The sequence below is a fragment of the Cajanus cajan genome, chromosome 7 (assembly GCF_000230855.2).
Source record: "Cajanus cajan strain Asha chromosome 7, NIPB_CcT2T_4, whole genome shotgun sequence".
In the NCBI taxonomy this organism is placed as follows: Eukaryota; Viridiplantae; Streptophyta; class Magnoliopsida; order Fabales; family Fabaceae; genus Cajanus; species Cajanus cajan.
Genome location: NC_138523.1, coordinates 45868102 through 45928021, shown reverse-complemented (window position 1 = coordinate 45928021; position 59920 = coordinate 45868102). Strand labels below are relative to the sequence as shown.

The 59920-nt window shown below is 32.4% G+C and overlaps 5 protein-coding genes across 8 annotated transcripts; 3 read left to right on the top strand and 2 right to left on the bottom strand.

Moving 5' to 3' along the window:
* Positions 1–16602: 16602 nt before the first annotated feature.
* Positions 16603–19034, top strand: LOC109817967 (uncharacterized). The gene is made up of 3 exons (XM_020383334.3): positions 16603–16761; positions 16830–17003; positions 18712–19034. The coding sequence occupies exons 1-3, from the start codon at positions 16618–16620 to the stop codon at positions 18886–18888; spliced, it is 495 nt and encodes a 164-aa protein (XP_020238923.2). The 5' UTR covers positions 16603–16617; the 3' UTR covers positions 18889–19034.
* Positions 19035–19957: 923 nt separating this feature from the next.
* On the top strand, positions 19958–21062 carry LOC109817970 (Late embryogenesis abundant (LEA) hydroxyproline-rich glycoprotein family). Its single transcript, XM_020383336.3, has one exon. The coding sequence runs from the start codon at positions 20098–20100 to the stop codon at positions 20845–20847; it is 750 nt and encodes a 249-aa protein (XP_020238925.2). The 5' UTR covers positions 19958–20097; the 3' UTR covers positions 20848–21062.
* A 1482-nt stretch (positions 21063–22544) lies between these two features.
* Positions 22545–25317, top strand: LOC109817955 (Cwf18 pre-mRNA splicing factor). The gene is made up of 4 exons (XM_020383314.3): positions 22545–22732; positions 22819–22945; positions 23021–23135; positions 24867–25317. Exons 1-4 carry the CDS (start codon positions 22578–22580, stop codon positions 24926–24928), a joined length of 459 nt encoding a protein of 152 aa, XP_020238903.1. The 5' UTR covers positions 22545–22577; the 3' UTR covers positions 24929–25317.
* Positions 25318–27281: 1964 nt separating this feature from the next.
* LOC109817954 (uncharacterized) lies at positions 27282–36238 on the bottom strand. 4 transcript variants are annotated; one of them, XM_083059837.1, is made up of 14 exons: positions 35887–36238; positions 35193–35443; positions 34910–34961; positions 34155–34428; positions 33999–34073; positions 33856–33914; positions 33588–33723; positions 32831–32927; positions 32648–32714; positions 30633–30731; positions 29964–30053; positions 28714–28868; positions 27982–28083; positions 27282–27849 (listed from the first exon to the last, which is right to left on the bottom strand). In XM_083059837.1, the coding sequence occupies exons 4-14, from the start codon at positions 34405–34407 to the stop codon at positions 27705–27707; spliced, it is 1278 nt and encodes a 425-aa protein (XP_082915963.1). In that variant the 5' UTR covers positions 34408–34428; positions 34910–34961; positions 35193–35443; positions 35887–36238; the 3' UTR covers positions 27282–27704. The 4 variants fall into 4 exon arrangements, with proteins under 4 accessions (XP_082915963.1, XP_082915962.1, XP_020238902.1 ...); XM_083059836.1 differs by having other exon boundaries at positions 34155–34425; positions 35887–36237; XM_020383313.3 differs by lacking the exon at positions 35193–35443.
* A 19020-nt stretch (positions 36239–55258) lies between these two features.
* Positions 55259–59447, bottom strand: LOC109817957 (alpha-dioxygenase PIOX). Its single transcript, XM_020383316.2, has 10 exons — positions 59240–59447; positions 58882–59142; positions 58652–58801; positions 57221–57357; positions 56919–57132; positions 56671–56816; positions 56311–56538; positions 56018–56220; positions 55685–55931; positions 55259–55620 (listed from the first exon to the last, which is right to left on the bottom strand). Exons 1-10 carry the CDS (start codon positions 59366–59368, stop codon positions 55395–55397), a joined length of 1941 nt encoding a protein of 646 aa, XP_020238905.1. The 5' UTR covers positions 59369–59447; the 3' UTR covers positions 55259–55394.
* Positions 59448–59920: the final 473 nt, after the last annotated feature.

Here is a 59920-nt window from a genome sequence, read left to right as displayed (position 1 = left end):
GTAACAGTAAGAAACAAAAGAGAGAATTAAATAACAAAAAAAGATTCTCATACATGGATTATAATACCTGGATATGATTGGGTAAAGGGTGATGAAACTAGTTTGGAGATGATAGTTGATTCTTTTTAACTAGCTTCAATGTGCTTCCAATCTTTTTTCATGGATTTGAAAGCTTAAAAGAAAATCAACAAGGGTGAAGGAGGAAGGAGAAGGTGTGTACCACTTCAAGTGAAGGTAAGTAAAAATGTGAAAAAGTTGTGATTAATTTTGCTTTACTATCCGTATATTTTATTTTTATTTTTTTAACCATGTTATTAGTAAGGAATATTCACCATCAGAAGCAGTGACTAATTTCTACTGAAGATTATGAGCGCACACAATGTGAATATTCTTTTCTCAATATAATTTATTCCATACCTAAAGTCAAGATTCGAACTCTGGACATCTTGGTTAAGAGATACGATTCACTATCATTTGTGTTGATCAATGTTGGTCTTTACTATCCATATATATATATATATATATATATATATATATATATATAATTTTAACAATCTAATTATTAAGTTAGACTTTTTATTTTATTGATCAAATTTACAATTTCTTGTAAAATTTAAAAATAGCCTGGTATTTTATTACATAAATTTAAATTAACGTATAACATGTTATTAATGACTATATGTTAATTTAAATTCATGTAATGAAATATTGAATGATTTTTAAGTTTTACAAAAATTTATCAAAAACAACATGCAACCACAAATCAAGTAAACCACCCAATTTTCACCTTCATGAATCCAACTCACTTAAATTCAACATTTTCAACCAAAAATCATGAAATCCATCAACATATTCAAACTCATTCTTTGTTCGATTCTTGCATAACTCACACATTACAAACAAAACAGTCATAACTTCCTTTACCTCAACTTTGAGCCAACTAAAATTAAAGAAGAGGAGAAGGAAGAACTCTGAGCTACTTCCTCAAGCTCAGGAACCACCCAACCTCAAATTCTCAACCTTTGATGCCTAAATCACTACACCGATGATCAAAAGAATCTCTCATGCCTCCAAGAAATCTAGAAGAAAGAAGAAAAATTTTCAAAATTTGAGAGTTTCTCATTCTACTCTCTCTTGCTAAGGTCTTTCGGAAATTGAGTTTATGAGACTTAATTCTTAGAAGAAAAAAATAAGTCTTTTGCTAAATTTTTATTTATTTTTGGTTAAAATACCTTTTTAGTCTGTATAATTTCACATTTTTTACCTTTGAGTTCCTGTAATTTAAAATAGACTTTTTTAATTCATGTATTTATCTTTCTTAAAAATGTTTTTAGGCCTAATAATTTAAGATAGATATTTTTAATCCTTATACTTACAATTTTTTCAATTGTTTTAGTCCTTATTGATAATTTTGTTGTAACATTAATTTTGTTAATAATTTTCATGTTAATTTTTTAATTGTTTTACTAGTTTAATTTTGTGTGTTTGATGTCAAATTTATTTTGATAGAATTATTCTAAATTAGGTATCTTTACTCTTTGGAATATTTTTGCATCTTTCCTTGCGACACTCATTATTGAGACACATTTTTTTTAATTTTCCCAAAATCAAAGACCTCTATGCATGAAGACAAAATAGACAACATTAAAAAAAAATTGACAATATGGATTAAAAAACTATAATTATAGAATTTTAAAAAATATATCTTAAATTATAGAGACTAAAAATATTTATCTTAAACTATAAAGACTAAAAAAATTTAACCTTTATTTTTAGTCTATCCAATATCTATTAATTTAACGGATGTCATATCGTAAGTAAGTACATGTGACGACTTTTAAATCCTAAAATCCTAAATCTTAAATTCTAAATCCTAAATTTTTAAATGACTTCTTTACATCGTCAAAAATATAACAGAACTAATAGCAAATCTCTCACCATGGTCAAAATAATTTATTTTAATAAGTAATTTTTTTAAAAAAATTTTAGTAAAAAATATTTTTTAATTTATTGTGACCAAAAAATTATACTAATACTACTTAGCACAAATTTTAATGATTTATATTTTTTAATTAAGTTTTTCATAATTAAATTTATAAAAAATTATATAGAAGAAAAATATTCATTTCATATACCTTCATAATTTCTTATAGGGATTATTCATCGGTTTCGATGATACATTTCTTCTAAATACTAATACATGGTTACAAGAAAAAAAAGTGTCTGGATTTTATCTAAAATAAAATGTTGCAGAAAATTAGCATTTCTCGAAATAATTTTGCCTAATTGTGGAGAGAATTGGGCGGTGGGTAGTGGAGTCCATTGCACTGGAATAATAATGTAATCCGTGATAGTGGGATTATGTTATCTTATTTGTGGCAGTGACGTCACAAAACGTGAATGTAATGACGTCAAACGCTTGATTGAATGAAAATATAATTAATGTAGGTTGTTGTTTGTTGTATGAATTTAAAATGGTACATAGGATGATTGATGAAAATATAACAAATGATTGAATGAAATAATATAATTAATGTAGGTTGTTGTTTGTTGTATGAATTTAAAATCATATCATGCACGTTGGACACGTGAGTGGATATAGGAAAAGCTTGTGTGTGTATATATATGGGTAGAAAAGATGGAGGTCATGACTCCAACAAAAGAAAGAGATGGCTTCTGCTGAGAGTGACTCGTCGTCCTCAGTGACCATAAACGTTGATGAGTCTGAATATAAGTCGCATGCAGTGTGCGTCTCCCGTGTTCCCAAATCCTTGAGTTGTGGCAATCCCAAAGCTTTCACCCCTCACTTCGTGGGCTTCGGGCCCTACCATGGTTCCACAACGAAGCTCACCATCACATATGAACTCAAGTTAGCAGCAGCCAAGAGAGCCCTCAAATACTCCCGTCTTCATGACCATCACCATTGCAATTTGTCCCAATGCCTCGATACCCGTTTCTCAGAATTTTACCATGCAGTCGGCGAATACCACCGCAGCGCACTCGTCTTTGACGGCTTATTCTTGTTGGGCTTGATTTACAGCGACGTCCCGGCCCACCCTCAAGAGCAAACTTTCTTCCTAACTGGAAAATTCGGAATGCCCCTCGTCAACGATGCCGGTGTGGAGTTGACCATGGATGCTGTTATCAGAGACGTTTTCATGCTCGAGAACCAAATCCCTTCTCGCGTCCTTCAACAAATCAACCACTTCATCACCAAGGACGGAATCCAAATCCAAGATTTGGGGGCAAAAATGCTGGCTTTCTGCCAAAAACACTGTCCACTGGTCAACTTGCAAGAACTCTCCAGAAAGCCCGAGGAGCATCACCATTTGTTGGATCTCATGTACCATTTGGCAGCACCCAATAAACCGCCTGAGCCTGATAACCCCAATTCAGACGCTGAGAAGCCCAAAGAGGATGGAAAAGGTAACGAGGACAAAGCAACTAACGCAAATGAGATCACTAATGCCACAAAGCCAACTACTACTGAATCTGGATCCCTTGCTGCTTCCATATTATGGTATGTGTTTATGTTTTGCGTCATCTTATTAGCCGTGCTTGTGGGATTCCCCATTTATCTCATCTGGAAACCATTGAAATGGCTGTTGACTAAGTCGGGCTTAAGCGCTGCGTTTGACCTAGTGAAAATACTAGCTCATTGTCTCCCCATGGTTGGTGGCTTTTTTATTGTATTAGGCGAGGATCAAAATTTTAAACCGATGGCTCAAAATTTTCAGCAATTTAGCGCAACACTAGAGCAAACAAGTATGGAAAACAATGCTCACCCCGCTGTCACAATTCCATCCGTAACAGAACTCAAAGCAGCTGGGATCCACTTCGAACCTGCGAAAGGAGGCATCTCAGACATCAAATACGAAGAGCGGACGTGTCAGTTTTTTTTGCCTGTTATAAAATTAGATGCCAACTCGGAATTCATTATGAGAAACCTGGTAGCGTACGAGGCATTGACAAAACCCACTTACTTTGTCTTCGCGAGGTACATTGAAATTATGAGAGCTATTATAGACATTCCCGAAGATGTGAAGGTGTTGGTGGAAAAGAAAATCATTGTGAAGGAGCTGAGTGATCGGGCTGTGGCGGATCTCTTCAATGGGATGAGCAGATCGACTAGGCCCACCAATACTGCTCATTTGGAAGAAGAGATTAAGAAGGTAAACGCAAAGTTCGTTAAGAGCCAGTGGCTACAGAGGGTGATGACCAAGTATGTGTATCCTTGTTGGAAACTCATGACAGCACTTGCGGCTTCTGCATTTTTGGTTCTCACGGCTGTAAAAACCTATAGCTCTATTTATGTCTGCTCTTCTCGTCGCTCCTCAACACTTGTTAATCTGCCTAGAGACTGGGATTATTATGGTATCACTAATGATTTCGTAAGTTCTATGTAAGTTTGTTTAGGGTTTAGGGTTTAGGGTTTAGGGTTTATTGGGGGGAGTGTGTATTCGGTGTTAAAGAATAAGATAATCATAACCGAGTAACAGACTTATAGGGATTTTATCCATTAGATAGATAAATATTTTATCTTATTAGTTAGCTTATAATATATAAAATCTTTTTACTGAAACAAATCTTTACCATAACAATTTTCTGATACAGCAACAGTATATATATACACTTGTACTCATTCGTTATTGATATAATATAATCAATCTTTCTTGATCGTCTTCAATTTCTATCTTGGTATCTAAAGCTGCGTTCGATTCCTATGGCAAACTCTAATTCATCTTCCTCATCCAACCTCAAAAATATCCTTTCCATTCCCTGCTCTGTCAAGTTGGACAGAAAGAATTACAGATTGTGGAAATCATTGGTATTACCATCACTTAAGGGTCACAATCTTGATGGTTACTTATTTGGCACAACAAAGTGCCCCCCAGAATTCATCATTGATGAGACTGGCAAAAAGAACAATCCAGCTTTTGCAGATTGGACTTCAACAGATCAACTACTACTTGGATGGCTCATCAATTCCATGACCCAAGAGGTTGCAACACAACTACTTCACTGTGAAACATCACAACAGATTTGGGAAGATGCCCAAAGTCTTGCTGGAGCCCACACACGATCAAGAATCACCTTCTTGAAAACTGAGTTTCATAGAACTAGAAAAGGAGGACTAAAGATGGAAGAGTATTTCACCAAAATGAAAGAAATTGCTGATGACTTAGCACTTGCTGGCAGTTCAGTTTCAACAATGGATTTGGTCACTCAAACACTCGCGGGCTTGGACAATGAATACAACCCAATTGTGGTTCAACTTTCAGACAAAGAGCATTTGACTTGGGTTGAGATGCAAGCTCAACTTCTTACCTATGAAAACAGGTTAGAACAAATTAATAACCTATCAAATCTAACTCTAAATCCATCAGCCAATATTGCAACCAGAGGAGATAATAGAAGAGGTAAAAGCAACTCTTTTGGAGGATGGAGAGGAGGACAAATTAATAGAGGTGCAAGAGGAGGTAAAGGTCGTGGCAGAGCAACCAAAGACAGAATTGTATGCCAAGTTTGTTGTAAACTAGGTCATGCTGCAAGCCATTGCTACCACAGATTTAATAAAAACTATATGGGACAAAATTCTGATGAACAAAAATCAGAAAAAGACAAAGAGCAGAATTACAACTTTAATGCCTACTTAGCGTCATCAAGTACAGTGGAAGATCCTGATTAATTGGTACTTTGACAGTGGGGCCAGTAACCATGTCACATATGATCAGAACAAGGTTCAAGAGGTGAATGAAAATGATGGTAAGAGTTTCTTGACTGTTGGCAATGGTGCAAATCTTAAAATTTTTGCTTGTGGTGATAGTTCACTTGATACCCAACAGAAAAGCTTGAACCTCAAAGACGTACTTTATGTCCCCAAAATAACAAAGAACTTGCTAAGTATTTCTAAATTGACTTTTGATAATGATATATATGTGGAATTTCATGATGTTGCTTGCTTTGTGAAGGACAAGTTAACATGGAGAATCCTACTAGAAGGGAAAATTAAGGATGGACTTTATCAACTACCTAGTGGTTCTACCTCAACAAATAAAAGACCATATGTTTTTTTTTCAATAAAAGAGACTTGGCATAGAAAACTTGGGCACCCGAATAGCAAAGTACTTAATGAAGTGATGAAGTTATGCAACATTGAAGCTTTTCCATGTGAAAATTTTGAATTTTGCGAAGCATGTCAATTTGGGAAGGTCCATTATTTACCTTTTCAAAATTATGTATCATGTGCTAAGGAACCTCTTGATTTAGTATAGGTTAAATACCTCTTTTGGTCCCTTACAATTTTTTTTGTTTCAATTTAGTCTCACTTTAATTTTTGGTCTCAATTTAGTCCCCAATAACTTAAATTAGTGCAATTTGGGACTTCCATCCAAATGATTTAGACGGAGTTAACTGTTGGCCACGTGGCATCTACGTGGATGCCACGTGAATGCGCACGTGGACGCCGAAATTCTGGAAAAAACATGAAACCAGAACGGCCCGTTCTGAAATCGGAACGGGCCGTTCTGCATTTATAACGGGTCATTCTGCTTTTAGAACGGTCCGTTCTGGTTTTAGAACGGGCCGTTCTGAATTCAGAACGGCCCGTTCCAGAACTCCATGCTTTTTATTGTATTTATTATTATTATTATTATATCTATATTAATAAATATATAATAAATAAAAAATACAATAAATTAATATTCATTTATGAATAAAACTAAAAAAAAACAAATAAGATAAGATCTTCCAAAATATTTCTTTGATTTGAATTTATCCAGTTCAAAATCTTGACTAAAATGCCGCAATGTATTTCAAAAATTGAAAATAAAATTCAGGGTTTAGGGGTACCTCCTCAAGAACAGGTTGTTATTGTTGGGGTACATCGTCAATGACTTCAAGAAAAAATACTGTTTCGTTTTATCCTTGAGTGTATAGTATCAAATTTGGTAGTAAGTGGTTCACTCCAGTTTGACTAACAATGAAATAAAACTTGTTATCATTGTCCTTAGTGATACACTGCATCATCCTTAATGATATACTGTATAGCCCAAATGTTTAGCAATTAAAGTTATTAATCCTCATTAACAATATTAATTACCAAATCTAGTGTTTGAAATGTTTTGTATTTTGTTTTTTTTTTTCACGAAATTTTGGATCAGAACGGCCCGTTCTGAAACTAGAATGGCCCATTCTGGTTACACTGTTTGTGTGTTAATTTTGGACCTGGAACGGTCTGTTCCAGGTGCAAATTTTACACACCAATAGTGTAACCAGAACGGGCCGTTCTAGTTTCAGAACGGGCCGTTCTGGTTCTAGGTGTATTCAAGTATTTTTGGATCCACCTACGTGGCATCCACCTGGCATCCACGTGGCAACCAGTTAACTCCGTTTAAATCATTTAGACGAAAGTTGCAAATTGGAATGATTTAAATTATTGGGGACCAAATTGAGACCTAAAATTAAAGTGGGACTAAATTGAAACAAAAAAACATTGTAAGGGACCAAAAGAGGTATTTAACCTTTAGTATATTCTGATGTTTGGGGGCCTGCACCAATTAGTTCTGTATCAGGCTTTAAATATTATGTTTTATTTCTTAATGATTGGAGTATATTTACATGGATTTATCCTTTAAAACAAAAATCAAATGTGTTTCAAGCTTTCATTCAATTCAGGAACCTTGTTGAGAATCAATTTAATAAAAGAATTAAAGTACTTCAATGTGACGAAGGTGGAGAGTTCAAATCCTTAAGCAAAGTACTAATAGAAACTGGAATTCAGTTGAGAGAATCATGTCCATATACATCAGCCCAAAATGGAAGGGCTGAAAGGAAGCATAGACATGTTGAATCTGGTCTAACACTCTTGGCTCAAGCCAAAATGCCACTACATTATTGGTGGGAAGCTTTTTCCACAGCTATATTTCTCATTAATAGGCTACGTACCTACTCAAGTTATAAAAAATAAGTCACCTTACCAACAATTGTTTGATAAAAATCCAGATTATACTGCCATGAAAACCTTTGGGTGTGCTTGTTACCCTTGTTTAAAACCATACAATCAACACAAGCTGCAATTTCATACTACCAAATGTGTGTTTTTAGGGTATAGTGGCTCTCACAAAGGTTACAAATGCCTAAACTCAACAGGAAGAATTTTTATATCACGACATGTTGTGTTTAATAACATCATTTTCCCTTTCATGATGGGTTTCTAAACACAAGGAAACCAACTGAAATAATTACTGACCCTACAAGTCTATTGTTTCCTATTTTTCCTACAGGTTCCAACGTTGCAAATGAGGAACAAAGATTGTTGAATGGCAGGGACTCAAAGACAAAAAATGTTGAAGCTCGAGCCTCTCCAATTTCTCATGGCTCAAGCACTAGAAGTAATAGTAGCATATCACAAGGATCCACTGACATACACAACAATAACAATTCTAGCAGCAATACTAAAAGAAAGCATCAAGTTGAGCAGGCGGAGAACCAAAACACAATAGATGCAACAATAAGCCAAAACACTCTCGTTAACAGCAGAATAGAAAACAACATAGAGTCCATCAATCAACATCAAATGACAACAAGAAGCAAAATGGGAACAATCAAGCCTAAGAAACCTTATGTAGGAGCTGTTGAAAAGATGTTAGAAGAGCAAGAACCCGAGACAACTCATGAAGCCTTAGAAAATCCAGAATGGAAAAAGGCCATGATAGCAGAATTCAAAGCATTAATGATGAACAAAACTTGCACTCTAGTGCCTTACCAAGGACAGAAAAATATAATAGACTGCAAATGGGTGTTCAAGACAAAGTATAAAGCTGATGGTACAATAGAAAGAAGAAAAGCAAGATTGGTGGCTAAAGGTTTTCAACAAACTCTTGGACTTGACTATGATGAAACATTCAGCCCTATGATTAAAGCAATTACAGTGAGAATAATCTTATCAATTGCGGTACATTTCAACTGGGAAATTAGACAAATGGATATAAATAATGCATTTTCGAATAGAGAATTAAAAGAAACGGTATTTATGAGGCAACTAGAGGGATTTTTGGATAAGTCAAGACCTCAACATATTTGTAAGCTAACTAAAGCCATCTACGGATTAAAGCAAGCACCAAGATCATGGTATGACAGATTGAGAAATGCCTTACTTAAGTGGGGATTCAAGAACACTAGAAGTGACTCCTCTCTTTTTGTTCTCATGAGTAAGGCGCATATTACATTTTTACTAATATATGTTGATGATATTATTATAACCGGTAGTAGCAGTTTTCTATCCTCATTTATCAAACAACTAAATATCATGTTTGCTCTTAAAGATCTTGGAAGTCTACATTACTTTCTTGGAGTAGAAGCGTGTAGAGATGCAAGTGGACTATATCTCAAACAAACTAAATATGTCTTTGATCTTCTAAAGAAATTGAACTTAGAGCATGTCTCTTCTTGTCCTACACCCATGGTGACTGGTAGATCTCTCTCTGAAGAAGTTGAATTAATGAAAAATCCTACACTTTATAGAAGAGAAATTGGTGCATTACAGTATTTAACTAATACAAGACCTGATATTGCTTATTCTGTTAATTGACTCAGTCAATATATGCAAGCACCCACTACAATTCATTGACAATCTGTCAAACGTGTGTTCAGATATCTAAAAGGGACAATGAATCATTGCCTACATATAAAGCCATCAGTTGATCTAGACATAACAGGCTTCTCTGATGCAGATTGGGCAACAAACATTGAAGATAGAAAATCAATTGCAGGATATTGTGTGTTCCTAGGAGAAAGTCTAATAACTTGGTCCTCTAAGAAACAAAGAGTTGTGTCAAGGTCAAGTACCGAGTCAGAATACAGAGCCTTAGCTGATCTTGCAGCAGAAGTAGCTTGGATAAGGTCATTGTTGCAGGAAATTAAATTAAAAATACCAAGAACACCAATACTATGGTGTGATAATCTCAGTGCCAAAGCTTTAGCTACTAATCCAGTTTATCACTCAAGGACCAAGCATATAGAAGTGGATGTTCACTATATTAGAGATCAAGTGCTAAACAAACATGTGACTATTGCATATGTTCCAACTTCAGATCAAATTGCTGACTATCTTACCAAGTCGTTGACCTCTACTCGATTCAATCAATTAAGAGACAAGCTAGGAGTAGTCAAACTACCCTCTAGCTTGAAGGGGGCTGTTAAAGAATAAGATAATTATAACTGAGTAACAGACTTATAGGGATTTTATCTATTAGATAGATAAATATTTTATCTTATAAGTTAGCTTATAATATATAAAATCTTTCTACTGAAACAAATCTTTACCGTAACAATTTTTTGTTACAGCAACAGTATATATATACACTTGTACTAATTCATTATTGATATAATATAATCAATCTTTCTTGATCGTCTTCAATTTCTATCTTTCGGTAGTTGTTCTTAATTGAATGTACTCGATAGAGTAATAATCTTGCAAGATAATTTTTCTCGTCTTTTAATATTAGATTGTCTTCAATCTCGATAAAATGCATTAGAAGTATTTACAAAAACCACTCCAACAAAAGTTAATTTGTATTTATCTTTATTGTTAATTATTTTGTACATACTTTTTTTCTTTTCTTTAAGTGTGTAACTGTGTCTATCTATTATCTTCAATTTTATAATCATTATAATTATGGTATGAAATAATTGACCAAGTTGGAGTTCAGTATATCCAGCTCAGTATGTTTAACTTGGTATATGTTGACGTTATGTCTGAGATTATGTTATATTAACTTGGTCAATACCTATAATATTGGATAATCTTTCAAGTTGGAGGTTGATATGTTCAATTTAGTCAACCAAAAATATGGTTAAACTTGCGTCATCGACTTGGTTAATACATATGTCCTCATGTTGTTAATGAAATGAGAGTAAAAGAGGTTTGATATTATGTGATAAAATTCGTTGTCATATACAATGTTTATGTGTAATATATATTTATTTTATTTTAATGTAGAAATGAGATTGTTTCAAATTCCAAGAGATGTAATATTTTTAAGGGTGTTATTTTGATCTCTTTCCTTCATTTATGAGCGTTATTCATCTTCTAACCATTAAACATTTAGGGTGTGTATTTTTACTTCTACACCCTTTAATAATGATATGTCGTGTCATCAATGGTCACGTTATTTGAGGATTTTCTCAAACTTATAAATAAAGTAAAAATAATTTTTTTACTTTTATGCATTTTGTGCTCCTTTTTCTTCCTTATCATTATTTTTCTCTCTTTTCCATGTCTTTGTTGTTGAAACTTGAAGAACAATAGTTCATTTCTTTCTTGTATATATTTATTCATTAGCATTGAACTTTAAGTGTTTCCATTTTTACTATATGGAGAAAAAAAGGATTTTGTTTCTTCTTATACTCACTCTACCCCTATTAGGTTATCACATTCTAAGAAATCTTCAAGTATAACAATGTCTAAGAAATTAGATAAGATAAAGCTAAACAAGCACTAGTACAAAAGAGGTATTCTACGTCAGTTATTTTGAGTTTTTTACGTCGGAAAAGTTACTGACGTTAAAGCGGGAGACATAAATCTACGTCGGCATTGTAAAACTGACGTAAATTTACGTCGGACATTACCAAGGTCCGACGTAAAAAAGTAGTAAAATTTTTTTAAAAAAAATAACGAGTGCAAGAAAAACGGCCCGTTCTGCTCCAAGCAGGACGGCCCGTTCCAGATGCAGAAGAAACGAGAGGGTGCAGAGCCAGCTCCACGCCAACATGCTACTGACGTTTAGGTAACGCGGGTATGAGTTAGTCATCTGAGCAACTAACCTGGTAGGTTGGTTCTCTCCGTCTATGAAATCGCATTTGATTCACCACCAGCAAGATTTAAAATACATAAAAAAGGGAACTTGCAATTAAGTGTACATGGGAAAAGGAAACGTACCGTTCTCACAAACGTAAGCCTGAATGACAGGCTTGCCGTCGTCGTGGAAGCCAAAGTCACGCCGCAAGCAAAAGGCGGAGTGGAGCTCCGAAAGGCGCAGATTTGCAATGTTGGTGTGTATGAAGAAAAAGCATCAAGATTTTTTGAAGGCTTCAAGCCCTGTTTCAGCGGAGAGAACCAACCTACCAGCTTAGCACGTTTAAAGAAGGTGCCTACACTTTAATATAGAAACCTTTTTTACGTCGGATATAATAAAGTCTGACGTAAAATGTAAAATTTACGTCGGACATGAGATACTTGCGACATAGATTTTACATTTTATGTCGGACCTTATTAAGTCCGACGTAAAAAAGTTCACAAAAATTACAAAAATGTCACCGCATCTTTTCTACGTCATTTTTTGTTTTGACCGACGAGAAAATAGTGACGTAAAAGACTATTTTTCTACTAGTGAAGGGAAGAGTATATTGCCTAATGAAATGGGTATTGTCGATAATATTGCTAGTAACAGTAAGAAACAAAAGAGAAAATTAAATAACAAAAAAAGATTCTCATACATGAATTATAATACCTGGATATGAGTGGGTAAGGGGTGATGAAACTAGTTTGGAGATGATAGTTGATTCTCTTTAACTAGTTTCAATGTGCTTCCAATCTTTTTTCATGGATTTGAAAGCTTCAAAGAAAATCAACAAGGGTGAAGGAGGAAGGATAAGGTGTGTACCACTTCAAGTGAAGGTAAGTAAGAATGTGAAAAAGTTGTGATTAATTTTGCTTTACTATCCGTACATTTTATTTTTATTTTTTTAACCATGTTATTAGTAAGGAATATTCACCATCGGAAGCAGTGACTAATCTCTGCTGAAGACTATGAGCGCACACAATGTGAATATTCTTTTCTCAATATAATTTATTACATACCTAAAGTCAAGATTCGAACTCTGGACATCTTGGTTAAGAGATACAATTCACTATCATTTGTGTTGATCAATGTTGGTCTTCACTATCCATATATATATATATATGATATATATTGATTACCGACAAGTGTATTTGAAATATATATATATATATATATATATATATATATATATATATATTAACAATCTAATTATTAAGTTAGACTTTTTATTTTATTGATCAAATTTACAATTTCTTGTAAAATTAAAAAATAGCTTGATATTTTATTACATAAATTTAAATTAACGTATAACATGTTATTAATGAATATATGTTAATTTACATTCATGTAATGAAATATTGAATGATTTTTAAGTTTTTACAAAAAATTATCAAAAACAACATGCAACCACAAACCAAGTAAACCACCCAATTTTCACCTTCATGAATCTAACTTACCCAAATTCATTTTCAACCAAAAATCATGAAATCCATCAACATATTCAAACTCATTCTTTGTTCGATTCTTTCATAACTCACACATTACAAACAAAACAGTCATAACTTCCTTTACCTCAACTTTGAGCCAACTAAAATTAAAGAAGAGGATAAGGAAGAACTTTGAGCTTCCTCAAGCTCAGCAACCACCCAACCTCAAATTCCCAACCTTTGATACCTAAATCACTATGCCGATGATCAAAAGAATCTCTCATGCCTCCAAGAAATCTAGAAAAAAGAAGAAAAATTTTCAAAATTCCAGAGTTTCTCATTCTACTCTCTCTTTCTAAGGTCTTTAAAAAATTGAGTTTATGAGACTTAATTCTCAGAAGAAAAAAAATAAGCCTTATCCTCTCTTTAGGGTCAATTAAACCTCAAGTCAAAGACCGTCTCAGACTCATCCAACATACTACACTAAGCCATAATAGTGTTACAAGTGTAATTATGTGTGTATATATTTTACAAATTAGTTTTTTTTTTGCTAAATTTTTGTTTATTTATTTTTGGTTAAAATACCTTTTTAGTCTATATAATTTCACATTTTTTACCTTTGAGTTCCTGTAGTTTAAAATATACTTTTTTAATTCATATATTTATCTTTTTTAAAAATGTTTTTTAGGCCTAATAATTTAAGCTATATCTTTTTGATCCTTATACTTACAATTTTTTTAAATGTTTTAGTCACATTAATTTTGTTAATAGTTTTCATGTTAATTTTTTAATTATTTTACTAGTTTAATTTTGTGTATTTGATATCAAATTTATTTTGATAGAGTTATTTTAAATTAGTTATCTTTACACTCCGGAACATTTTTGTATCTTTACTTGCGACACTTATTATTGAGACACATTTTTTTAATCTTCCCAAAATCAAAGACCTCTGTGCATGAAGAAAAAATAGACAACATTAAAAAAAATATTTAACAATATGGATTAAAAAACTATAATTATAAAATTTTAAAGAATCTATCTTAAATTATAAAGACTAAAAATATTTATTTTAAACTATAAAAAACTAAACAATAAAGACTAAAAAAAAAATTTAACCTATATTTTTAATTTATCCAATATCTATCAATTTAACGAATATCATGTCATAAATACATGCGACGACTTTTAAACCCTAAATCTTAAATTTTAAATCCTAAATCCTAAATCTTAAACTCTTAAATAACTTCTTCACATGGTCGGAAATGTAACTAAATTTATAGCAAATCTTTCATCATGGTCAAAATAACTTATTTTAATAAATAATTTTTTTAAAAAAATATTTGATTAAATAATATTTTTTTAATTTATTATGACCAAAAAATTATACTAATATTAATTAGCACAAATTTTAATGATTTATATTTTTTAATTAAATTGTTCATAATTAAAATTATAATTATAAATAAAAAATTATATCAGAAGAAAAATATTCATTTCTTATACCTTCATAATTTCTTGTAGAGATTATTCATCGGTTTCGATGATACATTTCTTCTAGGTTAAATACATATTTTGGTCCCTTACAATCTTTTTTTATTTCAATGTAGTCTCCTTTTTATTTTTGGTCTCAATTTGGTCCCAAACTAATTAATTGGTTTCAATTTAGTCCCAAATTAATTAATTGGTTTCAATGTGGGACTTCCGTCCAAATTATTTAAACGGAGTTAACTTTTGGGCACGTGGATGCCACGTGGATGACAATTTTTTGAAAACACCTGGACCTAGAACGGCCCGTTCTGAAACCGGAACGGGTCGTTCTGGTTGCACTTTTGGTGTGTTAATTTTGCATTCGGAACGGCCCGTTCCAGGTGCAAAATTAACACACCAAAAGTACAACCAAAACGGTCCGTTCCGGTTTCAGAACGGGCCGTTCCGGTTTCATTTTTTTATATATATAAAATATTAATAATTTTATAAAATATATATTATTAATTATATTTTAATTATGTTGTTATATGTAATAAAATAAATATATTAATATTTTTTATATATTTTATTTTATTATGTTTATCTTATTAATTGTTATCATTTTATTCCTGTAATTTTAAATAAATTGTAAAAAATTATAAAGTGATACTTAAATATTTCTTCTAACAGAAAGAGAAAAAGAAAAAATTATTACTCTATTTATAAGACAATTGTATTTTATAAAAATAAGTAATTTTAAAATTTTTACTATAAAAAATATTTTTCAAAATTATTATATTTTTTAATAAAATTAATAAAGAATATTGGTTTAATTGCATTTTTTATCCCTCAAGTATTACAATTGTGCAGTTTTGATCACAAGATTTTAATTGGGTAATTTTAGTCCTTAAAGAATTGCAATTCGTGATTTTGGTCCTTCAATTTTTAATTGAACAATTTTAGTCCCTCAAATATCATAATAGTACGATTTTAGTTTCTCCCATTAAAAATTAATAATAAATATATATTATTTGATACATTAAAAAAATTATAATATACAGTAATTTAAATAAGCAAACAATTATATAGTTTTAAAACATTATATATATATATATATTAAAATTATTAAATTATTAAATTTGTAATGAGAAAGACTAAAATTGCACAATTATGATATTTGAGAGATTAAAATTGTTCAATTAAAAATTGTGAGACTAAAATTACACAACTAAAATCTTTTAAGGACTGAAATTACTCAATTAAAATCTTAGGGATCAAAATTGCATAATTATAATACTTGAGCGATCAAAAACACAATTAAGCCAAGAATATTCTATTCTCAGTTTTGGAACGGGTCGTTCTGAATCCAGAACGGCCCGTTCTGAAACCAGAACGACTCGTTCTGTTTTCAGAACAGCCCATTCTGCTACACTGGTGGTGTGTTAATTTTCGCATCTGGAATGGCCCGTTTCAGTTGCAAAATTAACACACGAAGAGTACAACCAGAACGGTCCGTTCTGATTTCAGAATGGCCCGTTCTGATTTCAGAACGGGCCGTTCTGGGTCCAGGTGTTTTCAAAAAAATTGTCATGCACGTGACATCCACGTATGCATCTATGTGACATCCACGTGCCCAAAAGTTAACTCCGTTTAAATAATGTGGATGGAAGTTCTACATTGAAACCAATTAATTAATTTAGAACTAAATTGAAATCAATTAATTAATTTGGGACCAAATTAAGATCAAAAATAAAAGTAAAACTACATTAAAACAAAAAAAAAAATTATAAGGGACTAAAATAGGGTTTTAGCCTTTCTTCTAAATACTAATACATGGTTACAAGAAAAAAAAAAAGTGTCTGGATTTTATCTAAAATAAAATGGCGCAGAAAATTAGCATTTCTCAAAATATTTTGCCTAATTGTGGAGAGAATTGGGCGGTGGGTAGTGGAGTCCATTGTACTGGAACACAGCAAGCTATGGCTGTCCTCGTTAATTCTCCCCTGCCACAACCATGCACTCAGGTTCCTTATTCCTCCTCTATCTCACTTCTTCATTTTCCCCTCTCATTACTAACTAATTTAATTCACAGTGCTTGAAATCGAAGCAAGAAGTTAGGTTATTGTCACGTGGGCCAACCATTGGAGGAACCACCAGAAGCATGAGGGGTTTTAATTCCCATGGAACTCTGAAAAGGAATGGAAATGGGGTTAAAGCGTTTTTCTTTAATCCTGCACAAGACCCCATCGTCAAAGAAGCCCTCAAGGTATGTCTCTTCTGTTCTTCTCACCATATACCCTTATCAATCAAACTATGCTTACATTCTACTATCTTATCTCTTGGTGAATGGCCAACTGGTAGCTTGCATACTTGGGAAACTAGATTACTACGTGCTCTCGGGCTCTAAGAGAGGGGGAGGGGAAGTAAAAAATCCATTGATATTTTGAGTGTTTGTGGTTGATCGGTGGGACTATAAGGTATGATTATGAAAGAAAAAAAAATAGTATGTTGTTCCAGATAGTTGTGTCATTTGAGCTTTGTTGCCAACTTCAGAAGTCAGGTTAAGCTTGATTATTGTCCATTGTCAGAGCACTTTTACCACTGATTCATGAACACTTGAGTAGTTATCAAAATATAAAGTTGGTGGTGGGAGTTATTTGAGAAGTTCCGAACAAGTTTACACCAATCTACTAAAAATATGACATTCAATTATCTGTTAAATAAGTTTCTCTATACTACTACTACTACATGTGGTGGTGATTAAATTTGATTAAAATATCTTGATATCAGAAGGAAGTTATCAACAATTGTTTCTCCATCTTATAGTATCAAGAGTATCCTGTTTCCTGATTTGTAATCGTGTAACCACTGAATGTGATGCAAAAACATTTTTGTTTTTGGTTTTGGTGGATAATTGAGATCGACATTGCTAATTTGATTTGATCATGAGCATCTGGATATTTAAATATAAGTCAAGCATACTGATAGGTACAGGTTAGTTGAGGGCCTTAGAAATTGTTAGATTCAGTTAGTTTGTTAGGGGGGTTGGATAATAAGAAATAAGGCATATTGCCTATAAATTGGAGGAAGGTTTGAGAGATTTCCAGATTGGGGTATCTTGTTAATTGAATAGAGTAAAGGCCTTTGGGCATTGGGAGGTGCAGACTCTCAAAGTTCTGGGATCATATGGTAATCGGGGGAATTTCCCCATTTCCTCAATAAATCTGACCCAGTTTCTATCACATACATAGATAAACCACCGGAGAAAAACTATGCAGAAGTCATAACACATACAGAATGATAACTTTTTTTAGAAAAAAAAAAATTTATTTATTTGATTTGTCTATTTTGTTCATCAGTGGAAATGCTTGTTTGACTTTTCCCTGTTAATTACCTTTATCTTTTATCAATGCTTACGATCTCTAAACGTAGTTCTTATATATATATATATATATTTTTTTTAACATATGTCCACAAGTAGAGGGCAAAGGCTTTTCAGTGCTCAATTTTTGCTTTGTTTTTTTTTAATAATTACTCACGTATGAACTAGCTTTGTTATGTTAGTTATTTGTAGTATTGCATATGCATGTCATGCCAGCATCAACTTGTCTCCCGTGCTTGAGCAAATTTTATGACGGAGCTGAAATGCAATTTATTGAAAAATCAATGAGTTCCTACTCAGTTCCTGTGTAAACATTCTAGTGATTTTTACTGTTTTTATAAAAGAAAAACATAAATAGGAAAAAAATGGTTTTGTGTTGCTAACTTTGTTAAAAGCTTTCCACCAATATTCTCAACTTGATTGTTAGCCAAGCTAGTTTCTCTTGACTCCCGAGAAATATTTAATTGACTTTTGTCATAATACTATAGGCTGAAAAAGCATTAGCATTCTGTTCTGCCCACAAGGATGATCATTGTGTGGCATTGAAAATTTGACATGTTTATCTCAACTTTTGTCATTGCTATAACTGCAGGAACCAGTGGCATTCTTTGGTGGAATGTTTGCGGGTATTTTAAGGCTTGATTTGAACGAGGAGCCTCTCAAGGAATGGGTTACTAGGACTGTGGAAGGTGCAGGTATTACCGAAGAAGAAACCAATACAGAAGAGTCAGCAAATGAGGCAGCTCCACAAGAGATTCAGATTGAATAACAATTGCAATTGATTTATCTGCATACATGTTTTAAGAAACTAGCATAGGATTAGCTTGCTGACAGAGCAATAAAAATTGGTTCAATTGGTTATGAATTATAATTTTTGGACTACATATGCGAAATGAAGAACTTCGTTCCTATCTATGCTGAAGGTGTATTTTATAACAAAGAATTCTGTATACGAGATCGCCATGCTAAAGTGTTAGTGATATACACAAATACGGAAGTCAGAAGTGACCCTAGTTGAAGGCAATTATGGTCTACACAATAAATTCAAATTCAAGTGTAGTGTAATAGTTGTGTTGAATAAGTTTTTATGTAATCAATATAATTCCTAACCAAGACGGACATGTTACAACCTTCCTCCCTAGATTCGTAGTGGTATACACTCTTTGTCTAGTTTCAAGGAACATCCTAAGACCCAATTAAAGTTAGAAAAAAAAAAAAAAACTGTTCGTTTAAGATTTTTTCAAGACCTAATAGTATTTTCCCATCTACCATAATGTCTTTTTGTAAAGTGTGAAAAGTAGCCTTAATGGGCAAGTAAGGTTTCCTTGATTGCCAAGCAAGTCCGAAGAATGTCAATACGTCTATCTCCTTATTTTGTGGCAAGAATTACCGTTACCTGCCATGCATTTTACTGTCGAAATGATGTTGCTTGGTACTTAACGCATTGGTGTACATCATCGCGCAAGAGTAATGTGGCAAAATCAGTAATGTCCAACAGTTCTAGTAAGACTAGTCATACAATTAAGTAATAGAACTATAAACACGTGAGGTGTGTACATGTAGCATTGTTCTTACAGCTTAATGCTGACGCGTCAGTCACACCTACAGGCTACATCTTTTTACAGGTGTCCCGGCCACAATGAAAGAAAATGTAAAAAAGAAACTCTTGTTTCTGACGCAACGCAATACAACAAAGTGTCAATATTTAGATGAACTACCACTTATCTATTTCTGTAATTTGCATGCCGTTTGTAGGTGAGGAAGGTAACCACACTACAGTACCTTTTAATAGACCAATCAATTCATCTTCCAATTATATTATCATATTTTGAAGTCAAATAAGGAAAGTGTGTATATAGCATCGACAGCACAAGCATTATAAGCCAAAGTTCCTCTCACCCAATGTCCCCGTAACCAAATAGTGTTTGTCATCACAAAATTTGAGAGAGAAGAGCACTCAGCAAATTGATTTGTATTCATGGCAGATCATCAGAGACAAAGGATCCACCCTATGGTGGGGGAAGGACCACCACCCCCAACAACCCCATTGGTACCTCCAGGCTCTTCAAGATCAGAAAAGGGTCTCCCTTTACACCATCCTCCACCACTACGTGCCATGCCAGCAGCATACCCTACACCAAAAAAAGGAAGCTGCTTCTGCAAGTGCATATGTTGGACAATAAGCTTACTTATTCTCCTCCTCATTATCTTGGCTGCAAGTGTTGGAATCCTCTACCTAGTCTTCAAACCAAAGCTTCCCGATTACTCAGTTGACACCCTGAGGATAAGTGATCTGAGTCTTAACTTTGACATGAGTCTGTACGCAAAGTTTGATGTGAAGATCACTGCAAACAACCCAAACAAGAAGATTGGCATCTACTATGAAAAGGGTGGAAGGTTGAGTGTGTGGTACACAAGCACAAGGCTTTGTGAAGGGTCACTGCCACAGTTCTACCAAGGTCATCAGAACAAAACTGTCCTCAATGTGTCCTTGACTGGTCAAGTGCAATCTGGAAGCACCTTGATGACAGCACTGCAGCAGCAACAGCAGACAGGACGCGTTCCGTTGGATCTGAAGGTGCATGCACCAGTTGCCATCAAACTTGGGAGGTTGAAGCTGAGGAAGGTGAGAGTCTTGGGAGAGTGCATGTTGGTGGTGGATAGCTTATCATCCAATAATCTCGTAAGCATCAAGGCTAGCAACTGCAAATTCAGAATGAAACTTTGATTTCCATGATGGGAGAGTTTGTCTTAGTTCATGTCATTTGTTTTTATTCCTTGGTTTTTTGGACTGAAGACTTTATTCTTTTATGAATATCTTTTTTGGATTCCCATTTTTCTCTAATTTCTTTTTATCACAATGTATCATCTATCACTTCTATACTTCTTTCTTATTATTTCTGTCTCTAGATATCAATTAGCATATGGTGATATTTTGCAGCAGTTCCATACAATTTTTGTTATCTTTTATTTTTATCTTTCATGATTTTGACAGTAGATCCGATTGCTTGATTGAGTGAAAAAACTTTTCAAGATTTGTTGTCAAGATTGTGTGACTAATCACCGATTTATGTTGAATAAAGAAATTGAAACGGCATATATTTAGTCAAACTTCTCCAAATGAGAGGGATTGAATTCAAGAAAGAGAAAAGGAGGGCACAAGAAAACATGACTAAATCCTAGAGTTTGAATTGTTGTGATACAAAATACTGACATATATAACACCTCTCGATCCATTAATATACCATAGCATATCTTTTAACGCTGATGAATCTTGTCAAGTAAACATTTTTCTAATGAATTTCTAGATTGAATTTTAGATCAAAAGCCTTACTCACTTTCGGTGTACACAGAAAATGAACATGAAATGGAGGTTGTAAAAGAACTAGAAGCATAAAAAGAACTTTGGTTGGAACTTGGAAGTGATCGTTTTATAAAACACGCTTCGCAGCAGTTTAGTGTGACTTTGAGAAACCTAATATATGTCTTTGCTTTGACAAAATTTGAATGGTATGAAATAGAAGGTAGCTATATGACCTGCAGGCTGCAGCGTCTATCATCAACCTTCCTTACTTACATCAATTCAATTCTTTCTTTTGCTCATTCCTTCTTAAAATATAACGAATGTCTTTTTTAATTTATTATACTTTTTTTTTGCGTTATTTTAATTTTTTTATATTAAAAACAATTTAAATGTGGTTATTATCTCTGAAAATGAGATATTTTAATAGTAATAGATCTTTAACATTTTTTTTTTTATAAAATATTTGTAGTCGATAATAAGTACAAAAGTTATTTACTTTTACTTCTAAAAACACTGACAAATAGCAAAAACATATATTTTTTAGTTTAACACGAGACTAAAATAAAAATAAAAAACAATGCCAAAAATAAAGTTAATTAAATTATAAGCTAATTATAATATTTCTATTTAATAATTACAAAATATATAAAATGACAAATTACATTAAAATTTTGCACAATAAACAAAGAAAATAAAGATAAGCAACCTTTTTTTATTCCATCATCTAATTTAATCATAAAATATTATATAATATATATATATATATTACACCAAAAAAATATTTAATTAAATATTATGTGGTATTATATATATTTAGACACATTATTTTAGTAAATATAATAAAAATATAAAAGTTTATATATATATATATATATATATTTTTTTTTTTTTCTGTATTATTAAATATTTTTAATTTTTTTCTTTTAGTCATGTATTTCACCCATTTCTTTCACAACTAATTAAAAAATCTTTCAATTATATCAATTTATCATTTTTTTTAATTATTTGTCTCTTCTAATTTGTACCTTCTTATATTTTATTTAATAACTCTAAAATAAATTATTCATAATTAAAATTATATTATTAATTGTAATTGGGTTTGTGTATATAAGAGAGTTAGAAGAGCGAGAATTTGATTTTGAGGGGAAAGAAAAATGGGTAGCGAAGAGGATTCGATTGAGCAATCCGTCGCGTCCCGTCGCGAAAGATTGCTTGCTCTCAGAGCAGCTCAGGAGTTGTCCAGTGCTCCCGAACCTGATTCCGAACCTGAACCTAAGCAAAATGACGACGAAGAAGATCAACAACTAGAGTGAGCCTTTTCCCTTTCTTTCAAACCCTAACTCTCACCATTACCAATTCTCATTTCCATGGATTATTGAAATTGTGCTGTTGCAGAATGAAGTTCCGTAACTACGTTCCTCACGACAAGCACCTTCAGGAAGGGAAGCTTGCTCCCGCGGTGCTCCCAAAGTTCGAAGACGCTAGCGAAGCTGTGCCTCCGCCCGAACCTGAGGCCAAAGAGGTACTACTGATGCTGTTATTGTTGCTTTCGCCGTTTGGTAACTCATTTTCTCTAATGTTTGTTTAAAAAATTTAGGATCCGTTTCTGAATATTGCGCCCAAGAAACCTAACTGGGACCTGCGGAGAGACGTGCAGAAGAAGCTTGATAAGCTCGAGAAGCGAACTCAGAAGGCTCTCTATCAACTCATGGGTATGTTTGTATATATTTATCTCTTTTTTTAATATCTGTTATATGCTGAATGATTATGGGTATTTTCTCTTGGTTATGCTAATTGTCGACACCTTATTTCATGGAATGAATCTTTTATCCAATGTTTGGTAATTGATGACGAAAAAAAATATTATTTGTCCCTTGATTTTGCTTCGAGTTTTTTCCTTTTGCCCTGTATAATTTATCTGTCTTGTCAGCTTTGCCCTAAATGCTAATTCCTATTGACGGGTTAATAGAGATTGTTTGTTTGTGACATTCAAGTGCGTGATAAGCAGTTGACTGATGATATTTTGAGTCATAGTTCTAAACAGTAAATGATGCCCTTTTTCTTTTTTTCATTTTCTTCCCCGCAATTTTTATCTTTTCAAAGGCATTGGCCACATTTAAGAAATAGTTTCTAGTTCACTTCTGGGCATTTTTTTACTTGGCCTTTAGTGTGGGTTGAGATATTTAGCAAAATGGTGGATCAGTGGGTGGGCTACTGGTCTTAATAGATTAGAGACTATTTTGGTCTTCAAAACTAGCTAGAGATTATGGAAGAGAAAGACATCAGGAAGAAGAGAAATACAATTGTTGTCTTTTATTTTACTTTTTTGCCAAGTAGGTTGAGTAAATGTTCATCTGTCAAGTTCTTGCCACTGATGCCATTTGTGTTTCATATTCGCAATTTTGGCTAGTCCATGAAACAGAGTTGGTGTTTAGGACAAAGTTGATGACATAAAACATAAAATTTTTGGGAGTAGGAACAAAAATTACTCATACGAGTTGAGACTAACTTAAAAGACTAAAATGAAACATTTTTGCCTCAACTGATTATATTATGGTCTATATTTCTTTTGCATTTCTAGAGAGAAATGTACAATTATTCCATGTTTAAACCAAGTCTATCAAATCACAATTCAAATTTTAATCACCAAGTTAACTTTTGAATTGTGAATCATAATGGTAGCTTGACTAAATTAGCACTATTGTTAAAACAATTTACCAAAAGATAGTAAAACTAAATACATGGAGTTTTGGTCAAGTAGGCAGCTGATATGGAATGCAATGTGCCATTCCATGCAGCTCCTCCTTCAATGAGAGAATGCAACAAATGGCAGTCCGTGTAATTTTTTATAATGGTATGTAATATTATTAATCCATTCTTATATAATAAAATAGAGCCCTCTCACTTGAAAGTGAAGTCGGGTCCCAAACTAACAGGCAGAAAATGAATGGGTTTTGGTTAGATAAACAGTTTAGTTTGGATTCAAAAATACAAACCTAATCTTCATATGGATAAGTGTCGGGATAGTCAAATAATAACCGGACCCAGCCCAACCTGGTTCATTGACAGGATTGCGTTTTGTGTGACCTAACCTTCCCATTCCCATTATACCCAAATTGGGGTCCAAACCCTACCGCCACATTCTATTCTGTTTCCGTGCTTGTCAGCTCATTGACCCCAATCTGCCAGTTAGGTACTATATGAATCTTATAAAGACATATAACCACTAATATTATTATTTTCAGCATTTTCAAATCTCATAGGGTCTTTAGTTTCTGCTGTCCATATGTATGCAGATTATTTGTCTATATTCTGTTTAGTTGGATTAGGCAACTGCTCTAGTTTTTCTATCATCGGATTCTGTAACGACGCCTTCATCTGAATTACTTGTGTGCCTTCTAATGAATTTGGAGTCTTTATAAAGGATTTTTTGTTTTATACAGTGGAACAAGAGAAGCAAAAGCAATTGGCTGAAGGAGATGATACAAATGGCACAGCAGAGTAGATTGCAATTTGTTCCGGAAGCTGGAAAATATTGAAGCAATATACTGAAAATTCCTGACCCATTTAAGCTGCTTAATGCTTAAAAAATGGGCTCTAATACACCAGTCTCTGCGATTTTGCAGTGTTTCCTGAATGTTGTATCATTCACTTTTCTTTCAATGACCAAGTATGAGTGTATTAGATCATTATTTTAGAGGCGGAATATCCCTGGATTCTGACAATAGGTGTATTATTTTTTATTTTTTATTTTTTTAATTTTAACGTTGCTCAAATATCCGAGATGTAGTTTTTTTTTTTTTTTTTCACTTTAAGTTCCATGGCCATTGTACTGAGACTAAAAAACGAATGTTTTAGCTTAATGATACAAGGGATTCTTGATCTTTTGGGCAATCCTATCCTACCTACGAGTGAAATTTTTTTTGGGGGGGGGGGGGGAGGGGAGTATAGCCGCATAGGGTATAGTCCTGAGTATTGTAAGCTGAAACTCTTTAACGACAGACCAGGGGTTATTCCTATTTAAGAGGCATTTTTTCACTTAAAATGAAAATCAAATTATCTTGATGTGAAATTAATCTTGCTTTGTATCCATAAAAATGTACCAAAAACAATTTCGTATTATTGTAACTAAATGTGAATCTGTGCATTGAGCGGCCGAATTATGAGTTTCATGGGAGTAAAAAATAATTGTATAAAACATTAAATATTTTCGGAATGAATTAGTTATGAAATGGAAGGAAAATAACCATTTTAATTAGTGCAAGATACTGAAGGATTTGTGCATCAAATAGGTTTTGGGAGATCAGATCCAAGAATTGTACAAAGAAATATCCATTGAACCTAATCGGCTAGCTAGTCACATTCCCATGACCACATAAGGTGGGGCTTCTCTTGAATTCAATATGTATTCTACCGCAAGCAAATAAATCCAAGCACGTTGAGCTTATTCAAATCAAAAGATAAAAATTATTAAAAAAAATCGTATTCACTTGGTAAAAACTTACTGACCCAATTCAAAAATATACAGCGCAGGGTATCATGACATTGCATCAATAATCTTAACAGCAAAAAACAATCTCAGACAAATAGTAATATCCTTCAAATGTTGATCGAGCAGAATAAACTCAAAATAAGTAGTTTGCAACGTAAGAAATATCTCAAGCACTATCTCGACAAATTTTAGGGATTGATGAATCTCAAACCAATTGTGAATAAACATAAAAGAAATAAACCAATACAGTATCTACGATAGTACAATTTTCTAAGCATAACTTGATATTGTCTCAGAAAATAACGAGAAAAAAAGGGGAATAAAGTGGTAAGCAACTAAAATGAATGAGAAGAATTAGGAGGTATATTATCAATGAATCTAATCCAAATATGAGGTGAAGAATACTTGGCCATAATATATAAAGAATGAAAATGATTTTACAAAGAATGGAGGTGAAGTCTTGCATAATCACAATATTTACTGCTATCCACCTTTTTCTTTCTAAATGTTGTGGTTATGCAATAACCTTCTTTGGATACCATGAGTTATTTTACAAAGAATGTTAATGATTTAATGGAGGCATTTTTGTAGATGTAAAATGATAACAACATGATTTAATGGCCTGTTTTTTTCTGTTTCCCTTATCATTGGTTTATTTAATTATGATTTACACATTGTTGGTATGTGTTGAATGTTCAGTCAGAGTCTTGGGACTGCACTCCTGAGAGAAAACATTTGATTTCAGATTCCAATGTTATTTCTCCTCGTCATTCCTCTTTGAGATTAGCAAAGAAGCATATTGTAACTAGAAGAAAATCTGTCAGCAATCTAAGTACCAGACTCCACTGTAATCAGCATTTCAAATATAATTTAGTTAGCCTACTACTAAATCAAAAAAGACTCATTAATCACAAAAGATTCATTAAACGAATTACTGAACCTAACAAAAATTATAATTATTAACAAATTTTAGCCAATAATAATGAGTTTTGGAAAGAAAATGTCAGAGAAAGTGCAGGTAGCATTTCTCTATTTTCTATTTTTATTTCATAGTTTGTATTGTTTTAAATTATATTAATCAAAACTCCTCAGGTAATAAAATAAGACTTTTGTTATTATAATAAGACTCTTGTTATTATTATTATTATTATTATTATTATTATTATTATTATTATTATTATATACTGTCCAAAACTAAATGCAGTATCTATGTAAACAGTTTGATTGTCATAGCATACCATTGTTTGATAAGATGTCGAGTTCATTTTGTTAAATTGTCAGATATACTGTTAACACGTCGAGATCACCTTGTTAAAACGTCATAAATTCCCTTGCATTTATAATTCTTTCGAATGCTAACACAACCTAAAGGAAACCATTTTTTCTCTGCAATGCACATGTCAATTATACACACAATCTCACTTGTACAACTTGGTTTGCCAAATGGTTGATTTGACTGGCTTTACGCGGAAACAAAACAGTAATAATCATATTATTTGGGTATTGGCTAGGAAGGAAACCCTTTCTTTTCCCAAGTAGACAATTTACATTTAACACAACCTGAAGCTCTATTTCCACTTGCTGGCCTTCTTTCAAATATTGTGGAGGAAGTGAGGAATCAATTTATGAAGCAAAAAGGGAAAGGTAGACACAAAGGCAGAAATAGTTAATTTTCTACTATTGACAAGCATTGAAAAATCACTCTTCTGAGCTTGAACTTGGCTCACATCTTCTTTTCTGAGAAGATGACATCTCTGAGATCTGCACATTTGTAAGGTTTTATCATTTGTCATCCATTGAGATGATTGGTTGCACCACTTTGTCCCCCTTTCACATTTTCAGTTTTCCAAGAGGGATCCACCTGAGGGAGTTGAAAATCATCCGGTTTCAAAGCCAAAGCAAAATCAGGCAATGTTGGTGCTGTCTCCATGATTCTGTAATAAACATTGACAACAAAACACATGATTTTATTAGTCATTCTACTTACTCACTTTTCATTTAGCAAGAATCATTATCAATTATGAAATTACATTTACGCAACAATTTACTAATGCACTAAAGTTTACCTCTCATAGGAGTACAGATCACGGTTTATTCGCACCTTGCTTGAAGTATCCTTTGGAATTTTCTCACAAAGATATTTCATAGTCCCCCAAAGTGGTGGATTTCTGCACCATGACTGCCAGTTAGATGGACCATGAAAAAGAATATTACCACCAAAAGTACAATTTTTAAAAGGAACCTAAAAGATGATAAACGTATCAAAACCATGGTCTGATATCTCGGTGATTAAGTTCAGCTCATAAATAGGGGCAATGACAAAGGTGCCTGAGAATTTTTTTAAGAATATATTGAATTCTCATGCCAGAGTTGAAGTACCTAAGAAGATCTCATTTATGAACCTGACATCCAACTAGTGTCAAGAGAGACAACTGCGATTCTCTCAAAAGAAGGCATAAGACTCGGGTCATTAGCCCATACAGAATCACATAGGCATCATGTCTTTCATTCATTGTTCCTTCTATTATATTCACACCCGTGCTTGTGCTATTAGCATTTATGCAATAAGCAGAAATTACTCCACAGCTAATGAAAATCACATACATAACATGTATCCATTACCAATTCCAAAAATGGGGTAAATAAAACTGATGATGCTATCACATTATATACAAGATGCATAACTCGTGATTTAAAGGTTGTCTCAAGGAGATTTTGAAAATTAAAAGTATAACCTAGGATGATAGCATAATAGCATAAAAACAAATCAGTTTATAGAAGGGAATACTATGAATAACCTTGATGATGGAAGTGCTGTGTTGAATGCTTCACACAGCTTCTTACTTTCTTTGAAATACTCATCCGCTGCTTGTAAAGCAGCTACAGCCATCCCATGAGATTTCTCTGTGTTTCCCTCATCAAGAATCAATCCATGATAATAATATGCCGCAGCCTAGAAAATCATTGCAATAAGCATATCAATAACTTCCCATCACTTGCAACTGCTAAAGGCATCTTCTAAACTTGTTCCTGAATTATGCATGGGTATGCTCAAATCAAAAGAAAGCATATACACCAGTAACTGAGTTGTTCTAGGTCTAATTAAAAATGATTAAGGGAATAAAATATAAGAATAAATCAAATGACTTCAGCATAATATTGTCATAATTTTAAAACAGGAACAGGTGCTCATTTCCTTAACCAACATAAAACCCACTACCAAGTCAATGAGATTTTTCTTCAAGAGAATGCTGTCCCCCACACAAATGCAAAGAACAAGGGTAAAAAACTAAACAATACACCGTAGACAGAAAAGAAAACCAATAATATTGTTAAGAATGGGCTGTGCCTAACTCTCAAAAAGTAGCTTAAGAGGGGAGGATTGCCTCCTATTAGAAATGTTTCAAAGAAAATAAAATATTATTGATAGAAAACTTAACTTGAATGAATTGCAATATGTAGGCAACTATTTATAGTTGTTGAAGAGTACAAGGGAAGCTATCTAACAAGCGTACACAACAAGCTAACTATCCTACTGACTGCATATATAGATGATTCTAATAGATTATGTTATCAGACTATACATTGAAATAGAATACAAAGCAAACGAAATAGTAAACTCCTATACTCCAATACCTCCTAATCAATGTGAGTCATCTTTAACACACGTCTCTTCCAAGATTGGACATCTGGAGTGTGAAGTTTGTAAAACTGGAAGGTTGCAAGTGACTCAAAATCAAGATTGGATAAGCTCTTGTACCATTTTAAGAAGTGAATTAGGCCTAACAATTAACTAAATGTCCCTATAGCCACTTCCAACTAAACTTTATACCCTAAGAAACATAAAGATCTAATCCCCACTTCTCATGTTTCAACACCAACTTCATATTTTATCTTCTGGACCATTAATTATTTGTTTCGTTTTATACCATCTGCATTTATAGGCAGAAGGTACACAGTAACCAGAAAATTCCACTCTAGTTGTATTACTATAATACATAGTAATTAATTAGCAAGATGCAAATAACTGGGGAGAAAAAACACAAACCTTTGCTTCAATATACTTCCATTTCACAAAAAGCCGATGTTTTTCACCCCAACCATTTGCTAATGGAAGGGTCATAATATTATCTTGAGCCTGCAAATTGAACAGGTTAATGAAGTAATGAATACCGGTTAAATGGACTTGTGTTAACATACTAATGCACACACATACAGAGTACACAGAACTGAAACAAAGATTTGTCTAAGGGGAAAATGCTATAGATTTAGAACCAAGAGAAACAATTAGAATCCCATCTGAAAATGGGGATAAAACAAATAAAACATAGGATAAATTGAGAAATGACAGATAAAAGTTAGTTACTTAGTCTTGAAATCCTTTTAAAAAGAAACCAAGAAATTCGTCAACAGAACAGAAATCTTGCTAAAAGAAACTTATGGAATGCAAACCCAGAAAAACAGAATGATACTCAATACATCTGACGTGACTAAGATTTACATGCTTAGAAAAACCTCTTATTTTACAGATATTGAATTTGAAAGTTATATGGAAAAAAGCTCGGTTGGGGAGAGCATATGGTCATAAACCAGAAGGTTACACATTCAAGTACTACTTCTAGGTTTCTAGCATTGTTTACACACACACCCCACACCCCACCTCAGAAAAAAAAAATCATATGGATATCTACACCCTATTAAAAGTTTGCATTTGTACCTGTTGCCAATATTTCACCATCTCACATGCAAGTCTCCGCTTCACTGCGAGAGTGGCCTTGGTACTATCAATTGCCATTCCAAGTTGGATATCTACACCCTATTAAAATAACAAAGAAATAAATAAGTATACCTAAAATAGATGTCCGAGAGAGATAGAGGGAAAGGTATATCTATAATATTGAACAGTCCCCTTCTTCAGTCCTCCATGCAATGTTGTTAACATTATACATGACATTCCCCCACACCAGATAGGAGAGCCACATATACACAAATCTGATGGTTTTGAATCACACAAATTCTTAAATGGAAACAACACATCATTAGACCTAAAACTCTAGGCTAATATTTTAATTAAGACAAATCCACAAGAATTTGCACCATGAATTCAATCAAAACAATTGCAACCAACCGACAATGTGCCCCTTTCAATCCCTTCATTGCTTTAAACTTCAACCTCAATTCATAAAATTTACATTTTATAATTTATATATCAATGGAACTAAGAGATGACTTGAAATTTGGTGCAAGTACTAAAATGTCAAACACATGTTCTCAGATTCAAGTGAACTAAAATGTTCACTCCTTCCTTTTCACCCTTACCAGTTTATTCCTTATTATGGCAACAAAGGCATGTACTAATATACTGAAAACTTGAACACGTTCTCAGATTCAATTATTCAACATGCAAAAGATTTCTATTACTTTTTTTATAAGCTTCAAGCAACTTAAATTTTCTATTACTAGCCTAACTTATGAGCAAATTTATATATATCCACTTACTCAAAATATTTCCATAAACTTTTCAGAAGAGGAAAGGTCTGAATCTGCTAGACCAAAAAAATTGAAATGACCTACCTTAATGTGGAAGATTAAACTGAAGAATGGTAAAAGATTTTAAGTGGAAAAAGGATGTATGTGATGCACAGAGGAAATTTATTTGAATGATGCTCACATTGTTGTTGGATATGTCTTACTCTAAACACATGCTGATTATCTAGGGCTCAACCCTTTTTTTCTGATTATAATAGTAATTTTATCTTCATGAAGGAAATGAAGAATAGAAATATAGGAAGCGTAAAACTAGTCTGATAAGCTTTGAGCCCTAACTTGGTTGAGCAATACGCCATGCTTGCTCTAAAATTGATTCCTATGTCCACAATTGGCCACCAAAAATATTCTAGAAGTCTAGAACAATTGTTGACAGTATGTTATAGAATAGATTCTATTTTTGTTTCATTTCCCAGGGGACTTTCACATGTGGGGAAAGGATCAAAACTAATCTTTGACAACTTAAGCATATAGGTCAATGATTCCTTAATAATCAACAAGGCTTTTATAGTATCATCTGATATTTTGTGAAATTAACATCTAAGCTGATGTTAGTTTCTGCACAGACTCTCCCAAGCTGTGACAGTACCAACCTACTGAAGACTATTTTTCTACTTTATGCTCTTCAACCCATCTAGTAGGACAAGGCTTGGTGGTTGTTTGAACTTGCACAAGGGAACAGGATTGTAGAATGTCCAATTCTACGATCCAGCACGCGATTCTGTCAACCATGCATCAAGCATATTGATTAGCATGACATGCAGTTAGAAACATGATTCATTAAAAAAAAAATGGTAGCATTATTATTAATTAATGCAGTCTAGTGGCCTTCAATTTTAAACAAATTATGAGCATAATGGGAATATATTAAGATCCCACATTGTCCCAGTAAATGGGCAAAGGATCATTTATATTGACTTGGGAAATCCTTACCTTTGAGCTAGTTTCTGGGGTTGAGTTAGGCCAAGTCCATTCCCAATTTTAATAATAAACACATAAATAAACCCTAGCAAAGCTAATTCTATTAATCATTTGCTTGAATACACAACATAACTTAGTGAGAAGAATGATGGACAAGAAGTTTGCTTCAATAGATAGTGAAGACTTATGAGACGCATTGGTTTTATCCATTAAATGTGACACATTTCACTTATTAATTATCTGCTAGGCAAAAAATATCAATACCTGTCCCAATGCTTGTAGACAGAGTGCTCGAAGAACTCCTTCTGCAAGGTCTACCGGTAAATTTCTCCTAAAATCAGAAGCAACAGTGAGAAGAGTAATAGAAATAAAATAACAATGAAGATGGTAGTTTAGATTACACAAAACCGTGTGACAGACAACTGATTGAATTACATGGGTACAAACCTGATTTCTGCGGGCAACTGTGGAAGAACATGCCTTACAGCACAATCTAGATACCCAGCTGCCTTTAAGAAGATATCAACAGAAGCTCGTCTGCTTTCTGTTAGTAATTAAACAAAAGTTCAAGCTTTGCAGTAGGAACAATATACATAAAGGCATGAATGAAGCAGCACCATTAGAAACAAAGTTTTGCAACATATAAGGCCATAAAAAATGTGTTTCCAGTTAATCAACTACCACAATATATAACCAACAGGTGAAAAAAATCACAGGAAATTTTGTATTATTCTGTCAATAAGAAGATAAAATTTCACAAATTATGATAAACTAGACATGAACACACAGAACTTCAAAGAATTATTTACTTACTGCATATGCAATGAACAAGACAAGAAATTTTTTTCTAAAAAAATGAAGAGAAAATCATCTTTCTTCAAACTTCAAATAGAAATTGACAAATTCATAAATACTATCAATTAAAACACACCTTTTTTTCCATATTCATATTGTTGATCTGAAAATCAAAGATAATTGTAATTTAATGTATATGTGGAGACTACAGAGTCCATGTAACCACAAAACCACAAACACACAAAGCAGAAACAAGATTAACTGAAAAACCCCAAAGACATTCTACTTGTGCCTCAAAATGGAATTACTTTGCTAAAATGTATTTTGGTTGTTGATGTAATTAACAATAAGATTATGGGGCAAGTTACAAGGAATATGTTAACATGTGCTTAAAAATTGGATCACTCACCTTCTGATACTTTTGGCTGATGGCCATCACTGGATGTTCTGGGAAGAAGTAATAAATTAGCCTGTGATAGTAATAGCATTGCCATCAAGTGCAAAACTGACAACACTTCATACCAAGCATTGGACATGGATGTTTCCTGTAAAAATGTCAGTTGCACCAAAAAAAAAAAAAAAGTGGAGCAGACAGAAAATTATCAGCATTATTTTGTATACAAAGAAATATTCAAATCAAAGCAAAAACCCACGTGCATAAAAAAAATAGAAATCACCTCTGCGTCATCCTCTTGATTCACCCAAACAAATTGTACTTTGTATTGCAAATGGTTTCCTGCACAATAAAGATCAGTAATTAGTCAGGACATGCAGAGGAGAGAACATGCCTCAACTACAAATGGACTAAAACATGCTTTACCATTTTCAACTAATCCCAAAAGTACTGGCAAGTAATCTTCAAGAGCCTGCTGAAGATCAGCCAGCGTTGAACCCCCTGAGGATGAAATTGTGTGATGCATCATTAAATTTGAGCAACTCATTCATTATAAAATGATTCATCCTTGCTAGCACTAACCATGTTGGGTGGCACTTTTCCTTTTTGTTCTTGTAATTGTAGGTCCTTCTTGGCCGGCCATTACAACTATACGAGTTCTAAGAGCAGACAGACGTTCCACTGTACTCTTGGACAAGTAATCACCAAGTGACTGTGCAAAATCAACTGGTTTAGGAATTCTTAGACCGGGAACATACACAGCAACTTCCCCAATACTCCCTGGCCTCCTTCTATTTCCACCAGAATCCTTTGGAGTGGACACGAAGCAACCCATGTCCAGAGAGTACTATACCTGCTGATATAAAAGAAGATACAGTGAATTTCCAGCAAGAATCTAGTGTTTTTGTGCACACAACAAGTTTCTAGTGTTTCTGACATCAAGCTACTCAAAGTTATGGGGATAACAGTCCCCCAAATATATTCCAAAAACAAAGATGTCAATTCACTGATTAAAGTCAAAAAAGAACAGAGAGCACTAGCAACTTAACAGGGAAATTAACAGTAGAAAAGCCATCAACATGAGTAAATAAATGTCAACCAACAAAGAAGTGGTGGTGGGTTACTCACGAGCAGCATTGCATTTTAAGTTGTACTAGAACTGTCCATAATATTTTAAAATTGTCATATACTTTATTCAGCACCATTAATTTTCCCTTTATTTTTTTTATTTGGCCCTTCATAAGCAGCATTAATGGTTCTCACTTCTTTATTCTACTTTCCCATTTCATAATCTAACACATGATTAAAAATAAGCACCAAAGATTTATCCAACTAACCTTGTCGTTTGCCTTGGCAGTTCACTGATCAGGTCAAAAGCTCAAATAATCTCTGAGCCAAAAATTCACAGGGAGAAACGTGAGATTGAGGAAAAAAATAATAACAGACAAAAGCAACTAGATCACAAGAATGGCATGAGACATGACAAGTGTGGTCCGTGTCAACGCTTCATAGTGATGACAAGGAAAAGGTTTCAAAAGATTGCAACAGGCATGCATGGTGATAGTAAAACTAAAAGGTAACATTTTCCGTGCACCCCGTTACACCAACAACAGAACCAACCTTAAGCAACAACTTGAATGAGAACTTCCTCAAGGTAAAGAAACTTCAAGGAAAAGGTTTTGGCTCATGAAATTGAAGAACATAGCAGGGGAAATCCAACAAAGAATGAGAATCATGACTTGTAAGTAAAGTGTTTCCAAAGAAATTCAAACAAGCAACAATTGCAGAAACGCAAAGGAACTCGTCCATTGTTTTTGTCTCTTCCTTGCACTAATTGATGAAAAAACGCGTCTTGTCACGACTTCAAACTACTGTCATTAAAGTCACCGATAAATCAGGAAAAAAGGTAATGATAAAAACAAAATGTTCGGGAAATGGAAACTGAAGCTTGAAGTTCAAAACTTTCTTAAAGTGATGAGAAAAAGGCTCCATTGGGTTGATGAAAAATCACACAAAAATATTGGATTTCAGAATTCGGATTTACATCCCCCCCCCCCCCCCCACACAAAAAAAAAAAAAAAAAAAAAAGACTTTGTTAGATTTCATCCCAATATATATGTTGAACTGATTTCATAATCCAAATTCCAAAGCAAAACCCAATTCCAGAAAAACACTTGTTTTTTGAAGAAGAATTTCTACACATGAATTCATCATTTCCGAAACAAAACAAGAATACAAAAAAAAAAAAAAAAAACAACCTCCACAGTCCACCCTGATATGCAAATCAGAATCATATGCTGCTAATGAGTCTTACCATGAACAGAAAGAGTGCAACAATTGAGCAAAGCAGCGTGAGCACCCAATAGCAATCCAATTGAGAATCAAAGGAACCCTAATAAAAGCAGAGAACTTGCGGGTGCCCAGAAGCTAAAACTAAACTTGAAAAGAATGTGATCCTAAGCGATTCCTTCAGAGAGACGAACAGAGACAGGGACAGAGACAGAGACAGAGTCACAGTCTTCTTTCTTTGAGAACATATTTTAATTATTGTGGAACATTGGATATTGCTTGTTTTTATTCATTCTTACATCAGAATAACATATGTGTATGTACGACACTGTCTACAAAGTTCTAAGTTGTAACACAACCAGATACAATATGGTATTACCATTTAGCAATCACTAGGTGGCTTTATATATTATTTGTTAATTCTTCATTATTAAAATTATCATATTCGTAGCAATTGCGTTTAAATGGCGCACATTTTGCAATACCACTTCTTTTTCAAAGCCTCCATTGATTCTCACTCTCTACTCTCTACTTTGTGTTGTATCTCTTTTTGCACCAAACTTTCATTAACGTATGTCCTAAGCTATAAATTAAGAAAATGAATTAGATTAAATCAAATAACTAATTAATTATAATACTATTATATCTTAAAATAAATAATAAATTATGTGTTGTGATGTTGTCCGTGGGTGGCAAGTGACCACACTGGCAATTCATTCAAACAGTATACAGGGACGGAGCCAGGATTTTAATACTGGGGGTGCCATATAGGGGGTGCCATATAGTAATATATATATGAGTTTATATTAAAAATATGAGTTTATATTAAAAATAGGGGGTGCCATATAGTAATATATATGTATATAAAAAAAAATTAAAATTGTTGGGGGGGCCGTGGCACCCGTAGGTCCCCCCTTGGCTCCGTCCTTGACAGTATACACACAATGCCAATGGGATTGCTTGCCGTCTCAGTCTTTTTGGTTTTGTTTTGCTTCTAGAAATAAATATTAAAATATTAAATAGTTTAATATATAAAAGTTACAAGTAGGTACTATTGTTATTGTATATGAAAGATTTGAATATATAAGTGGTTTAGTGGTAGGAGTTGATCCACACTTAAATAAGGTCAGATGTTCAAATTCGAATCCAGTCTTGTATATCAGTCACATTAAATTTTGGGACCAGCTATCCCACTTTTTAAAATATTTCCCTCATAATTAAAAAATTAATCACCGCTATCGATAGTGAATACTCTATAAATGAAAAAAAAAAAAAAAAAAAAAAAAAAAAAAAAAAAAAACGAAGATTTGAATGGCATGCAAGTGTGAGGTGATCATAAAACCAAGAGCCTAATCATCTGGTCCTCATCTATTCCCAATAACTGCGTGTTTTTTGTTTTCATCATTGCCCGCTATTTTATTATCAAAAACTATTGTTTATTTAAACCATTAAATTATATTTTCTCTATGCTTATATTAATGTGTTGAGCTGCTCTCATACTAGTATCATGTACATTTTTTCCTTTGTCAAAAAAAAAAAAACTAATAATAAATAAGGTTGATATGTGTTTATCTCTTTCTCTTTACCATAAGAGGAAAAATATGAATTGTACTTTAAGGTGTATTTGATAAGATAAAAGGTTAGGTGAAAAATATACTAAAAAATAGTGCGAATGAAAATAGACAAAAAAATAATAAGTTAAATGACATTAGGGGTGTTTAGTTTTAAAAAATAAAAATAAATGGGAAAATGAAAAATAAATCAATCAATTGATTTTATGAATCGATCAATTAAAACAGCTAGATCAAATCAAAGTATTTGATTTAATATACTAAATTAACATTTTTGTAATGAAGAAAATAGTTCATAATAAATTATGAGTTATTTGTAATCAATTAAGAACGGTGTAATGTGCATTAGTGTAAATGTAGATGACATATTTTTTTATTTCTTTAACTCGCCTATTTTCATACAATCAAACAATAATTTCTTTTTCTACTTTTTTCTTCTCTCTCCTCAAAACAGTCATGAATTTAAATATTATTTATTAAAATTATAATAAATGCATGTGTGTAAAATTAAATGAAACTTTTGTTGAAATTTCAGTCATTTAATTTTTTAATTTGACAGTTTATTGTATATTATGAAAAAGAAAATTACAAATTTTCCTTTAAAAAAAAACTAGTAAAAATGTTGACGTACACTTGACAGTGGGCGACGGCGTGAATAAATTAAGAAGTGTGGGCATTACTAGCATTAAAAAATAAAGACACGTGAATCATTTCCAAATCGTTAGAATCAAATTTACGATGATGAATGCTGAAACTTCAAGCCTCATTAATCCTTGAGCTATGTTCAATGTGCGTTTATAAATAATTCTAATTATATATTTTCTGAATTTGTTGGAATGACTCTATTATAGTGTTATTCAGTTTTTGAATATGTATAATTCTTTTCTTCTTCTGATTTTTTTAAGTCCGCTGGTATATAAACATCACTTTTAGACAGGATTATCATGTGTGATAAAAAAATTATTTTCAAATATATAGCATAGTTGTATTTATATAAGGGCTAAAATTTGAGATATTTTTAATTAAGTAAACTAGACTTCATCACCTGATTTATGTATATATTAGGTATTATATATATATTTATAGTTATTTGACTTCACAAGAAGTATATACAGTGAAATCAAACGAAAAAAAAAATTGAGAGTATTATGCACACTAAAATTCAAAATATGTGATATATTGATGGATCCAGTAATATGGTTATGTTTCCATTTGTTTATTGTTCTAGTGTGTAATTCTTGTGGAAGTATAAACAAAATTCTTTCACTTGATGTGTATCATAATTTGTGTTTCAAATAACTTAACTGTTAATTTTATCTCATAATATGTATTTCGTTAAGAAAATTATAAACAAAATATGGTTAATTTTATACGCAATGTATCTTAATTATGATGTGTATCACTTTCTTATAAAAGAACGAGTATTAATGTGATTAAATGATTTATTTAATTGATTGTGATATATTTGTCTCTCGTCTCAAGAGAAAATGTCAAATGTGAATGCTCTTGATAAGGAAATATGATAACATGAATTGCCATTTTCACAGTTAGGAATTAGGATATATAACTTTTTAAGGTAAATGTGAAAAGTAAAAAAAAAAAAAAAAAAAAAAAAAAAAAGTCTACTGCAAGTTTAAAATTAATTGAAATTATAAAATATTTTAATGAATTACACTTTTTCTTACTCGCGTTTCACATGAGTAATCACGTTAAAAGAGATAAGTCATCCATAATTAACTAAACCCTATTTATATATTCCTATGTAAACTTTTTTTTTTCCTTTCCCTTTCCTAAAAAACTTGAAGCATGCTCAAATTTTATGAATTTATATAGAAGTTGATATTTTTAAATTAAAAATAAAATACTTTAACTTATTTTATGCGTAATTTATTGTATAAATATAAATGTATTATTAATGTATTTAAAAAAGATTTCAAAAAATAAGAAATGCAATGTTAATATGGTGACGTAGCAAAGCTCTCGGTAAAAATAAATAAATAAATAAATAATAAAAAAAGTACAATGCTCGTTCTTCTCATCACCTGGAATAGCAAAAATAAAATAAAATTATACTCACAAATATTCATAAGTAAAACCTGCACTTAAAATAGATAATTAAATGGTATTTGTTTGTTAATGGGGTGTTTACAAAAAATAAAGTACTTATACATGTAGATGTAGATGTCCGTACCTTGAAATTATTTAAATTCAAATAATGCATTTATTTTTATTATATATATATATATATACATTTTTTTTAGTACAACTGCATATTATAAAATTAATTTTAACATAAATGTTTTAAAATTATTTTTTTAGTTTATTTCATTTTTTATCTTAAATTATATTTTAAAAAGATTTACAAATAGTCATAAATATTCACTATATATAACATCTTCGATCTCATCTCCTTATCATTCCTATTTAATACTAACATTGTGTTTGATTGTAAAAAAAGAAATAAATGAAAGATACATAAAGAAAAAATAATTGAATGAAAATAGATAAGAAATAGAGAAAATTTTATAATGTTTGAATTAAGAGAAATAAAAAAGAAATAAAAGATAAACAATATTGTATATGCTTGACAAAATAGAAAGAAATAAGTGAAAAATAAAATAGATAAAAAAAAAAAGATAAATTAAAATTAAAACAATATTTTTAATATTAATTTATTTTAATTTTAATTTTTTAAATAAAACTATAAAAAGTAAATAAATAACTTTAATTTAAATCTCTTGAACTTAAACAAATAAACAATTAAATGTAAGGAAATGATCCAGAGATTATAATCGATTAAAAAACCTAATAATCGATTGAAACTTCCAATATTTTAGAACAGTAGTTTTGTAATATTGTAAAATGTAATCGATTAAATAATGATTTAGTTGATTAAATTTTACGTATTGAATATTTATTCATCATTTCTTCGTTGTTGAGAGAAGAATTAAAAGTTGTGGCTTTTTATTTCTGTTCTTATTTCTTATCAACAAAATACACATTATTATTTTTCATCCGTTCATTTCTATTATACCAAATGAAACCTGAGTTACGCCTCATAATTATATATTCTCTTGGCTCTTTATTATAATAAAAAAAAATACACATTTTTATTTTTAAATATAAATAAATTTTAACTATTTTCTTTTATCTTATTTAATAATATTTTCTCTAAAACATGTTTCATTTAACACATGACTATTTAATTACTCTACTTTTTTTAACATACATAACAAGAATAATTTAAAAAGAATATTATAGAATTTGTAAATTTAATATAGATAATTAATTTATTTAATTAATATATATATACACTTTTCTTTACTTATAATAAAAAGTACCTACTAACTTGACATTATAAGTCCTTGAACATTGAAGTCCGACAACTTACTATCAATATTAGAATAAATCACATTGGCATTTTATAAGATTTTATAAAATTACAAATAAACCTCTATTTTTTCTACCCATACTAATTTTTCTTAATTATTTAAAACAATTCCATGATACTATACTCTTTAGACATTATATTAATTTTTTAATTATTAAAAAAAACACTACATTATCTCTCCATGTAAAAGATGCTGTAAAAGCTTTCTTTTTTTTTATATATATAAAAAAAACTATGAGTAATCTCATGAAATCTTAGAAATGGTAGTGTATTTACTCTTAATATTATTATGTATATGGGCATTTCCTTGTAAGTTACTTCACATAGCATGATAGAAAGATATCCTAGTTTTGCTTATATACATGCGGTGATCTAATGAATAATGTTGAGAATGGGTAACATCTCATAACAAGAATCTTATACCTTTTTGCCACCACTTCCCCAAGCACCTATATTGGTGCAAGTTCAACATATATGCTCTGACTTTTGAGTAGTAATGTGTCACTTAGATACCTTATCACATTTTGTTTTATACAACACTATGACACGAATCAAAATTCAAGCCACATTACTAATGTCTAGGCTCCGCTTAAAGAAAGACATTACTTGTGTCCCGTGTCGGTGAATTTAAAGTATGGAAGCTATATAGAGTTACTTGCTTCTTTATTCCTAGATAGGCTATCCCTTTTATGATCGTTGGTTGCATCCATTCATCAATACCTTTCCAAATTAGTTAGATGGTTGTATATAACTTGTAAGCCACCCACCAACACCAACTACATGTTCACTTAAAAAAATCAAAAATCAATGATACGTGGTGTTATAATCATAGACACACACAACAGATAACACACCATTTTAAATGCATCATACGTTAACACATGAAAATATATCGAGTCATGAATTACATACAATTTCAATAAAATAAAAAATAAAAAAATAAATAAAATAAAAGTAAAAAGTCACACTATTAACGATTAAGAGTTGGGTTTGCGTTCTTATTGATATTTTTCAATAAAAATTAAAGAATAATTGATGATATACAATAACAATACAACGTCTTTTTTAAAAATATATTTTTCCATTATTTCATGTTATAAAAAGAGATAAATACAAAAATAATATTGTACAGTTGTATTCCAAAATGAAACTATTAGTACAAATTAAAATTATAGTTTATATTAATAAATAATTTTTTATATAACTCATATTAATTCCTATATATATATATATATATATATATATATATATATATATATATATAAACATGTGTACCTATTTAAGGGTATTTTGGTCATTTTCTCCATCGTGACTGTAGTAACCCAATTTCGTCCGGGAAATGTCAATTTTTGTTTAAAAAAAATAGAAAAAAAGGTATATTCAAAAAAGAATAAAAAAGACAAAAATACGTAAGTCAAATGTAACACCTCATTGTTTATACTTTTATGGAGGGTAATTTAGTATTTTTTTATAAAATTCCTAGCCCAGAACGGGCCGTTCCCAATCTGGAATGGGCCGTTCTAACTTTCCAAAATGCCTTAAAATTTCTATCCCGGAACGGGCCGTTCCAAAACTGGAACGGGCCGTTCCAACCTTTCAAAAAAGTCCTAAAATTTCTAGCCCGGAACGGGCCGTTCTGATTTCAGAACGGGCCGTTCCAATCTTCCAAATAAGAGCTAAATTTCTAGCTCGGAACGGGACGTTCCCAAAATGGAACGGGCCGTTCCCACAACTGGAACGGGCCGTTCCCAAACTGGAACGTGCCGTTCCCAAACTGGAACGGGCCGTTCCAATTTTTAAAAAAGACCTATAATTTTTAGGCCAGAACGGCCGTTCTCAAACTACCAAAATACCTAAAAATTTTAGTCCAGAACGGACCGTTCCGAAATTGGAACAGCCCGTTTCGAAGTTGGCCGTTGTGAGTAAAATTGCAGCCCCGGAACGGGCCGTTCCGGATTCAGAACGGGCCGTACCGGTCCCTCCAGAAAGTCTATAAATAGCGCCCTTCCCCTTCCCAAAGGCACCAACACACACATCTCTCCCCCCTTGGCCTTCCCAAAGGATACCCTTCCCACACACATCTCCACCTTGGACCAGAGGGAACCCAGAGAAGGAGACCCACTTCTGTAGCGAAGAATTGTGAGTATATTAAACTCATTTCTTTTTCTTTTTTTTATTTTATTATTTTTATATTAGTAATATCTTTAGTCCTTATTTAAATTCAAAATTTGATTAAATATCATAATATAGTTTTAAAATATTTAATATAAATATATGAAATTATTGTATTAAAAATTTTATTGGAGGAATGGTTAATTAGATGTGACATCTTTTTAACCTTTGAATTTAAAGTACAAGTTGTGACAGCTTATCTTTAAATTTTTCCTCCAAAAACAAAAATGTCCGACTAAGAATTTTTAACATCATAACATCGCTAGCAATAATTATAATTAAAATTTTATTGAATTGACTTTGGTGTACACCTTAGTTAATTTTATATTTTTAAGATGAATGAGCTGAGACAGTTCAAGAATCTTATATTTAACAAAAATAAAATTTAATTAAAAAATATCAACATACAAATATTTTTTACAAAGAACTACGTGACTCTGATTCTTCATTACACATGAAGATACGTAGGAGCAAGAACTAAATCTTGTCGAGCCAAAAGAATAAAAAATATTTTATTTTCCTTTTTATATAACAATAATAATTTTAACCTTTTTTCCATGCATAATTTAAATTAGTTAAATAAAATATATTTGATTATTTTAGTGAGATAAATATTTTTATAAATTATAAATAATTAGTTTAATTAATTAAAGGTAATCGTCTTAGGACGAACGTTGTGAGGTGCTAATACCTTCCTCACACGTAATCGACTCCCGAACTCAAAAATTTGGTTTTCGTAGACTATTTTCTATTTTATGGTTTTTCCAATGTTTTTCCGTAAAAAATAACATTGGTGGCGACTCCTCTTTTTCAATTTATTTTTCGCCGTCCCGTCGCGACCGAGGTTGCTACAGATGGCGACTCCACTGGGGATATTTTTGAGAGTCAAGCCTATAATAATTAGTTAAACTAATTAATAATTTTTTAAAATGTTTATCTCACTTTTATTTTTTTATGTTCCTTATTTGTTGTTTGTCTTATATGCATGAATTATATAAATAGGTGTTGTGTAATTTGAACTTTAGGATATAAGGATTTTATTTTTTTTTATCATATGTGCTATGTTTTGTAGATTGGATAGTATAAGGTTGCTCCCTTCACACACTTCACTTGCATAATTTTACACACGTTTATGAGTGGAGTCCTATGCCCGGACTTGAGTGCAACTTAGGATAGTAAGAGGTTGAGTAGTAGTAACCTTCTTGATGAACATCTTGTTTGGTTATTATGAAGGCCTCACTTAGAGTTTGATCCTTTCAAGGGTATTATCACCTCTAATAGTTTACCTATTATTGTGACTAATATCCTAAGAAGGGTTATTGACTCTAGGAACCTGTTTTAGAACTATAGTCCCACCCTTTTGAGAGGAACACGTGTTAGTAGTCCATAGAGTTTTCAACTTAAGGATGTCCTTATTAAGTATCACAGGAGCAATGTTCTACCTTTACGTTCGAATGACGCAAAAAAAAAAGAGAGAATTTTATTCCATTTCATAATACACATCATACATTTTTTTGACTTTTATCATATCTCACACATCTTCAATATAACATTCATCACCACAAAACTATTCATGCATGCATGCATTCATCTACATTTCATAATTCATTCATGACATACATTTTACATCTTTGCATAAATTTTTTTTTATGAAATCATGCATACAACTTTAAAAGATTGCAATTGTGATCATCATTGACACTTGTTTCTAAAAAATGAATACAGTTCTCTCTTGCATAATTCAAAGTAAGATCATTATTCCATTTGAGCATTTAGTCTAAAATGTATCTCATAACATTCAATATTTTCATAATCTCCCATGACATTCACGCATAAGCATTATTTATATTAAGTAATCATGTTAGGTATATTCATCAACATATCCATCGTCTTTTCTTATCATTCTCCATAATTGCATTCATTCTCATTTCATCATCCCGAATCAAATGCATTTGTTTCTCTAAAAAACAAAAAAAAAAACATAAAGAAAAACAAAAAAACATTTTTTTTCATTTCAAATTCTTCACTCCAACATTTTTCTTTTATACATGCATTTCATAGTAAAATAAAGGTCTAATTGATTGCTCATTCATGTCATTTTTAAAAAAAAATAACAACTATCTAATTTGATTATTTCCTTTTAAAGAGGATGTTAAGCAACAAATTTATGCAATGTCTCAAAAAAAGGGAAACAAAGAAAAATGGGGAATAACATGAAATTATTGTTCTCACTTACATTTAATTCTCAATCAAGAAGATGAGCTCTTTGACAAATTAACTTGTCAATTGACATGGTTTTAAAATCATTGTTAACCTTTTGAAGTACTTATTTCATTAACTTGCATAACAAGTTGTGTTGTTATCTTCATTGTCATAAATTTTCTGTCCCATTACATCTCATAGTTTTCTCATTATTCTTCCAAAAATGAATAGCTTGTCCTCATAAAAAGTCAAATCTGTTGGATGATTCTCAATTAGAAAGTTTGGCAATAGAAATTTGAAGATTTCTTATCGGGGCAAATTTATCATTTTATGAGTATTTGTCCGACCATCTACCACATTTAATGGTGATAAGTCTTATGAGCAAAAAATAAAAAATAAAAAGAGTGAAAAAATGTAAAGTCCGTTAGACTGAAAACCCGAAAGGGCGATCTAAGCAAAAGTTAGGACAATAAAAAAGAAAAAAAGAAAAAAAGAAAAGGAGCAACATGGAGTTCATTAAGTTTTGTCTTAGGATTAACCTTTAAAAATAAGCAATTGAGATTTGAAATGATGTATGACTATGTTTCTCTATCTCCAAAAATATACCACTTGCTACCCAAATTTGAGCCTAAAAGTGAAAATTTTCTTCAATTACCTCAAAAATTACCTCAAACAAGGCTCACCCTCAAAACAGGAACAACACAATGGTCCCATTTAATTTAGCTTGTTTATGATACCATCAAAACAATGAAAATGAAAAAGAAGAGAAATGAACCAAAAGCATCAAAAGGCCATTGTTTTATCCGTGTGACAAGCAATGTGGTGGTTAAGTTCATCAAAATTCAACATCACAATCATTCACCATATTATCCTAAGATGAATGGGGCAGTAGAAGCGGGAAATAAGAATATAAAGAAGATTATTCAGAAGATGGTGGTTGCCTGCAGGGATTAGCATGAAATGCTCTCTTTTGCTCTACATGGATATCGCATTTTTGTTTGCACTTCTACTGGGGCAATTTCGTATTCTCCAGTTTATGGTATGGAAGCAGTCATTCCCATTGACGTTGAGGTACCTTCTCTAAGAGTATTGGCCGAAACTAAACTCGAGGAAGCATAATGGGTTCAGGCTCTCTATGATCAGTTGAACCTAATTGAAGAGAAGAGATTAAATGCCTTGTGTCATGGTCAATCATATCAAAAAAGGATCAAGAGAGCTTTTGCCAAAAAGGTTTGCCCGCAAGAGTTTCTAGAAAGAGATGTGGTATTGAAGATCTTACCACCTCAAAAAGATTATAGAGGGAAGTTGACGGGAAGATCTATTGAACCCAATAAACTCTAATGCAGCCAAGAAATTCTATGCAAAATAATAACAAAAATAAAAAGCTCGCTATGCTGAAAACCTGAAAAGGCAGCTTAGGCAAAATTTAGAGCAACCTGCTAGGCTAAAAACTCGAAAAGAGCAGTCTAGGCAAAAGTTAAGGTCTAAAAAAAATGAAAATAAATAAAAGAAACAAGAGCTCGCTAGGCTGAAAACCTCAAAAAGGCGGCCTAGGCAAAAGTTAGAGCAACCTGGTAGGCTGCAAACTCCAAAAGAAAAAACCTAGGCAAAAGCTGGGGTGAAAAAAAAAGAGGGGCGAAGGAAAGAAACCGAAAAAGCATTGAAGCCAACACTATAGCAAAGATCCTTGTTTCGAATAACCTCCAAACACACATTTGGGCCTTTGTATCTTTTCTTTCATATCCATCTCACCGACCAGTGTTACAATCTGATAAAGTCCATACAGATCAAAAATTGGTTGCTTCTTTTTTTAAGTTTAGTCTTAAGACAAAACACTTGAACTCATCTATCGATGTTAACAAGATTGCTCCAAAAAAAAAATACAAATGTTCGTAAGACTTGTACATCCATTACATCATGGAGAGAAACAAACATCCAGTGCAAAATCTTCTATTCATCGATGTTCATTCATTACTACACTCAATAATTATGAGAATCATTCAAAATGATAGATTGGGAACAAATCACAAGTCATGCCCTCCTTTAACTCCCCCTTACCCAATTAAATGAGACATTTGTTTTATGTCTTATTTCTCCATCAATTCATACATCAATATTATTTCCTTGAGTCAGAAAAGAAGGCAATCACATTCATCATTGTCTCCTACTCTACCCCTTCCTTTCAAAACTAAATTGGGACAACCACTTCACACTGGGGCGAAGGATCTCATTGTCATTTCATCACCTTAACTTTCAATTGGAATAATTGTCTAGTCCAACTTTGTTCCCTATTTCTTCATAAATTGGGGCAACTCAAAGTACTCCTTTTATACCGGGACAAGTTGTCAACTATCATCACATTTTCATTCCAACCATATGATCCATGTGTCTCAAGTTTAATCAAGTCAATGCCTGTATCATCCATATTCCACCATTCTAAATACGGGTGATCCTTCCCATATGTGTCACTGTTTGATTCTATCCACTAAAGTCTAAAGTGATGTAAATCATTTGTCTCACTTGTTCAAAGTCCAAGTTAGTCCAAATCCTTCCAGTTTTCACTCCATTAATTTGACATCAAACTGGGACAATTGCTCAATCTCTTGTTTCCATCAAGTTCTCAATTTTTGTCATATCTTGGGGTCGTTTGCTCTATTTTCTCTACATCAAAACAAATTCACGTTCAAATATCCTTTTTGAATAGCATTCCAAAAAAAAATCAGCTGTCATTGTTATGCATGTTGGTTAAATGATGTTTCAAAAGGAATGACAAGGTGGTGATAATCACTTGATTGACAAGTTAGGCCAAATGAGTCTTACTTGATTCTAGGTGGGATAAGCTTGAAAAGATAAATTGTGAGATCATTTTTCAAAGAAGAAAAGAACATGATTTCATGGATTTGAAAAAATGAAAAAAAAAAAGGTGAATAATTGAGGCACAAAAAGGGCTTTGCATGGATTTGCTTTCTCTAAAGAAAATATTCATTTTTATGATTTTCTAAAAAAAAAAATAAACAAAAATAAAAACAAAAACAAAAACAAACAAAAAAACAAACAAAAAAAACAAACAAAAAGAAGAAGAAAAAAAAACAAAAATTGAAATGTGTCTATGACACCTCATAAGAATCCAAACACCGAATCAAGCATTACATCATTTGCATTAATATGTTTAAAGTGTTCGTTCATGTCCAATCATCACTTGGCATCCACTTTGTTTGCATCAAAGTTTGGTATTTTCCTAATACATGCATTCAAATTCATCACTTGCATATAAAGTCTCGCACTAGTCTGACATCTATATCATCTACGTTTGAGTTTGGCACATGTTTGACATTCATTACATCATAGTTTGGTACACCCATTCAAATCCAATACTTGTCCAACATCCACATTGTTCACATTAATGTCTAATACTTTGTTTAACACATTCATTCAAGCCCAATTCATACTTGTCATTTGCATCACCAAAAGTTTGGTCCATCCCTAACTCATGCATTCAAGTTCAATACATGCTTAGCATCCACAACATTTGTACCAAAGTTCGGTACTTATCATCCACATGTAATCAAGTAATGTACTTGCATAACACATGCATTGAAGTTTATTTTACTTGGCATCAACATTGTTTCTATCAAAATTCTCACTCTTTAATGTTTCGGGTCCCCGCGCCCATGTTTTGAGCCTCCACGCTCACTCTTTTATGATTCGAGCCCCCGTGCTCACTCTTTCATGTTTCGGGTTCCTGCGCCCATGTTTTTAATCTTTCGAGCCCACGTGCTCACTTTTTAATTTTCAAGCATTTATCAATCTTTTGAGCCCCCGCGCTCACTCTTTTAATTTTTAAGCCTCTATCAATCTTTCGGGTCCCCGCGCCCATGTTTTTAATTTTCAAGCCTCTATCAATCTTTCAGGTCCCCGCGCCCATGTTTTTAATTTTCAAGCCTCTATCAATCTTTCAGGTCCCCGCGCCCATGTTTTTAATTTTCAAGCCTCTGTCAATCTTTCGGGTCCCCGCGCCCACGTTTTTAATTTTCAAGCCTCTATCAATCTTTCGGGTCCCCGCGCCCACGTTTTAATTTTCAAGCCTCTAACAATCTTTCGGGTCCCCGCGCCCATGTTTTTAATTTTCAAGCCTCTATCAATCTTTCGGGTCCCCGCGCCCACGTTTTTAATTTTCAAGCCTCTATCAATCTTTCGGGTCCCCGCGCCCACGTTTTTAATTTTCAAGCCTCTATCAATCTTTCGAGCCGCCGCGCTCACTCTTTTAATTTTCAAGCCTCTATCAATCTTTCGAGCCCCCGTGCTCACTCTTTTAATGTTTCATGCCTCTATTAATTTTCAAGCCTCTATGCTCACTCTTTTACTTTTCAAGCCTCTATGCCTCTATTAATTTTCAAGCCTCTATGTTCACTCTTTTAATTTTCAAGCCTCCATGTTCACTTTTTTACTTTTCAAGCCTCTATGTTCACTCTTTTAATTTTCAAGCCTCTATGTCCACTCTTTTAATTTTTCAAGCCTCTATGACCACTCTTTTACTTTTTAAGCCTGTATGTCCACTCTTTTAATTTTCAAGCCTCTATGTCCACTCTTTTAATTTTTGAGCCCCTGTGCTCACTCTTTTAATTTTCAAGCCTCTATCAATCTTTCGAGCCCCGTGCTCACTCTTTTAATCTTCAAGCCTCTATCAATCTTTCGAGCCCCCGCGCTCACTCTTTTAATTTTCAAGCCTCTATCAATCTTTCGAGCCCCCGTGCTCACTCTTTTAATGTTTCATGCCTCTATTAATTTTCAAGCCTCTATGCTCACTCTTTTAATTTTCAAGCCTCTATGCTCACATATCAATTTTTCGAGCCCCCGTGCTCACTCTTTTAATTTTCAAACCTCTATGCTCACTCTATCAATCTTTTGAGTCTCGTGCTCATTCTTTTAATTTTTAAGCCTCTATGCTCACTCTATCAATCTTTCGAGCCCTCACGCTCACTTTTTTAATGTTTTGAGCTCTCGCGCTCACCTTTTTAATGTTTTGAGCCCCTGCACCCATGTTGTTTAATGTTTCGCGCCTTCATGCTCACTCTTTTAATGTTTTGAGTCCTCGCGCTCGTGTCTTTTAATGTTTCGAGCTCTCGCGCTCATGTTTTTTAATGTTTCGTGTCCCTCGTGCTCATGTTCCTTAATGTTTCAAGCTCAGGGACGAAATTGGTGGCTTCTTTACTTATATTTTACTACGATAATATGGAAACAAGAGTTGTTTATATTATCTAGTAAAATTAAGTAAAGAGGGGCAACTGTAGTAACCCAATTTCGTCCGGGAAATGTCAATTTTTGTTTAAAAAAAAATAGAAAAAAAGGTATATTCAAAAAAGAATAAAAAAGACAAAAATACGTAAGTCAAATGTAACACCTCATTGTTTATACTTTTATGGAGGGTAATTTAGTATTTTTTTATAAAATTCCTAGCCCAGAACGGGCCGTTCCCAATCTGGAATGGGCCGTTCTAACTTTCCAAAATGCCTTAAAATTTCTATCCCGGAACGGGCCGTTCCAAAACTGGGACGGGCCGTTCCAACCTTTCAAAAAAGTCCTAAAATTTCTAGCCCGGAACGGGCCGTTCTGGTTTCAGAACGGGCCGTTCCAATCTTCCAAATAAGAGCTAAATTTCTAGCTCGGAACGGGCCGTTCCCAAAATGGAACGGGCCGTTCCCAAACTGGAACGTGCCGTTCCCAAACTGGAACGGGCCGTTCCAATTTTTAAAAAAGACCTATAATTTTTAGGCCAGAACGGTCGTTCTCAAACTACCAAAATACCTAAAAATTTTAGTCCAGAACGGACCGTTCCGAAATTGGAACAGCCCGTTTCGAAGTTGGCCGTTGTGAGTAAAATTGCAGCCCCGGAACGGGCCGTTCCGGATTCAGAACGGGCCGTACCGGTCCCTCCAGAAAGTCTATAAATAGCGCCCTTCCCCTTCCCAAAGGCACCAACACACACATCTCTCCCCCCTTGGCCTTCCCAAAGGATACCCTTCCCACACACATCTCCACCTTGGACCAGAGGGAACCCAGAGAAGGAGACCCACTTCTGTAGCGAAGAATTGTGAGTATATTAAACTCATTTCTTTTTCTTTTTTTTATTTTATTATTTTTATATTAGTAATATCTTTAGTCCTTATTTAAATTCAAAATTTGATTAAATATCATAATATAGTTTTAAAATATTTAATATAAATATATGAAATTATTGTATTAAAAATTTTATTGGAGGAATGGTTAATTAGATGTGACATCTTTTTAACCTTTGAATTTAAAGTACAAGTTGTGACAGCTTATCTTTAAATTTTTCCTCCAAAAACAAAAATGTCCGACTAAGAATTTTTAACATCATAACATCGCTAGCAATAATTATAATTAAAATTTTATTGAATTGACTTTGGTGTACACCTTAGTTAATTTTATATTTTTAAGATGAATGAGCTGAGACAGTTCAAGAATCTTATATTTAACAAAAATAAAATTTAATTAAAAAATATCAACACACAAATATTTTTTACAAAGAACTACGTGACTCTGATTCTTCATTACACATGAAGATACGTAGGAGCAAGAACTAAATCTTGTCGAGCCAAAAGAATAAAAAATATTTTATTTTCCTTTTTATATAACAATAATAATTTTAACCTTTTTTTCAATGCATAATTTAAATTAGTTAAATAAAATATATTTGATTATTTTAGTGAGATAAATATTTTTATAAATTATAAATAATTAGTTTAATTAATTAAAGGTAATCGTCTTAGGACGAACGTTGTGAGGTGCTAATACCTTCCTCACACGTAATCGACTCCCGAACTCAAAAATTTGGTTTTCGTAGACTATTTTCTATTTTATGGTTTTTCCAATGTTTTTCCGTAAAAAAATAACATTGGTGGCGACTCCTCTTTTTCAATTTATTTTTCGCCGTCCCGTCGCGACCGAGGTTGCTATAGTGACCTTCATTTTATAATCATTGAAAAAGAGTTTTCGTCTTTTAATACTTAAAAATGGATAGAAAAAGTACTTATCCAACACTCTAAGTCTTGATTTCATTACACTAATAGAGTAATAAATGCTTAATTATTTTACCTTTTTAAGTATCTTTATTTATATTAATATTATTAGACTTGGACTCTCTATAATTATAATTATGGGTCTTATCTTATTTCGTTAATATATAAGTTTTGATTTTAACCTCGACCTCAACTTTAACACTAATCATAAAAATATCTTGAGTTATTTGAGAATTTTTACCGCTTTAAAATGTTGATTTTAGTCCCAGCATCAAATTTAGCCTTAACACTAATTGTAAAAACAATCTAAATTATATAAGAACCTTTTGATACTTTAGAATCCTTTAAATATAACTCTTACCCATCAAATGAACTCCTATAGAAATAAAGTAATATCTTTAATCACGATCCTATGTTTTTAGACCAATGATTCAATCTCAATCTTGATCAAGTAATAATAATTATATATATATATATATATATATATATATATATATATATATATATATAATCCTAATATTTGACATTTTTATTTGAGTTTTTTTTAGCGGTAATAGACAAAAGTTTGGTCCTAATATTTTGGTTCATTTTTTTAAACACAGTTACATTGGAAATACGACATAAACATCATTTTTTTTACGCATAAAGTTATACTTTCTAATTTTATATATATATATATATATATATATATATATATATATATATATATATATAAACTATTTGTATATATACAACATGTGTTTTTAGTGTGGAATTATATTGGACTCCGATGTCTTAAACAAAGTTTGATATTTATGTATTGTGGAAAAAAAAAATACACGTAATTAGAAAGAAATATTTCATCAAAGATAATTAGTTAGATTTTTATCTAAAATTAGTAATTTTGTATAATTGATGAATACTTTTACCGTTTTACACAAATAACAGTGAAAAAATAAATACATTTGTGTATATAGAGAATATAAAATATCTTTTGCTCGTGTATAAAAGATAAACAATAAACATTAATTAATGATATACGAGACAAATGTTTTCGGCCCAACAAAGCCCAAGACAAGTTGCTTTCACAATTTCATAATCATTTGTTATTTATATTTATATTATATTGAATAATAAATATAAATGTTTTTTTTTCCTTCTCTCCCATTATTATATTCCTATAGCTTTCAATTTATTATATGTTTATATTTTTCTCAATCCAGACTACAACGACAGTTTCGACAATATATAAACAGTTGGTCGAGTTGATTGAAAGATCTAATAAAACTATATATTAATAATACCTCAAAAAAAAAATCAAATTAAAATATCTCAAATGAGAGAGACAGAGAGAGGAGTTGACGGGATTTATTGATAGAATAGCCGCTGTTGAACTGTTAATTGTAATTTAAATATTTCTAAAATCATAATTACAATTTTTATATTAAAAGGTATGTTGTATGTAAATTTATTTTTCTTATATAAACCAAGCCTAAAATGAATCCGATTGAGACAAAATATAAAAAAAAAATGACATGAAAAACGAAACACATAAACTAATATGGATATATATTATCAGGATATTCAAGACTTCTCTATGTAATAACATACATTATATTCATATATTTTTTTGACATAAATTATATTAATGTTTTAATATATATTGTAAGAAATTAGAATACATAGTATATATAATCGCATATTATATATCTTTTACATGCATCCCGGCATGCGTGTGTAGATTACCTTGATAACATTAGTTGACAAGGGATGGCCACTTATGTTTTTTGTTACAAGATCACTGTCTTGGAACATTGAGATAATATAATCCATGGAGTGGGAGCCAAATATTTGCTTTTGAAATGTTGTTTATGAAACATTGTTTTTATTCGAAGGTAGCCATTGAAGTTGATGTGTGTAGGGAGTATTTGGCCACCGACTAATCACGTAGCATCGCCGTCCAAGGCTGCTAAATCTTCCACGTAGCGGGACGTGACGTCAGGCGTAGCGGTTGGTGACGTCATCTAGGCGCAGCCATGGGCGGTGGCGACCACCACACAGGACAGCATGCGAGTTTCAAAAAGAAATGGACGTGGACAGCACGTGATCTTGCCGTTTTCATTGGTGGGGGCAACCACTGATGGAGCGACGCGTGGATGGAACACTTGTTAAGGTAACCAACTTGGGAGGGTGACGTTGGGTGGTGGAAAAACGTTACACGTAGTACGTAGAGCTGACGTTTGTCACATTGCATGCTTCTTGTTTTGGGCTACGACTCTCACCCACTCCTAAGTCCTAACTCATTCTTTGCTTTTTAATTTAATTAATAAATTATTGAAACTTGGAGAGTGAACAAGATTCATGCATGGGAACAGTGTATGAATCTGGTATCTCTTTATTACATACCGTACGTTTTATTTATTTAGTTGCATCAAGATATCTTTTGCTCAACATGCACAGTTTAGATATCAAACTTTCAACGTGCTTAAAAAATTTAGCTACTGCTTCGAGCTGCGGCCTTTTGGGCTCGTTTAATGGACCCGAGGCCCAGTTTTCTTCAAGAAAATGTACGCTAAATTAATAATCCAAGTCAATGTTGTACATACAATTGTTTCAGTATCTATTTCAGAATTGTGGCTAAGTGGACTCAAACTCGAGTGTTTTATTAAAACATCTTGATTACAGGGGAAAATAATTGTCTTTTATTTTGAAATGCTCTGTATCTATTGGCTTCTTTATATGTTTACCCGTTGATTAATCACTACTTAAAAAGGTTAATTACTATTTACACTTATAGTTATCTCAATACATTTTGGTTTTAAAAATTTGTAGCAAATTATGTTTTTCATTAAAAATGTAAGGCTATAAATATAGATGCGGAATTCCACTAAGAAAATAATTAAGTCCCATGTTGTATATGACATAGTGTACCCTTCTTTCTGTTTTTTTGTGGTGAGTAGGGTCTTATTTCCTTTTTCTATGTTCTTAGAGCCAAGTACCCTAGAAAAATGGAAGAGACGTATGAACATGCGAATTTGTATGGATGCCAAAAGAGACTTTATTTAAAGTAAACTGGAAATAGAGAGACTGAGAGAGAGGAATTATTTATAGTCATCACATGAAGCATCCAGGTGACGCATGCATTGATGTAAGAAAGTTGAAACAGAGAAGAAAGGGTCTAGTTGGGAATGCGGAAATAGAGAGGGGTAGTGTTGCGAGGTTTAGGGGGTGAATCCCAAACTGAGAAAGCACTTTCACAGTTCATCCACTTTTGAGTCAATCCTGGGTAGTGTCGGTCTATGACATCTTTAAGGCTCTCTGTGCTATTCACCCATGCAAGTCCTGTCTTTGTGTACGTCTCTTCATTGTAGTGGCTTGTGAAGAATTTATCAGCTTCCAACCTCCTGCATCAACCCACATATAAACATATTTAAACAAATTATAGCATTTGTGCATGAGTTTAATTACCTGGTTGCCATGAGAAGGAAAATCACGAAGGCCGTCTCACTGATGGCGAACCCTTTGATCTTCTTCTCAGCCATCAGTCCCACAAGCAGATCAAGATCTTCAACATTATCATCACCATACACTTCTTTCAGAACTTCAACAGCTTCTTTATCATCCGTTAAATCTTCCCATTTTTCTATTGGCAATAGCAGCAATCCCCTCCTGAACTCGTTGTACCTAGCAACGTTCCTCTCCCTATCCCTATAAACTGCATATATATTCCATTCCATCAATACATGTATATAACATTATTAGCTTTTCCTTCTCCATTCCTTAATTGCACATATATATTACCTTCAAGAGCTGCAAGGTCGACATTGTGAGGCCTCTCTTTAGCATCCTCATCATGTACTACAAGATCCCTAAGCCATATGGGGTAATTCCAAAGTTCTAGGGCTCCACAAGCCTGATGACCCATTGATACCATCTGCTTCTCAAACCCAATTTTGTCCAAGGCCATTTCACCCTTGTGACCAATAAGGTCTTTCATAGGAACCCTGCAACATTATCGTTAATTAAGGAATCTAGCTAGTAGTTTTTGCATGCAGATGATCATGATCCTAAAATTAAGCATATATAATATATACTCTTGGAGCAACGGTGGCTGTTTGTTGGGTCCTGGACTAGCTGAGATGTCTCGGTACTGAAGAGAATCAGGAAGAAGGGAGTGCATTCTATAAACGCCAACAAATTCCTCGGTTAAAGAATAGGGGACACCGTAGTTAACAGGCTTCCTCATACCAACTAAACCTCCCAATATTGCTCCTCCAACGTGCCCGTATTGGTCCTTGAATTCCTTTCCTAACAATCCATACCTGAAATTAAGCAAAGTGAAAAATAGCAGAAGTTATTTATTTTAAATTTAAACTTTGGTGAATTTATTGAAAGTCCTCATCACCTCACACTAATGAAAAGTAATGTTGTAAGCATGTAAATAAATGACTGACCAGTTAGCACGCATGCCTGCAAGCATAGTGTCAGTTTTGAGGAGCTCAACAGTCCAGTCAATGGTGTGGACTTTTGCAATGACAGCCGAGACTACCAGCCTGCCATACCTATACAAATCTTCGTCGCTCAAGGATGGGTCCTCAGCCTAAAATTAACCATCGAGTATCAACAGCTTTAAAATCATGCATGTAATAAAATTTCAAAGCAAAAGATAAATTGGTTGAATAATGAGTATTGATATGAGTACCTTAATGGCATCACAAACAGCGTTGTGTTCTTTAATGAAAAGAGCCTGCAAGGTTGAGACACCAACCCAGCTATTACGTACATCACCGCAGATGGCAATGCCATCATCATCTCGGGCAAGAAGGCCATTTTCTGCGATCTTCAGTTTCCCATCTTGGTAGCTTCTCACTCTATCTTGTCTTTCCTTGTAGCTTCCGTATACCACACTTGCGTCCCTGAAAGTATATATATCATGCATGCATCATCACTATCACTCTATAAAATTAATGTATGGAAATAAGCCAATTAATGTTTACTACTTACCACCAAGAAGTACGAATATTCAAGTGGCCCTTCGGAATTCCAAAAAAACCGGTCGAAACTTCCTTTGTTTTGAGAAACTTGAAAGAACGAAGTGGACATTGGCTAGCAACCGATTCAGGAGCTGTAAGCTCATTCATCTATCCCATATTCAAACAATAAAACCAATTATCTATACATTCAATTCATCATAAATTCATTTCTTTTCATTTTAAAGGTCTTTTTAAGTTTTATAATCGTAAAAAAAAAAATTCTATCAATCAACATTTTTTTAAAATTCAATATAAAAAGTATGTAAATATAAATGGAATAGACAATAAAGGCAATTTTAGGGGTAATACAAATTTAATTGATTTAATTAATTATTAAATTATACAATTTTATACTCAAGATTATGTATATCAAATTTTATATTATTTCAAAATTATTTAATAATTTTTACACTACAAAAATGTTTCAATTTAGAGTCTCCCAAAAGTCGACTCTAAATAATAAAAATCGACGTAATATTATATTTATTATTGGTCATTTATCGATTTTTAGGTGACTTAATTTAAATAAATTGATACATTTTTTTTTGTGTTGGCTAAGAGACTCGAACCTAAAATCTTGATGTATTAAGTTAACTTGATAAACAATTGCATCACGACACAATATAAATATATAAGATTGAAAAAATTATCTTTATCTCTCTCAAAGCATGTATAGTATCGAAAAAACTAACATTATTCTTTAGATATAGCGTCGACTTTTTTGATGTTAAATTTAAATTGAGTTTAATGTTGGAAAAGCCGACACTATTCTTTAAATATAGTGTTGGCTTTTCTGACACTAACTTAATTTAAATTAGTGTTAAAAAAGTCGATGTTATGTGTAAAGAATAACGTCAGCTTTTTCGATACTAATTTAAATTAAGTTAATGTCAAAAAAATCGATATTATATTTAAAGAATAACGTTGACTTTTTCAAACTAAACTCAACTTAAATTTAGTGTCAAAAAAGTCGATAATATATTTTAAAATATCATTAACTTTTTCAACAGTATTTACGTCAACTATTAGCTGATATTTATCTTAGTGTTTTCTTGTAGTGTTATCATATTATTTTATTTTAATATATAATTTATTTAAAATATGTGTAAGTATCTATTTTTAGATAACGTATAAAAAAAAAGTTTAAATAATGTAAAACTTGACTTATATGATCTTGAATATAATATGACATAATTTAATAGTTAGATTGATTAAATTTAAATTTTTAAACTTACACTTAGTATTAACAGATTAAAAAAAACACGGTGGAACTAAAAATAAAAAAATATATAGAAAACAATTAATGTATAGAAGTATGGTAATTTGTTTGTATATAGTAATTTGAAATTTTGTTTTATTACGAAATTGGGATGATTTATATATGTATAGTGGTTAAAGTTACCTGGGAGGTTTCCTCAAGATGATCGACCCAATCATGTATCATAAACTGAATCCAAGAGGATGCTACGATGTTGAACTGCTTTCCTGTATCTTTGTAATTTCTACGAGCTAGAAGTTTAGTGGCAACCACGATGGGATCCGGTTTTAGGAGCTGGCCACGAAAAACACATGTTAAGTAGAAGAAGAAGGTGTGATCGAGATCGATAGTGAAAGAATGCAATGCAACGGTACCTTATCGTTCTGTGTAGAAGGTAACATATTTCTGCCAAAGAAAGTTTTATAGCCACCAGCACCTTGGAAGGGATCATTGTACGATCCATCCTGTTTCCGGTAAGGGTAGTCCTCTGGATTGTTCCTAACATTAACGGGATGTATCCCAACGTTGATCAAGTTGTATTGCTGATGAATGTGGCGTCGAGTGGCCAGGTAAATTAGCCCAAGTATCACTGGCATGCGATGCCACACTCCAAACCTGTCAATGTAGTGCACAACCTTTTCCATCGCAATTCATGTCATGCATCATTAATTATTAACTGCATCTATAACATTAGGAACACAAACAAAATCACCAGAATATACATATATTTACCAAAAATAAAAGGGTGTCGAGGAGGGTCATCTTAGCAATTGCTTCATGGAAGTCCTTGTGCACCAACACATTCAGGATTTTGGTCCAAATGGACTTCAACAGGAATAATATTTCTCGTAAGAACACCATTTCCTCTGCCACTTTTTCACAGTCTATCAGATTGTATGATGAGACTGATGATATCAACGTCGAATAACCTACACAGTATATATAAGCGCTTCAGAAATTTATGTAAACAAATGTTATCCAGAATCCAGAAAATCAATCATATGACCGAGAAAAACTCAAATCTCACGTCAATTAGATATAAGATAATTAAAAAATATATAAATAAAGAGTAATTCATATTTTATAAGTTGATTTTATAGAGTTAAGTTAAGCTTAAACATGTTATTTTAAGAGTATCTCAAAACTAATATAATTTGGATAAAGTTTTTCATTTGCATTTTACAAAATAAATATTTATTTTATAAAATTAAAGTATAAAATAAATAAATATTTTGAATCATATTAAAAATTTATTATGAATAAGTAAATTATATTTTAGATTTATAATAAATGTTTATCTTTGATTATTATGTTTTTAAGAGATACTAAAATTTAATTTAAATATAAAAGTGAAATAAAATCAATTAAAATAAATAAGTGATTAAAACTAAAAAGACTAATAAATACGTAAAT

Excerpts from the sequence above, each read along its gene's own strand:
- LOC109817967 (XM_020383334.3), top strand. The coding sequence starts at position 16,618 with ATGGCGCAGAAAATTAGCATTTCTCAAAATATTTTGCCTAATTGTGGA. Across the intron at positions 16,762-16,829 it reads TGCCACAACCATGCACTCAG|TGCTTGAAATCGAAGCAAGA; the intron begins GTTCCTTATTCC and ends TTTAATTCACAG. Across the intron at positions 17,004-18,711 it reads TCGTCAAAGAAGCCCTCAAG|GAACCAGTGGCATTCTTTGG; the intron begins GTATGTCTCTTC and ends CTATAACTGCAG.
- LOC109817970 (XM_020383336.3), top strand. The coding sequence starts at position 20,098 with ATGGCAGATCATCAGAGACAAAGGATCCACCCTATGGTGGGGGAAGGA.
- LOC109817955 (XM_020383314.3), top strand. The coding sequence starts at position 22,578 with ATGGGTAGCGAAGAGGATTCGATTGAGCAATCCGTCGCGTCCCGTCGC. Across the intron at positions 22,733-22,818 it reads GAAGAAGATCAACAACTAGA|AATGAAGTTCCGTAACTACG; the intron begins GTGAGCCTTTTC and ends GTGCTGTTGCAG. Across the intron at positions 23,136-24,866 it reads GGCTCTCTATCAACTCATGG|TGGAACAAGAGAAGCAAAAG; the intron begins GTATGTTTGTAT and ends TGTTTTATACAG.
- LOC109817954 (XM_083059837.1), bottom strand. The coding sequence starts at position 34,407 with ATGGGTTGCTTCGTGTCCACTCCAAAGGATTCTGGTGGAAATAGAAGG. Across the intron at positions 32,928-33,587 it reads TCAGCCAAAAGTATCAGAAG|AAAGCAGACGAGCTTCTGTT; the intron begins GTGAGTGATCCA and ends AATTACTAACAG. Across the intron at positions 32,715-32,830 it reads CAGTTGCCCGCAGAAATCAG|GAGAAATTTACCGGTAGACC; the intron begins GTTTGTACCCAT and ends TTCTGATTTTAG.
- LOC109817957 (XM_020383316.2), bottom strand. The coding sequence starts at position 59,368 with ATGGTGTTCTTACGAGAAATATTATTCCTGTTGAAGTCCATTTGGACC. Across the intron at positions 56,221-56,310 it reads CAGCCACCGTTGCTCCAAGA|GGTTCCTATGAAAGACCTTA; the intron begins GTATATATTATA and ends ATAATGTTGCAG. Across the intron at positions 55,621-55,684 it reads TTCCTTCTCATGGCAACCAG|GAGGTTGGAAGCTGATAAAT; the intron begins GTAATTAAACTC and ends GGGTTGATGCAG.